At 39.0% G+C, this 72,089-nt stretch overlaps 1 protein-coding gene across 2 annotated transcripts; it reads left to right on the top strand.

Moving 5' to 3' along the window:
• Window positions 1-31,653: 31,653 nt before the first annotated feature.
• SNCA (synuclein alpha) lies at window positions 31,654-66,159 on the top strand (the record flags this gene model as incomplete). Of its 2 annotated transcripts, XM_081332711.1 has the most annotated exons (5): window positions 31,654-31,774; window positions 35,219-35,260; window positions 38,885-39,027; window positions 63,022-63,108; window positions 66,127-66,159. In XM_081332711.1, 5 exons carry the CDS (start codon window positions 31,654-31,656, stop codon window positions 66,157-66,159), a joined length of 426 nt encoding a protein of 141 aa, XP_081188837.1. The 2 variants fall into 2 exon arrangements, with proteins under 2 accessions (XP_081188837.1, XP_081188838.1); XM_081332712.1 differs by lacking the exon at window positions 63,022-63,108.
• Between the last annotated feature and the right edge of the window lie 5,930 nt (window positions 66,160-72,089).

Genomic DNA, 72,089 nt, shown 5'->3' with positions numbered 1-72,089 from the left:
AGATTGTTGGGGGCAATAAGCTGACTTTGTAATAATGCCACTTGGGGGGGGGCGGAAAGCCCTAATAAGCAGGCATATACATAGAATGAAGGCTATTGCTAAGCACATTAGTTTGTGCTTAAATTGTAAGCCGCCCTGAGTCTTCGGAGGAGGGCGGGATATAAATGGGATTAAAATAAATAAATAAATAAATAAATAAATAAATAAATGAACTGTTGTAAATCGTGGGCTACCTGTAATCATTTGAGAAGCTTTAAAAAGTGGAGATTGAAGGTCATCAATTCTGGGCAGGAAAGGCTGGCAGAGCATTCCTTACATTTCTGCGTGACATCTTCAGAAAGGTGTAACTGCGGGGATGAAAAAAATGAACAAGTACGGTGAATAAAGTGAGCATTCACAGTGTACGTTTTCCCCATCTTCCATTCTAACCATTACCTTTTTTCAGTTGGACTAAGAGATACTGTACTGTGTTAGAGTGTTGTTTTTTTTAATTTTATATATAAAAAACCCCTGTATATTAGTTTGCTAACAGACCAGTTATCTGGCCATCTCCTTTTGTGAAGTCTAAACCAATTGTCAAATTTAAGAAGAATCACTTTTGAATGGACCAATGTAAGAATCTGCTTCCCATGGATTTGGAAGGTGGAAATGTTGCAGAAAATTGGATAGGAGGAGGCAGAATTTTATGGTAACAGTTTAGTAATTTAATTAATATTTCAAAAGGATATGGATCCTGAATTCAGTGGTCAATAGACAGTGTGGTTTATCTGGTTCTTTTTATTATTCAAATCATCTGCATCCTAATTCATGCTCTTGATGGCAAATGTACCCACATACCAATCTGGAAATTCAATTTGAATTTGTTCCTTGGAGAATCACCTTCCATTTAATTAAGAGAACATGAAAAGCCTTCCTTCTCATCAAACCGAATAACATTGAAGACATAAAAGCAGCCAGAAGCTGGTATCTAGAAGTTTATTGGTTAAACCTTGTAATCATATTTGAAAAGACACTAATGGTGAGATCAAACAGCGGAAATATGCTGCTTTAGGTTGTTATAGTAACAGGCAGGGCAGCTCACAGAACACTTTCATAAGAGTTTGAAACACGGTGTTCCGACTTCTAAGAAGAGATTCAATTGGAAAATGTGTATGGCTGAATCATGACAAGAAGGAGATGTTGTTGTAAAATTGCACTGTCCCATTGGGGAACACAGTAAGGTCTTCTTAGCAATTAGCATTCTCTCTGTCTCTCTCTCTCTTTCTCTCTCTCTCTCTCTCTCTTTCTCTTTTTTTTTTTATTAAAAAGTTTTACAATACATTTTTTCTTTAACCAACCAAAAAAAAGAAGAAAAAAAACCCCTCCCAACCCCCTCCCCCCCACCCTCTTCCCCCTCCCCAACCCTCCCCAACCCCTCCCTCCCTTTCCCCTCCCCCCCCTCCCCGCTTCCCAGAGCAAAATACAGGGTATAAAAATACAAACAATCATAATCTAACTTACGCAAACAATCCTAAACTATTAAAACTACCGAACTTTAACTCATATAAGAAAATTCCAAACATATATATATATATCATATCAATAATTATACAAATACAGAATAATACTTTCCAATCTAATACCAAAACACAGGGTATTAAAATACAAACAATCATGATCTAACTTACGCAAACAATCCTAAACTATTCAAACTATCAAACTTTAACTCATATAGGTAAATTCCAAACATACATATATATATATCATATCAATAATTATTCAAATACAAAATAATACCTTCCAATCTGATATCCAATAAAAACAATCTCAAATAAACCAATTTATATCAATTGTCTAAAACTATTCCTCATTCCAACTAAGCTTTAAATTCACATTATCCTAATGTGTTATACAACTTAAAATACCATAGATTACTTTCCAAACTTAAGAAATTTTTATATAATCACATCATTCTTATATTCTTATATTCTATTACCTATTCCAATATTACCCATAAAAATATTACAAATTAACTTCAATCACAAAAAAACCAATTTATATCAATTTTATAAAACTATTCTTCTATCCAACTAAAAGCTTAAAATTTTTCATCCAAATAACAAATCATAACCTACAGAATATTAATAAACACTACTACAAATCTTCCCAATTAACTTTCCATAATCATCTTAGAACTAAAGCAACACGAAATATTACATAATTATTTTATAAGGGTAAAAAATATATCCCCAAATATTTAGTCCTTCTAGCAATTCCAATTCCCATAATCCTTATTACATTATTGTCTCTTACAGTTATGTGACTAAATCTTCAGGCTTGATTCATTCGTCCAGAAGTAACACGCCTCTTCCAATTTCTGGCCTTCTCCAGTGATAATGAAATTTGACCCACTCCTGTATCTTTCACATCTGCCTGCGTTAACCCTTCAGCAACATGCAGGTTCTCCCTGGAACGTTGAGACTCTCTCTCACCTTTTTTCTTTGTAGATTCCAAAGATGGTATGGGGACTGCTTTTAAAACATTACTGTAGAAATCACGTGCCTGAATCTCCGTGGTAAAACAGTACCTCGTACCTTCATAGGTCACCACCATCCCCACTGGTATTTGCCACCTAAACTTAATATCACGTCGTCTCAATTCTTGTGTCAAAAAAGCAAATTCCTTCCTTTTCCTTAAAATCTTTGCAGGGATCTCTTTTAAAATCAGAACTTTTTGCTCAGCAATTACAAAATCAATGTTGTAGGAGGCCTGGATAACTTCATTTCTAATCATTCTCTTTGTAAAATAAACCACCACATCTCTAGGTAGATTCCTTTGTCTTGCGATCCACGAATTAACACGGAAGATTTTATCTATATCTTGCATTATTTCATCTGCTGGTCGCTTCAACACCCCTTCCAAAGCCTCAGAAACCATTTTCTCCAAATTTTCCTTAGGATTTTCTATTAGGCCTCTGATTCTTAAAGCAGACTCCATCTGAGAATATTGTGTCGAAATCAAATCATAATTCATTTTCTCTATTACATTTTCAGTTTCTGTCATTTTGGCTTCCAATCTAATATCATTTTGAGCAAGATCTTCCACTCTGTCATCCAAAATCTCAATACTTTTAACCATGCCCTCTATTGCAGATGTGATGTCTGCTCTCATTTCTTTTAATTTCTCTGTAAACTTCTCCTCCAACTTTTTCTCCATTATCTCAACAAATTGCTGCATTTGCTTTTCCATAGTCTCTTGCAACAGATTCTGCAAATCTTTTGCTGTAAAAGCTGATACAGATTCAGATGCAGAGGACAATGAAGTTTTCACCGAAGACTGCTGCCTCAGGGCAGGAACTTTAGAAGATATAGCTGCCATTTTCACCCTCTATTGTTAACTACGCACTTTCACATGCAGATTCAGCAAAGTCCATTGAGTTAAAGATCAAAGCATCATCTTCTCTCTCTCTCTTTCTCTTAACTCTTCCATTGGCTTGTCTCCCTCTTTAAGAAAAGAGAAAGTGAGAGAGATTCACAAAAATGAGAGTTCGGGGAAAAATTCAGAGAAGAGCTACTAAGATGATCAAAGGCCTGGAGACTAAAACATACAAAGAATGGCTGCAGGACTTGGGTTTGGCTAGTCTAAAAAAAAGAAGAAATAGGGGAGAGATGATAGCAGTATTCCAGTATTTGAGGGGCTGCCACAAAGAAGAGGGGGTCATGTTATTCACCAAAGCACCAGAGGGAAGGATGAGAAACAATGGTTGGAAACTGATCAAAGTGAGAAACAACCTGGAATTAAGGAGAAACTTCCTAACAGTGAGGACTATCAACCAGTGGAACAGTTTGCCCCCAGAAATCGTGGGAGCTCCATCACTGGAGATTTCAAGAAGAAACTGGACATTCACTTGTTTGGGATGGTATAGGTTCTCCTGCTTGAGGAGGGGGCTGGACTAGAAGACCTCCAAGGTCCCTTCCAGCTCTATTCTATTCTAGCCAAAATGAGTTTGCATGAGAGACGTGACAATGAATTGCTTTCAGTAGGAATGCTTGAGTCATATTCAGTTTGCTTTTTTCATCAACCCAACTAGATTTGTTCATTATTGATTATGACTAACTTTTCTGTCCCAGCCTATGAATTATCTTGGACATGTAAACATTCACAAGAAAAATAAGATTAAGAAATGACAATCAGCCAACAGCATAATGATGGAATGACAACCTTCCTAAATAGAAAGTATTTAATTGATCAGCAAAGGATCAGCAACTGCAAAGACATCATGAACTGCTATGGCAAAAGGCTCCCTAATTAAGAGCAGCCAATGAAAGGCCTTTTTTTTTAATCTCATGATTTTATTGTGTTATGAATGTATAAAATACAAAGGGGAAAAAATAGGAAATTAAGGGAAGGAAAAAGAGAGGGGAAAAGAAAATAGGAGGTACAAGGAAGAAAGGGGGGAAGCATTGACTTCTAACTCTTTTTAGCACAGTACAAAATAACAACATTCCAGCCTCAACTTTTTACTTTTATATATTAGTATATAACTAGCCATTTCTATCTATCTAATCTATCTAATCGGCAAAACCAAAGTCAAAGTTTCATTTCTTTTCATCACAAGCACAAAATCCAGAAGTGATATCCAAATTAAAAAAAACATAATTCAATATATTCTCCTCTTTGAATAAAACAATAAATTTAACCATTTCAGCTTTATCTGCCTTGCTCTGGAAATAATATGTATTTCTATTTGCACTTAGTAAACTTTATTAACTATCCCCATTTATATTAACAAAATTCACTGTGTTCTTTCAGATTCTTTAACCTTAAAGGGAAAAATACTTTTTAAAACCCTAAACTTTTTGTCATGGTTCTGACAGATGAAACTCTTCAAAAGAACATCGAGGTACTGTTTACCTTAAAGGATCTTTTATTTGAGTAACATAATATCGGCACTTACATAATCAAAGCCAAAAACTGAATTCCCCTCCCCTGGGCCCATAGTATCAAAGCACAATTCCCTCCTCCAATTAACAGTCATAAATCACATTCCCCAATTAGCTTGAAGCGTGGGCTTCCTCTCCAGGTCTCCAGCCTGCCAATTCTTTATCAGTTCTGGGCTCAATAACCTTGATTCTCACGCTACGTTTAGTGTTGTTATGTCTAGCTGGACTCTTATTCACATCCTCCCCACCCAGCATCATCTAACTCTAAAAGCGAAAGGGAGAAAATGGCTACATTTCCATCTGTTGTCAATGCAAAAACATCCGATGTTAGCAGCGTCGACACTTTTCTTTAAAAATATTTCTAAAATCAAAACATTCTAATACATCTTTTTTTAAAAAAAAAAACTTCCTCTTAACATCCATATTTTAAAGCTCACTTTCAGACCAATAAAATTCCAACTAGCTCCAATTGACTCATTAAATTTAGATCACTTCCTCCAAGTTACCCTCATAGAATATATATTTTTCTTCCTGTATACATCCTTTTTAAAACTCTAAACTTTTCTTTAAGCTAGTACCTCTTTTTCTTTAACTTACTCTTAACATATGAAAGGCCCTTTTTTTGAGGCTACCACTAATTATATATTGGATTTTTTTTTAAAAAAAAAAGGCTTTTCATCAGATCTTAAGAAACTGGAGCATGGACAGTCAAGACACCTTGTACCTCAGACCTTTAAGGTAGGTTTGCCATATTTAAGTTCCCTAAATCCAGCTGACTTCTCTTTAGCAAAAAGTTTTACACCTTTATGTATGTTTGCTTCCATTTAAAGGCAGTCCTCCACTTACAACAGTTTGTTTAGTGACTGTTCAAAGTTACAATGGCACTGGGAAAAGCGAGTTATGAGTGTTTTTCACACTTACAACTGTTCTAGCATTCCCAGGGTCACTTGATCAAAATTCGGATGCTTGGCAACTGACTCATATTTATGAAGGTTGCAGTGGCCCAAGGCCATATGATCAAAATTCAATCAGCTTGGCAACCGACTCATACTTATGACCATTGCAGTATCCTGGGGTCATGTGATCACTTTTTGCAACCTTCTGGCAAGCAAAGTCAATGGGGAAATCAGAGTCACTTACCAGCCATGTTACTAACATAATAACTGTAGTGATTCACTTAATAACTGTAGCAAGATAGGTCATAAAATGGGGCAAAATTCATTTAACAACTGTCTCGCTTAGCAACAGAAATTCTGGGCTCAGTTGTGATCATAAGTTGAGGACTACCTATATTAAGCAATCACATTTTTTTACAATCCAGAAGTGGCAATTTTACTTTTAAGACTTTAAGCATTTTCATAGGACAGGCAGCCATAAATGTCATACTAATGACCACGACTGAGCAATCAAAGTCCTGCTGCTTTTTTTGTATTCATCATATTTTAAAATCTTATCAGTATTCTTGAGCACTTGCCAAAGCAGACAATTCCATGCCAATTAATCAACCAAACCAATTTACTGAAAATACATTTGAAAAATCAATTAATCAAGTCAATGAATCCATCTCTGAATATAGAGAAACAGCTTTGTTCTTGCCAATGTTTCAAAAAGAGGGCCGCCTGAGCTGAGAGTTTGGGCGGCTGAAGGATTGAGCCCCCCCGAAGCCTGGGTTGCTCCGAGCTGCGCAGCGCCCCTGCTCCGGGATTTATGGAGCAGAGCCAGGCGTTAGCAACCACCCCTGCCAAAAGGAAATACCTTTGATTATCAAGATGCAGGCAGAGCGGTACAGGAGGTCAAGGTGATGTGGACTCTTATCTTTACTCTCTAGCTCAATGGATTTTATAGCTTCAAAGTGAAAGTGCGCAATAAGTGAAAGTGGGGGAAGATGGCGGCTAAAACTTCTAAAGCTCTTCGGAGTGCGGGGTCTTCCCTGGTGCAACAGACCTCATTGCAAGCTTTGCTTCCTCCTGCACCTCCTCCGGCATTGACGCTTAAGGATTTACAAGATGCTCTTGGAAAGCATTCACAATTGATGTCTGACATGATGGATGAAAAGCTGAAAAAGCTGGAGGAGAAACTGGAGAAGAAGATGGAAGAGAAGTTTAGAGCAATGAGGGTGGACATGTTGTCTATGATTGAATCTGTAGCTGAATGTGTGCAACAGCTGGATGAAAAAGTGAAGGATCTCAGTCAAAAGAACTCTATATTAGAAGCAAAAGTATCAGAAAATGAAAATATAAGGGATAAAATGGACGGAGAATTGAGCCTTGCTCAGTATCATCAGATGCAGTATGCTATTAGAATCAGGGGTTTAAAGGAGAACTGTAAAGAAGATTTAAAGCAGCTGATTTCTGAGGCTCTGGAAGGGGTATTGGGCCAGCCAGCATCTGAAATTGAGGGAAATATGGACAAAATTTTTCGTGTAAATTCATGGATTGCAAGACAAAGGAAGTTACCCAGAGATGTGGTGGTCTATTTTACAAAGAGAGTAATTAGAGCAGGAGGCCAGAGGAAGACGTGTGCCGCCTTAAGAAGAGCGAGACGAGAGCAAGAGCAAGACCAGCAGATAGTTATGGAATCTCCAAAATGTATTTACAGTGAAGATGTGGGAGGGGCGCGGTCCAAAGAAGTTTTGGGGGTCATGACAGACGTGCTCCAAAAGTTTTGGGGCGTTAAGATTGCTGATTAAATTTTTAAATTAGTATCTTAATGGATTAAATTTATCATAGAGGAGAAAGAAAGTTTTTTTTTAATATGTAACACAATTTAAGATGGATGTTATTTGCTTGTTAGAAAAGTATATTAGGGTTATGGACTAAAAGTGTGTGTTGAACTAAGAATGGGTATGCAAGCTCCTAATTAACAATAAGTTGTCTTACAGACTGTTTAACCCTTTTTTTTTACTCTTTTTATTTGAACTCAAGGATGACCTGGAACTGCGAGACATTTGGTGTGATACATGCAAGAATTATTTTTGATTATGGTTTAGTTTGGTTGGAGATTATTAAGGTTAATAGATAGGCGCTTTTGGCGCGTAACTGAGAATTTGTTTATTTTTTTTTCTTTGAAATTAATATGAATAAGGACTGGGATTAAGAAAATCTATTCTGAGTAAAGCTTTTTTTGTTTTTCTCTTTTTCTTTTTTACTTTATTTGTAATATTAATATTGTTTGTATTCATTTTACATGAGCTAGAGGGAGATAGAACTAATAGTTTATTGCTGATAACATAGGGGTGCTTATGTTTGTTTTTTGATTTTATACCCTGTATTTAGCTCTGGGAAGTCGGGGGGGGGGGAGGAGGGAATGGGGGGAAGGGATAGGGAGGGTTGGGTGGGGGTGGGGGAGGCGGGGATTAAAGTTAAAATGTATTGTAAAACTTTTTAAATAAAAAAAAGAGGGAAATCTGATTCAACACGATGGGGTAGCTGACTCTCTTCAGTGTAAATCTTGGAAATAATTGCATGTTGCAACCAAACTGGCTTCTGAGATTTCAGGCCAGCTTGCTTATCTACAAAGACCATCATATGAATTGCTTTTCTTTCTTTCTTTTTAAAAAGCATTTCCAAGAAGTTTGATTTTTAACTTTTCTGTATTCTCAAAGAAAGATTACAGCACTGCCTGTGCCAAACATTTGATTCATCATGCATTGTGCCAAGTCTTGTATTGAACTCCAGAAAGTACACAGAGATGATTCAAAGCAAAAGAGACAGTCAATAAAGAAATACAAGAAAGGAGTTACATTTGGAAGGAAGAGGGGGGAAAATATGTTTGTGTTGATCTAGGGAAAAACCTCCTACTGAGAATGAAATGATGAAGGAAAGGTTTGTTAAGCTATCCAAAATAAATTACAAGATTGTGTATGGTGAATGGGTCAGTGGAAGATGGGGAAGGCAGGCAGAAAGGTGGGAAGGAAGGGAGGGAGGGAGGGAGGGAGGGAGGGAGGAAGGAAGGAAGGAAGGAAGGAAGGAAGGAAGGAAGGAAGGAAGGAAGGAAGACTTGAAAACTTCTGAAATGCAGCAGCATCCAGGGCCCTCCCCTCCTTCTTCCACTGAAGCTGCCTTGCAAACTAGCATGGCAACCAGGAAGATCCAGCAGGATTCTAACCATCTGCACAAAACACCAGCTTGTCTTCCTGCCGAAGTGGTACCTATTTATCTACTCACATTTAACATATTTTCGAACTGCTAGGTGGGCAGAAGCTCAGGTGAGTGACAGGAGCTCACTCCACCATGAAGTCCAGCTAGGACATAAACCCCTGAAACAAATATCATCTCCAGTGTCATTAGGCCACAGAGCTACTATGACCCTCAAAGTGGTGGTAAAGCATAAACTTGTGGTATTAAATGGTTTGTCTTCAGGCACCTAAGATAAGGCCTACAAAAGGAAAACAAGAAGCAGCATCCTATTCATTCATTTTGGAGATAGATGGCAGATGGCATCCGAGGTTTAAAAGATAATGCAGTCTTGTTTCCCTCAAAGGAATTCAACCCTGAATTTAATATAAACATCATCTTCAAGAAACAATAGAGAAGAAATATACTCTGCACACAAACAAAATTGCATGCAAGCTTTCCCAGCTTCCAGATGAAGTCATTTGTGATTATTTCACTTTCTCTGATAAGTAGTTTGTGGGTGTGATGCCCCAATATGTGCATATAAACACATGTATATACTTCTGTATATTGTGGAAGCGATATCTTCGGCCATTCACACCTCACACTAATGTATTTCTTTTGAATTAGTATTTATACTTAACAGTGGGTGTAAAACAACCTATCTCATCCCAATTCAAAGACAATCATTTGAGGAAAAGGGAAACTGTCATGGAAAAAGGGGCAGAAGTTAAAGCCAGCAAGCACAACACTACATTTGAAGCCTTGCCTCTTTGTCATGTATGCAAAACAACAGTACACGTTCAAAAAAAAGAAGTGTAGCTTTGATCACAAGACTTTGGCAGCCATCTTGCTTGTTTTAATCCCTTTCCCATGCAGACACTGTGCTCCTAGTTATAAATTTAGCAACATGGCCATATCTTCTTAAATGCATTCCATTTCATATTCACTCAATATTCTGTCATGACTGAGTGGTTTGTCATTTCTTTTCTCCAGTTAGTTTCCTGTCTTAAAGTTAAATGAATTTATTTATATCATGTAACCCGTGATTCCTCAAAGGATTGCCAGTATGCTTCTAGGTACAATTCAAGGTGCTGGCAATCATCTTTAAAACCCTTCATATCTTGCGGCTGGACTACATAAGAACCAGTTGTATCTATCCATCCCATTAGATTCAGCAAGAGAGCTATGTGTCTGGTCCCATCTTTAAAAGACCAACCATCTGACAAAATCTAAGAAGAGAGCCTTTTCAGTCATGGTGTCCACCCTCTGAAACATTGTCCCCTGACATTACTCTCTGTCTCATCCAGCTGGCTTTTAACAAGGTCTTAAAATCCTGGTTGTGTCACTGAGTCTGGAACTCTGTTTGTGTTGGTGAGTCTATTGCTTGGTTATACAAACAGTTGTGAATGGCTACTAACTGCTGTTGTTCTTTCCCCCAGATACGTCACTTTGAATGTACACTAACTGGCATACATTAAAATGAAATTTCATTGCGCATAGCTCTCAAAGGGTCACCACCTCTGATATACACTACATAAATATGACAAAAATAAATAAACAAATACAGAATTATGCATATGCCCACAAATATTATATGACACAGAGAAACAAGGGTCTAGTTTGGGTTATGTATACATGCGCATGGTGAGAAAAACGAATTGTGCGAGTTTACCAGATGGATAGCATCGGGAACAAAGCTATTACAGAATCAGAAATAGCTAGAAATAGCTTGGATTTTAGATTTTGGCAGTGGTTTGCTCTCCAGGCTTGTTTCAATTTAGTTTCTGAATGTTTCATTACCAGACTAAGTAACATCAGCAGCAGGATTTTCTTGTCCTATTTTCCTTAGCTTATTATCTTGTTTGCCAGTGTGGTCAGTTGGTCGTGTGATTGGTTGTTTGTTTGGAGCTATATTTAAATTCTGAACAGCTGATTGCTTCTCTTGTTGATTGGTAGTTTGAATGGTCTGGTTTCTTACATATTGATATGCTGTACCTAGATCAGGGGTAGGCAACCTTGGCTCTTTTATGACTCATGGACTTCAACTCCCAGAATTCCTGAGTCAGCATAGCTGGAATTCTGGGAGTTGAAGTCCATGAGTCATAAAACAGCTGAGGTTGCCTACCCCTGACCTAGATCAATATGTTTGTTAATTGCTATTGCTAATTGTTATTGCTATTGTTAATTGCTAATTAACTATTTAGGTTAATTTATGATTTGTTGTGGGGGGTTTTATTTTTTTTTACTGTTTTTATTCATGTACTTGAGATTGGTGGCCAAATAAACACATCATGCTAAATGTTGCTCACTTCAGGGGTGGATACATCAATTTAGGCACAATATGGAATTGCCTCTTCATTATTTTTTTCAGAGTTGTTTTTCCAATTTTCCAGACTGGACTACAGCCTTGGAATTTTCAAGTGGTCCTCATCCAAATACTGATTAGGTCTGCACATAACAGGACATCTATCTTTATCTACATAGAATGGGTTCTTCTTGGCCCACATATATATAACACTCTGAAATGCCAGACTGAAGTTTGGAAAAGCCACAGAGTTAGGAAGGCGAGGAGTATGCCTACCCCATTTGCTACTGTGATTTGCAACACATATCCTGCTTTATGTTCACCTGTTTGGCCGGTTAAAAGATCTCTTCTTGTTGTTGCTCCTTTTTAAAGTATCTCAGAATCTTGAGAACAAATGCTAAAGAGGTCTAATATTGTTGGCAAATCTAGTAGTACAAGACAACTCTTTCACAACAAAGAAAATAAAGAACAAAGAAAAAGCAGAGATTAATTTGTATTCCTTGTAAGATACAAGAGCCGACTAATTAAGAGTCATGCATTATATGATAAATGATAAAACAACATATAGTTTTAAAACCAGAGATATTCCTATTCAGCATGTTACCAGAAAACTATAATAAAGGCAATACATATTTAGTTTTACATATATTAACAGCAGCTAGGATAGTATATGCACAACATGGGAAAAATGAAGAAACCCATACAGAAGGAAATATAATTTAAAAAATACAGGAGTGTGCAGAAATGGATAGGTTAAAAATTAAAGAAAAAGAAGAAACTGAATACTATATGACATGGGATTTGTTTTACCAATGGTTAGCTGACAGAAACAGAGGTTACAAAGTTGGAAATATGAGAAAATGTGGATTATATGAGGAAGATCTATAGCTGATTAGTAAACGTTTTGATTGTTATACAATTAATGTCAATGTGGAAAATACTATTTTTAACAACATGATTGCTATTTCCTAGTATACAATTGTATTTTGATTATATTATGATGAATGAAATGATTATTGTATTCTAATATTTTTATACCTAGACAACACTCTGTTCAATACAGAAATGGAATTTTTTGATATAATAATCATAATAAAAGTCATGCATTATAATGCTACAGCCATACTGAACAAAAAAAAAACCAACTACAAAACAGCAAGAAGTGAGAAACCATGGGTTATTGAGCAGGATTCGCAAAAGTATTTTGATCTTCATGGCAGATACTGCCACGGAATGTTGTGAAGACTGAACGCCAAATTCTTATCAGAATAAAAGCATTGCCTTTAAAAAATTGCTTTCTTTGACTCCCATGGTGCAGTAGAAAAAGAATAAAAACCCTAATCATGTGAGATATATTTAATTTATAAAACCACAAGAACAATGTATTTCGGCCGGCACCAACAGCGATATCTTTTTTATGCCAGATTATGATGGGCTGTTGATTCAGACCATTTTTCTATTCATCTTGTACTGTTTAGCTATTATTCTCAACTCCAAGCTATGTGCACCAAGAAAAATAATGTGTTGCAATTATTTTTATATTTTATAACAATTTCTAGGGAAAAATAATAGTTTAGCACAGGAACTAAGCCTCTAGTGTGGGTTTCTCAACTTTCGCAGCTTAAAGATTTGTGGACTTCAATTCCCAGAATTCCCTGGTCTGCAAGCGGATTGGGGAATTCTGGGAGTTGAAGTCCACACATCTTTAAGTTGCTAAGGTTGAGAAACACTGCTGTTTACTTTCATTTTCGGCATAGTCTTCCGCAGCAAGGAAGGAGCTGGCCGAGGTGCTGATCACTGATAATCAGAAATCCTATTTGAACACTGTTCTTCCTTTCTTTAGTAGAATTAATAATGGATTTTTCTGACCAACAGAATAGAGCAGGGGTCTTCAAACTTGGCGCTTTTATGACTTGTGGACTTCAACTCCCAGAATTCCTCAGCCAGACACTGGCTGAGGAATTCTGGGAGTTGAAGTCCACAAGTCATAAAAGGGCCAAGTTTGAAGATTCCTGGAATAGAGACTACCAGCTTAACTACCAGTTTCTCTTTCAATTTTCAAACCTAAGACAGAGAAAATAAAGTAGATTAGCAATTATACATTATTCTAAAGTCAACCCTGAATGCATTCAATCATTCTAAATCGAACTCTAGGTAAATGTGCATGCCTCAGACAGTCTGAATCTCTTACTTTAATCAGGGACTGCTGTGGCTACCAGGTCAAGGCAACAAACAAATCAGAAAATCATTATTTATTTTATTTTATTTTATTTAGATTTATATACCGCCCTTTCCCGAAGGACTCAGGGCGGTTTACAGGGCATTTAAAAAACAGTCAATACAAACGTTAAAACAAATTAAAAGAGATTAAATAGAACCCTGAGAAAATTAAAACCCAGTTAAAATTAAAATTAAAAATATTCTCAGCCTGGGCCAGAGAGCTCGAAGAGCCAGGTCTTCAGGTCCCGGCGGAAAGAATGGAGGGTGGGGGCAGTCCTAAGCTTCGCAGGCAGCTGGTTCCACAGGGCAGGCGCACCCACTGAGAAGGCCAATAGTGCCAATAGCAACAGCAGCATCCAATTTTAATATTAATTTTATTGATTATATTGTACACCACCCAGAGCCCCACTCTGAAAGAAATGGGTGGTTAAGAAATATGAAATATAGATAAATATATATACCGGTAAATGTTTTAAAGTTTCCACCTTTCTTTGCTATTATTTAGTGTCATCTGGACTTTTGCAGCCTAGATATGGCAGCCCTAGGGATTGCTGATCATGATGAAGTTTGAAAACATTGTATGTTGAGTTGTGCATGTTTACAAATGCCTTCAGATTATGTTCAACATGCAAATATCTACAAATACATCATTTGTGAAGGGAAACTAGAGACAACGTTGAGTTATGTGCCCTCACTTCCAATTTTGATGTAGGGATTCCAGCTCAGTCTTTCAGTCTTTCTCTTAACATGTTTCCACAAAAATAAGACCCGGTCTTTTTTTTCTTCTTCTTTTTTGCCTCCAAAAGAGGCAAGGACCCCTCATTTCAACCCCGGGCTACAAATATTGTCCTTTATTGGACAGAGATCAGCAGGCATCTTTAGGAAGGGAACTTCAAAATGGTAATGGCACCTCAAAATAATTTGGGTACATTTCTTTGTAGCCAGAAGCCAAAACTCAGTTATACCAGGAAATCTGTACTATTGGTATCTCTGAATTTTTAAGTTTCCTTATTTGAGTTATCAATTTTCCTCTAATCTCAAAGCAAGATATTATACTGTAGTTCTATACATAGATCTATACATGTTTTTCGCAGGGTCATATTTTCTTTCTCACTTCATTCTAGGAGAGAAAAATATATTTATTTTTCTCTCTCTAACAATTGCATTTTTTGCAGGCATGAGTTATGTTGCTTCTGCATAAGCCAGAGAATGTATATTTTTTTAATTTATAAACAGTTTCAATGCTTTTAAATGTTTAAACATAAAATATACATCCATCTTTTGTGTGTTATTATATGCATTAAAATGTATGCATTTCATATAACATTTAGTTAAAAATATGAATTGTTAAAGTAATTTTTCCTCATGTATTCGTGGATGTTCCTTATTTTCTCTAGAGTGTGATTTTCATTAATGTGCACATTTTCTATTGGACAACGTATCACAAGTGTTTGGAATGGTATGGAAACTGAATGATACTTATTTAGTTCAAGAATATTATTAACGATGTGCACACACAAAAAACCCCTAATATTATTCTACCAATTCTCCTTCATTCTAAAAGAACACAATTCACTTTAAAATGTTTTCCCCACCACAGGAGAAAATAAAATCAATGAAATCCTCATTGGTTGAATGTGGTATTTTTGGCATCACATGCTGTTGTGACTGTTCTGTCTTTCACTGAGCCATATTTTATCTAAAAGCTTGCAGACTGCCTGGCGTCTCATCCTTCTATGAAATACCAGAGGAAATGATCTTGAGAGAATTTGACATTAAGTTTTCATTAAGATTAATTTTAATATTTCATACTAATGAAAATTAATATAAATGCAACAAACATTAAGTGTTCATTAATATGAAAATTTTCTAACATGATGACTGTAGCAAAGTAGATATCTATCTATCTATCTATCTATCTATCTATCTATCTATCTATCTATCTATTTTACATGCTGCCCTTCTCATTACAAAGAGCCTTGGTGGAGCAGTGGGCTAATGCCTCCTTAAGTAACACCAGCTGCCTGCAATTAGTGCAGGTTCGCATCCCACCAGGCTCAAGGTTGACTCAGCCTTCCATCCTTCCAAGGTAGGTAAAATGAGGACCCAGATTGTTGGGGGCAATAAGCTGACTTTGTAATAATGCCGCTTGGGGTGTGTGTGTGAAAGCCCTAATAAGCAGGCATATACATAGAATGAAGGCTACTGCTAAGCTTTTAAGCCGCCCTGAGTCTTCGGAGAAGGGCGGGATATAAATGGAATTAAAATAAAATAAATAAAATAAATTATGAAGCAACTCTGGACATTTTGCAATGCCATAAATAACAGTATAAAACAATTAGGTTGGAAACATTAAAATCTTAAATGTTAATTTAATTTAATTTAATTTAATTTAATTTAATTTAATTTAATTTAATTAAAACAATAAAATTAACAAGCTGAATAAAAAGGGCTGATGGGTAAACTGGGTAGTGGAGGATTTTCTCCTAATCTACTAGCCACATCCAGAATGGGACACCCCCAATTGGGGATCCAAGACGTGATGGCACAGTGGTTAGAATGCAGTATTGCAAACCAGCTCTGGTCATTGCCAGGAGTTTGATCCTGACTGGCTCAAAATTGACTCAGCTTCCCATCCTTCCAACATTGGTAAAATTGTTGGAGGCAATATTCTGACTCTGTAAGCTGCTTAGAGAGGGCTGTAAAGTACTATGAAGTGGTATACAAGTCTAAGTGTTAAGTGCTAAGCCAGTTGGCAGAACCAGATTTTCAGGCTGTTTTGGAAGGTCAGATTTCACCTCTATGGGCATGATCTTCCAGAAGGCAGGGATTCCAGCAGAAAGGGGTCTTCTTATGGATTCCACTACCACAATTCCTTGGCTGATGGGATCTGCAGCATGCCCCTTCTGCCAGAACAAGTGGGGCAGGTCAATCCTATTGGGGTGAGATGGTTGCTCAGGTAATCTGGACCTATTCTTTCCTTTCGATTGTACTGATTATTGTTCCTAACATGCTACATAGATTCTGTCCCAAAGGGGTTTTTTCAAGAGGCAACTGTTTTTCTTTGAAGACCTTTCACTTCTCATCCAAGAAGCTTCTTGGGTGAGAAGGGAAACATCTTCAGAGAAAAACAAGAAAGTTCAGTTGCCTTTTGAAAAAGCACCTTTGGGACAACCCTGACCTGGATGACTGAGAATCTCCATAGATACATAAATTCTGCAATATTATTGAATTGCTTTGGCTTTTTTAAAAAAATATACAGTACAACAATTGTTGGGTCCAGAATTTCAGTTGCCAAGCAAGGCAGTTGTCATGGTTGCTAAGTGAATCACTGCAATTGTTAAGTGAGCCATGCAGTTGTTAAGCGGATTCACCTTCCCCCATTGACTTTGCTTGTCAGAAACTGGTTGAGAAGGTTGCAAAGGTGATCACATGACCCTGGAATGCTACAATCATTATCAATATCTAGACCGGGATGCCTTGCGTACAGTCACTCATGCGCTCGTGTCCTCTCGGTTAGACTACTGCAATGCTCTGTACATGGGGCTGCCCTTGAGGACCACTCGGAGGCTCCAACTGGTGCAGAATGCAGCCGCGCGAGTTGTGTTGGGGGTCTCCCGATACACCTCTGCTCTGTGAGCTGCATTGGCTTCCAGTTGCCTTCCGGGTGAGATTCAAGGTGCTGGTAATGACCTATAAAGCCCTACATGGCATGGGTCCGGAGTACCTAAGGGAGCACCTGCGGCCGGCGTCAACTTCCCTCCGCTCTGTGCGCTCCCACAGAGAGGGCCTCCTCAGGGTGCCACCGGTCAGAGAATGCCGATTGATGGCCCCCAGGGGGAGGGCGTTCTCTGTGGGCGTGCCAGACCTTTGGAACCGCTTACCGGTTGAGCTCCGGATGGCTCCCGACCTTCGCTCCTTCCGACGTGATCTAAAAACATATTTATTTGAACAAGCCGGCCTGGCCTGATGGGTTTGGGGTTTTAATTACTGTTTTTAATTAATTTATTGTATTCGGGCATAATTGTTTAATTTGTTTTTAACTTTTGTATTTTGTATTTTTGGTATTTATTGCCCTGTACACCGCCCTGAATCCTTCGGGAGAAGGGCAGTATACAAATTAAATTAAATAAATAAATACATGCTGGTTGCTAAGCATCTGAATATTGATCACATGGATACTGCTGTGGTCATAAATGCAAGAATTAGTCATAAAGTCACTTTTTTCACTACCATTGTAACTTTGAATGGTTGCTAAGTGAATGAATGTAAAGTGAAGGATTTCCTGTACTGTCTTTAACTCGGTCTTGTGAGACTGGGCTAAATTTTGGTTGGAACATTTCATGAGTTGAGTACTCTTTACAAGCTCAGTAAAACAAATAAATGACCACAACATTAAAATTTTCGAGTGTCTAGAAATTATAATGACCTATTACTGAAAATAATCTTACCTGAAATTATTCCTATTTTACGATTTTTTAGAAATAATATGAGAGTATAAAATGGTTGGGTAGCAATACATAACCGCTTCTATTAATCATTTAATGTATCATTTTAAAAGACAACATTAATATTTCACAATCCATGTTCTTCCTTTTTTTTCCAAAAGAAATAAGGGAAAAACCCTTTTCTTTGTGTGATTCTCCTGTATTTTCATGCATAGAGTTGGGGAACTGTAAGAAATATAGGCTTCATTAAAATAATAATAATAATAATAATAATAATAATAATAATAATAATAATAATAATAATAATAATAATAATAATAATAACAGCATTCCCAACAGCTGTTAGTAGCAATTTTAGTTGGAAAATTTATTGGGAGGGGGTTAAAGACTCCCTTTCTCCAGCACAATTGCAATAATCAAAATTGAAATCCATTTGACAAAAACCTTCCCAATGAGTACCAGCATATGCAATATGGGAACTTTTAGTGAAAAATCTCTGAGGTTAAATCTCTTTCAGCTCTCAACCACATAACTCTAATCCCATTGGCCTTGTAATGCTCAGCCAGGAAAGCAATACAAGAAAGAAAAATCACAGTATTTTGAGTTGTTTCAAACATTTTTAACTTTTAATATCATGTTGTTTACTATAAAAACTTCAAATATGTTGCTTTTACAATGTCCCTGCAGCACATTACAATTCACCATTCCCTTATATTGCAAGCAAGCCTTGTGGCATTTCACTCTGTTAGAACCAGTGGAGTGAAAAAAATTTGCATAGAGACCTGCTTTTTCCCTACCATATGGAAGTGGGTGGTTTTTTATAGCAGTGGGCATAAATATTCTTTTGCCCTTCTCTTTACCAATCCTCATTTGAATTTAGCAAAACAGAAAGTGGTTTTGAAACGATCAAGGTAATCAAGTCACTAAGTCATCCTATTTTAGCCATAATAGAAACAGTTGCTAACACTTTTTTTTTCTTTAAAAAAAAAGACCCACAAACCACCACTTCTTTATTTTACTGGACTTTACTTTCTCTATGAACCTTAACCCATTTTGGTAATATTGACCTTGCAAGTCATTGTCTAGTCTATGAAGACTAATGTAGTTCAGAGGTAGGAAATTATGGCCCCTTTATATGATTTGTGGACTTCAACTCCCAGAATTCCTGAGTCAGTTGAAGTCCACGAGTCATAAAAGGGCCATAGTTCCCTAGCCCTGATTCATAGAAAACTAGAGAAGCAACCTAGAACTAAGGAGAAATTTCCTGGCAGTTAGAAAAATTAATCAGTGGAACAATGTGCCTCCAGAAGTTGTGGGATTGCTAACATTGGAGATTTTAAAGAAGAGATTGGACAACCATTTCTCCAAAATGGTATAGGGTCTCCTGCTGTTATTTTGTTAACAAAGGAGACCAAAGAAGTTCACCTTCATTTGGTTAGCGAGGGCCTTCAGCTGAAAGGAGAGACCCCATTCCAAGCTTGCCAAAGTCACAGAAGAAGCTATTGAAACTAGGGCAAGACTCATCTCAAGCAAAAGAGAGAGCCTCTTTAAGCTCCCCATTAATGCTCTTCTGGTAGCATTTGTCAAATTGCAGGCATTGCTTAAGGGCACAAGCTATAGATTTCTCTTTGGATTATAATCATTAGCAATCCTATACTCTTAAGATGCCAAGGGTGATAACGAACCAACAGAACAATGGCTTTACCTTAGAGGAGCTTGACAGTGAAGAATGACACAGAGCTGAGAAAGTCAGAATCGAGAATAAAAATGTTACTCATGCTTTCAGTGTCCTTGAAAATACCGCTACAGCCCACTAATGAGACAGCCACCATAAGTGTTCTCACCTAGGAAAGGGCAGTAGCTCAAAACAGCAAAGAAAGAGGGGAATGTACTGCGGTACATCCATACACATATCTAAGTAAAATCTGCATTAATGTAACCGTGGTTACTCATTGTGCCTATTCTGCCTTTTGATCATGAGGAAACTTCCTTTTCTAAAAAAAATAAAAAAATAAAAGCTGAATTTCTCAGAATCTTAGACTCTCTTTCCTTAAAACCAAACAGGGTCTTATTGTAGCTGTAAAAGGTAAAGGTAAAGGTTCCGCCGCACATGCGTGCTAGTCATTTCTGACTCTAGGGGCCGGTGCTCATCTCCGTTTCAAAGCCGAAGAGCCAGCGCTTGTCCAAGGACATCTCCTTGGTCATGTGGCCGGCATGACTAGATGCCAAAGGCGCACAGAACGCTGTTACCTTCCCACCACAGTGGTCCCTATTTTTCTACTTGCATTTTTACATGCTTTCAAACTGCTAGGTTGGCAGAAGCTGGGACGAGTAACAGGCGCTCACTCTGTTACGCGGCACTCGGGATTCGACCCGCCAAACTGCCAACCTTCTGATCGACAAGCTCAGCGTCCTAACCCACTGAGCCACCGCGTAGCTGTACAGAACTGCAAAACAGAGAGTAGACTTGCTCTTTGTGAGTCACATTTCCTGTGGGTTATTCTTTTATTTTTAGTCTGAATGTCAGTCATTCTCACAGGAACAATATTTAAATTTTCAAATTTGGGATGGGAAATCTAAATTAGATTTTAGAAAGCTGCCGCAGATACCCAAATGGAGCTTTGACGCTCTCCTCAGTTCCTTGGGTATGAATAAAATCAAGACGAGAAAAAAAAACCACTTTCCTTGCCTTTCAAAACTATTTCCCTGGACTAGTTTACGATTCCAGGAAGAAGATCGACTTTCTATCTCTTCCATCCACAGCCTGTTAATGTGCTGCATTCTGAATCATTACAAAGTTTGTTTTCAGGAATATGAGAATATGAGAGATTCCTACTGTGACAATTATTCCTATTGTCAGATGGGATATGCTGCTGTGTCTCCAAGGAGTAACTGTAGGTGGCTGGGGGATAATTTTCTTTCTGTTCAATTACAGCCCTGTACATTTATTTATTTAGGTCTCGAAGGTACCACAGGAAATGTGGCAGTGATGAAATATTGAAGAGCGACATATGTGACCCATGGAGCTCTAAATGGATGCTTTAACCAGAGAAGAGGCAGAGTGTACCTATTCTAGAGTTGAATGTGTAATGGGGAAGAAGGGGGACTGGACTTCTGAAAATTGTCATTAAGTCTGTAGGTAGCAAAATATATTAGCATAGAGCAGGTGAAATTTTTTGGGTAATCAAGGTTGGCTATCCTTTTCAAGGTGGTCATCAGTCTCAAATCCAGAAGAAAATATTTAAAGCTGGACTAAAAATATTATTTCCTTATGAGAAGATCATAAGTTCAAGACCCGAGCATCATGCAACAGAGTGAGTGCCCACCTTTGCCTAACTCCTGACCACCTAGCAGTTCAAAACCATGCAACTGCAAGTAGATAAATAGGTACTTTATAAATAGTGCTGTGGGGAGGAAACAGCACTCTTTGATGTCACGCTGGCCACATGACCACGGAAATGTCTTCGGACAGTGCTGGTTCATGCCCTGAAGATGGAGATGAGTGCCACTACCACCCCTATAGTCGCCAAAGTCTAGTGAAGTAAAAGATGTGCAGGGACATCTTTCTTTTCCTCTTCTTATGAGACAATAAATAGATTTGATCGTTATTTTAGAAAGGCAGATTGTTTCGGTGGCCTGTGGCGTCTACCAAGTCTATAACAATGGGTATCCTAGTTCCAAATTATTCAGAGTTTTGCATGTCATAATCAAATCTAACCACGTTTCAGTAGCTAAGTGGCAGTTGATGCAGTTGGTTCAGCAAAGGTGTAACCTGTACATGGACCAGGTGCTCCATTCAGCTATTGGCTATTGAATCCGAACTGGCTGCAACTTCCAGATCAAGCATACTAGAAACTAAACATATGAGCAGCAGAAGAACAACCATAACTAGGTTATTCCTGAAAAGGGCATTACTTGGTAACTGACAACAGTACACCCAGCACAGAGGTCACACGCGCCTTTAACAGAAATGATGACTTTTGGGGTTATACCCACATTGTGTACCACTTTGGGAAAATGGAACACCCTTTTAGAAGCTGCATTTCCTAGGCTGCCCATTCAGTGATGTGTCATGGTGGCTTTTCAGGAAAAACATCCATCAAGAAGCTTCAAAAAGAGCTCTGCTTTGGGGAGCAGAATTATTGAAATGATACATTGGAGAACTTTATTAAGAGCTGTTGTGCAAAAATGTTTCTGGTAATTATTGCTGTGTGCATATATATCCCTTTGTTTTTCACTGAGGATTATGCACGTAGAAATTCTGGTAATGGCAAGGAGCTTTTCAAACTACTATTTATACATCAAGAGGCTAGGATCTATACATGTGTGTGTGTGTGTGTGTGTGTAGTTTCACTTCCTATATTAGAATACAATAAGGATTATCCTTCTACCCTGAGGGACAAGTATGAGATAACCAGTAAATTAAATTTCTCCAATTGTTCCCTGGAGATCTTGTTAATTCTGAATTCTAAAAAACAAAAAGTACATTTGTTTGCTAGTAGCATTTATGATATTCAGTTAAATAACAGTTTTGAAAAGAAGAGGAAAAAATGGTGCAACAGTAAAAGTTATCTATCTGTCTGTCTGTCTGTCTATCATCTATCCTCATATTTATATGGCTGCTCATCTCATAGATACTGACTCTGGGCAGTGCATAATAAAAATGATTGTACATCCATCAACCAAATCTTTAGGAACAGAAGAATAATTATTGCTGGGAAGTTACACTTATATTTTGAATGAGAGGTCATTGATTTTAATAAGGGAGACTGATCTCCAAGTAAATTTATCTTCTGATGTTCTGCCAATAACACTTAGAGTCCTAATCATCACAGGATATATATGTTATTCCAAAGTACAAAAAGTGTGATTGTCATACATGGGTTCTGCAGAACTAGTAAGGCCAGGTATAAAACTTATTGAACTTACCAAGGGATACTAACTAAATCAAACATTCATATTCATTTAAAAAACATTAATAGAATAGAATAGAATAGAATAGAATAGAATAGAATAGAATAGAATAGAATAGAATAGAATAGAATAGAATAGAATAGAATAGAATAGAATAGAATAGAATAGAATAGAATAGGAATAGAATAGAATAGAATAGAATAGAATAGAATAGAATAGAATAGAATAGAATAGAATAGAATAGAATAGAATAGAATAGAATAGAATAGAATAGAATAGGACCTTGGAGGTCTTCTAGTCCACCACCACCACCACCACCTAGTCAAGCAGGAGAACCTATACCATCTCAGACAAGTGACTGTCCAGTCTCTTCTTAAAAACCTCCAGTGATGGAGCACCCACAATTTCTGAAGGCAAGCCATTCAACTGATTGTCATAACTGTTAGGGTGAGAACAATTAACCAGTGGAACAGCTTGACTTCAGAAGTAGGTGCTTCATCACTGGAGGCTTGTAAGAAAAGACTGGATGGCCACTTCTCTGAACTGGTGTAGGGTCTCCTGCTTGAGCAGGGGGTTGGACTAGTAGATCTCCAAGGTCCCTTCTGGATCTATTTTGATTGTTTGGTAGACATTGTTAAAAAAAGAGTGAATAAGTGGGAAGGGTAACTAATGAAAACAAGTCATTGAAGGAATACAGAGGAAGTTCCCCATTGAATAGTTACTCTAAGTAGGAATACCAGATTTAGATTCAAAAATGCAAACCACAAGATAACCACAAAAAAGAGTTTCCTGTAACTCTTTGTTATCATCTAGTAATGGTCTGGATCTTCAGATAAGGTAACTGTATAGTAGAGAGTGAGCATTCATAAGGCACAGCTTCCTGTATCCACAGAGCTGCTGTGTGAGAATAAGAATTCGTGAAATCAGCATCCTTAATTGATAGAGAATCCCCATGGATAGAGAGATTCTTACCCTCTGTGAATGAAGGGTATGAGAGGAGACTGAGGCTGGTTCCTTGATTAAACAGGTGGAGAACTGCTAAGCCTACTTGCCTGTCAATGAGAATTCTGAACTCAGTGGGACAAACTACAAAGTAGCTATGCAAACAGAACCCCATCAGCCTGTGCAAAGAGAAGGGGGAAAAAACATGATAGGAAATTTCAGTCTGTTGATAATCCATTTTCTGTCTATTTTTTCCTTTCAATTCAAGAGTCGCCCTTTCCATTTGGTAAATATTGTGTTTATTTCTGCCTACTTCATTTGAGGGAAAAAATGACATGGTAATTCAACGAAGAAGGAAAAAATGCAAGCTGCGATCTCATTGCCCAAATTAGATGAACAAGAAACTTAGAGAGAGAGAGAGAGAGAGAGAGAGAGAGAGAGAGAGCTTAGATTAGAAAGTGTGCTTTGATTCTGCCCAACTGCAAACATTGCATTTCTTATTTCTTCTATTCCCCACAGTGTGGGAAGGAGATAAATCTTCCACCAATACTCCTTTCTGAGAAGAAATACAGTTTATGAAAGACAATTGCTTTTTAAAAAAATACATAAATGAATCTTAGGAAGGCTGGCTTGCAAAATGATTTGTAGCTTTAGCAAATGCCATCTGGGAGAGAAGAGAAATTTATTCAGCAAACCATGATCTAATGAATCCTGACTTCATGGTTCAACTAAGTCACTGTTTCTCTGAAGAGAACAAGTGGAATTAGCCACCCGTTTATGCAGGGTTTGAAGGAAAGGCACAATATTTTTCACCCTGTGCATTAATTAAAACCAGGTAGCTGGTTTAATTAAGTTAAATTAATGAAACCAAGGTTAACCTATTACCTAGGTTCACATAGCACTCATATCCTTGTGTCTGGACAAAATCAATTTGCTCTATATGGGACAGCCCTTGAAGAATTCTCAGAAACTTCAACTAGACCAAGTGCATCAGTCCAAGTGGTCAAGGATACACTAAGATTCACTCATATAACAATGTTACCATCAGATCTGCATTGGCTGGTAGTTACGTTTCAAGTTAAGTCAACTCTACATGGTTGTCCTGGATATTTTTGAGATTACCTCATCTGGGTTGAATGTTCCTGCCAGAAAAACAGAGAGATGTTTTCCCAAAGGCTGCTTCACCAACGCAATGTTATCTACAGGGAGTTCAAGTGATGCCCAATCTTTTGTGAAACTGCTTATTCCCCAGACATATTGACCTTTCCTTGCCCCCTGGTTTGATTCCAAAGAGCAAGGAAAATACAGCTCACCAGGAGAGCATTTGCAGACAAGTGAATCTGTACATGACTGGTATACTGTAGTACATTGGGTAGGTAGTTAGTGACTGTATTGTGCTTTTGGCTTTAATTTTAATCCCACAGTAGATATCATAATGTGCGCTGAAGGCTGTAAAAATTGACAGCACAGAAATTGAAGGGGAAAAGAACCAAGGAAGATATATATATATATATATTCTAACATGGTCCTTCTTCACATAATTGATTTTCCATGTGGCAAACACAAGGATGGTCATTCTTGAGTAATATCAGTGTGGAAGTAATTACAGATGCTCAGGAGATGCAGATAATTTTTAGCTCTGGGAATAAGGACATAAGCTCTGTGAAATCTTAGTCCAACATTTGGTTTTCCTCATTCCTCTAATATGAAAATCCACAGTAAGAGAAGAACAGAAGGTGGGGGAGATGAACAAACCTGTCTTAGGACATCCTTAGATAAATGCTATGGCTTACATACCCGCAGCAGACATTGGGTTTGCAAAATGTAGGGGCAAAATTTTTGTGGTGAGGTTATAGTGCATGCATTGTTTTTACATCTCTTTAGCTTGCTCCAGATGCTATTTATTGCCTTCTGAAATGTTTATACTGTAAGCAGGAGGTCTACTCCACTCTCAGCATTGTACCATCGCAAAAGGAATTTGTAGGCATAGAAGCCCCCCCCCCCCAACCTAGAGGTAATCCTGAATCTCCAGGACTGATAACCCTTAATGAACCCAATGTCTATAAATTTATCCAATCCCATTTACAGGTCATCCAAGTTATAAGCCATTACATAACTTTGTGATAATGAATTCCATAGGTTATTCATCATGTGAACTGCAGTCAATCCACGGCTTACGTTCAATAATTGAGCCCAAAATTTTTGGTGCTAGGTTTCGCCCCATTTGACGACCTTTCTTGCCACAGTTAAGTGAGTCGCTGCAGTGTTAAGTTAGTAACACGGTTGTTAAGTGAGTCTAGCTTCCCCATTGACTTTGCTCGTCAACGGTCACGAAAGGTGATCGCATGATCCCGGGACACTGCAACTGTCTTAAATACAGTTGACCAGTTGCCAAGTGTCCAATTTTTGATCATGTGACCATCAGAATGTTGCAACGGTCATTAGCGTGAAAAACGGTTGTAAGACACTTTTTTCACTGGCTTTGTCTGTTTAATCTGCTCTATACCTCCTTCCATTCATCTTCCCCTAATTATCTAGGGTTTTGAAAGTTTTCTCCCTGATGCAATATGTCATTTCATACACTTCAGACAAATCCCCTTGGTCCTTTTCTTCTCAAGCTAAAAATCCCTAATGTCCTAGTCATTTCTCATGGGAAAGGCTTTCAAGGCTTCCCTTTACTTTGATGGTGGTCTTCTGCCATTTTTCCAGCTCTAATTATATTGTTCTTCACAGGGGTGTCCAATCTTGGCAAGTTTTAAGACTTGTGGACTTCAACTCCCAGAATTATCCAGCCAGCATGGGAGCTGAAGTCCTCAAGTCTTTAACTTGCCCAGGTTGGAGTAGTCCAGGGGTCTGCAACCTTGATAACTTTAAGACAACGTTAAGACTTGTGGACTTCAGAATTCCTCAGCCAGCTATGCTAAAGTCCACAAGTCTTAAAGCTGTCAAGGTTGAAAGACCCTTGGACTAGACAGATCTCCGAGAGGCAATATGTTTAAGGCTAAATCATGAGAAAAGATGGGCGCTTTCTTACACAGGTAATGAACTTTGGGAAGTTTGAAAAGCAGACTGCTCCGTTTCAGACCAACTCAAACCCAATGGCCAAAACACGGCTGGCTACTCTGTGGCTCAGTGTCACCGTTTGAACTCAAGCCATCCAGATTCATTAAATCAGTCCTAATTTCACTAACTATGGCTTTGCCTTAGAAGGCAAAAAAAAGTAGGCTCCTCCACGATATAATAATAATAATAATAATAATAATAATAATAATAATAATAATAATAATAATAATAATAATAATAATAATAATAATAATTTTATTTGTATACCGCCCTTCTCCCGAAGGACTCAGGGCAGTGAACAGGGCAAACATATAAAAGTACAAAGATACAAAAGTTAAAAAAGAATTAAACGAAATGCCCAAGCTAAAACAATAAGTAAATATATTTAAAACAACAATAAAATCCCAACCCATCCCCCATCAGGCCAGGCCGGCTTGTTCGAACCAATAAGTCTTCAGATCGCGTGGGAAGGAGCGAAGGTCGGGCGCCATCCGGAGCTCAACCGGCAAACGATTCCATAAATCCGGGGCGCCCACAGAGAAGGACCCTCCTTCTTGTCTTCCTTGCAATTTCCCATCCTTTTGGTTTTACCTCAGCTTTCCTTTCCCCCCCCCCCACTCTCCCCCCATTGCCAAGAAAAGGACATTTTGCGTCCTTCCAGAATGGCTCCTTCGATCATCAGCCTGTTGCTTTAATACAGGGGTCTTCAAACTTGGCCCTTTTATGACTTGTGGAGTTCAACTCCCAGAATTCCTCAGCCAGCTTTGCTGGCTGAGGAATTCTGGGAGTTGAAGTCCACAAGTCATAAAAGGGCCAAGTTTGAAGACCCCTGCTTGAACAGGTGGAAATAAAGGAAGAGGAAGAAAAGGGCGCGGTTAGCGACCAAGGGGAGCAGTTTCAACCCTAAAAGCAACAGACCCGGGTTTCCCGAGGGATGGGCAGGGACCGCAAAGTGGCCGTCCGAAGCTGCGAAACCGGAGCTCGGCTGTCTTTTGGCGGGGTGGGGAGGGGGCGCGGGGAGGGGGGGGCTGCTTGCCACCAGGCGGAGTCAGGGGAAGATGGAAAGACCAGGATGGGGAGGGCGAGGCAGCTGGTGGGCGCCGCCTGCCTACCTACCTGACGAACCAGCACAAAGAGCGAAGGAGAAGAGGAGCGCTTGCTTCTCTCCTCCTCCTCCCTCCCCCCGCCCCCCCCCCGACGTTGGAGCCGCGAAGCGGGGCGCAGTTTTCTCTCCGGTCCGCGAGGGGAGCCTTCCTGCCTTTCCCGCGACGTCCTCGCCTCGCCTCGCCTCGCCGGATCGGGAGCCTGGGTACCACCGCTCCATCCCTTAGGTGGACCTCGGCAGTGATGTACTACTGACCGCGGAAGGGGGAGCGCGGGGTGCCTCCTGGGCAACTCTTGGGGCGCTTTTCTTCTCTGCCCCCCCCTTATTTTATTTTTCTTCATTCCAAGCCTCCTTTTCGCTCTGAATTAAAACAGTGCGGAAGACACTAACTGTTGATCCCTCGAGCAAGGCGAGGAGGCGCGAAGCAAACAAACAAGAGGGGGGGTGGTGGTAAGTAACTTACAGGGACCTCTAGGGAGGGAGGGAGGGAGGGGGGGGTCGCAGGAGGCTGATTAAGGGAGGGAGGGCTCGCGGCATGCCTCCCCGGCGGCAAGTGCGGCTAAAGCGGGGCAGGCTTTCGCAAAGCCCGAGAACGGAGCTGCAACAGGGTGTGTGTAAGGTTTGCTCACTCGGAGCCTCGCTCGGTAACATTTGGATCTGGCTATTATGTAAGCCTGCAAAGAAAACTGTGCCAGTTCGGTGCATGCTCACTTTCGAGAGTAACCCCTTCTACAGGGGCGAGACTTTGGAGGAAGTATCGAAGATTCTTAAATAAGCTTTGGCACCGAAGCAAATAAATAATCGGCGGAGGTGGCTGTGGGGGGGGGGGAAGAAAAATGAGACTGTTCATGATACGTGTCTCAGTTAACATCTCAAGAATGGCCAGAGCGGTGGTGCAACTGGGGGATATCTCCTTGCTGATGCTGAACCAGCTTCATGCTGCATCTTTAGGGGCAGAGAAGAATGGAGGTATCTGGCTGAAACATCATATCTGGAGAAGCAAAACTTACTTCTGGTTTTAGTTGCCTTGTTTCCTTGGAACTCCTGAGAAAAATAAGCCATGCTAACATGCATATATGCCTTCTTATACACCATAATGGTCTCCAGATGCCCTGAACCAGAGTTTCTGCTATCCTTGCCAACCTAGGTGGTTAGGGTGATGGGGATTGTCTTGTAGAGCATTTAAAGGATGCCAGAAGAGCTGGACTGGTTTATAATTGGGGTTTGTGCACAGCAGCTTTTCAACAGATGGTGGAAATATGCTGTGTCCTTCTCATGGTAGTCTGGAGTGCAGGAATGTAAAGAAGAGGGATTTCATCTCCTTTAATGCTCTTCACCTGCCAATAAAAAAAGACACTGACTCTAAAGAGTGGCCTAACATATTGGAAATTCAGTTTCACCCATTCTGCTAGAACATCTCGGAGGCAAAACATCTCCCAAATAGTTAAATAATGATCATATCTTACTGCTTCCCTTGTGTAAGAGACTTGTGTGGGTGAGAAAGAGAAAAAATAGAAATTAGCAAGTGCCTGTGATTTATATTGTCCCCTTTTCAAGAGGAAAAGCCAATTCTCCATTTCAGGAAACTGGAGAACCTTTGGTGAAGAGATAATCAAGCAAATCTGAAGATTTGCCTTAATGATTTGGTGTTCAAAGGGGGGGGGGAAATCAACCTCATTTCATTGATATACATTACATGTCCATCTACTATGTTCTTCCTCCCTCAGCCTTGATTTATTTGGCACATACTTCTTTCAGAGTTGATAGTCTAGCTTGGGTTCCACGTAGATATGCTGGTGTCAAAATTAATAATTTCTCTAGTAATTTAAGGGTGAAGCCAAGCTATGACTGTCTCTGTTAGTCCAGATGATTATTGCATTTTTTGTCTTCTAAATTGCACGGCTGAGAGGAATGAATCAAAGTGACTGAGCAAGCCAAGAGGTCCTTCTACGTTTTCAGTATACAAAAGGATCTTTGGTTCTTTCTCGGATATTTTGTAAAATAAGGAATTGTTTAAAAACGAACCATATTGTGGGCTTGAACATGATCTCAGCTAATGTTAGAATCCTCCCTTTGAGACAGACTGAAGCTCCTCCTCATCGCCTCATTCCACTCGTAGTTCACACTCCTATTTTAAAAGAATTACTCACAAGCTTGTGGTTCGGAAGAACTTGCTGTGATATCAGATTATGGCTTTACATTTCTGTTCTTGCCATCCTGGCAGAATTGGGAGCCCTGATTTATTTTAAAAATCTGAAAGACAAATGAGCTACAACGCTACAACCACTTAAAAAGATATTGGGGTGTGGGTGAGAGAATCCTGGATAAAACTGAATGGTTGTAGTTATAAAGATTAATATTTTAGCCACTTTGGGATGAGCAACCTCCAACTGCTATTCCACATGTCTCAGTTTTTGAGTAAAGTTTATTCTGAGATTTATTTGTGAGCTACAGTGCATGATGTAAGCTACATGCTGGTAGCCTCATTCACTAATTAAAATATAATTTAAATTAGTAGACTTAATTTCTTGCTAAACCTAGCTTGGATTGGGTTGTCAATGTACTGTCTGGAATGTACCCCAAGATATGTGAGTGATCAATCATTTCCAATGTATTAATGAGATGTTATCTGATAAGTGTATCACAAAACCATTTACAATATAGGAAACATTTGTGCTGGGTTCACATTGCACATTAAGCCATAATGTAGTGTGCTGAGTTTTGAGTTAGCATGTTGCATGACTCCAGTTACTGGTATTATGGTTTATAAATCATGATTATAACTTAAGCAGATTGTATGAGCCCAATTTTTGGAGTAAGGTTTTGTGTTTAGCAGGTTGCATGAAGCCAGACATTTGTGCTTATTGGCACGACAGGATTACAGAAATAATGGCATGGTGTAGTATGTAATATCTGAGTGTAATGAGATTGCACTGGTTCTTTGACTCCCTTGGTGATTTAATTCCAGGAATATCAAAAAATGAACGAACTTCGGGATCTAGTGTAGTCTGTGCTTCTGTTTTATTTGTGAAAGTTGGCTTTTTTGTACAACCATCGTTGGACGCTGTAGTTACTAGGGGGTCAAATGAGGTGAAGAGATGGTGTGAGTTTACCATTTAAAAAAATTGGGCAAAATATTTACAATTAAAAACTTAAGGCTGGAATGAAGTAGGAAATGAAATATTCAAAGATCTTTGCATAACCCACCCCTCTTAAATTACACCACTGTGAAACAGTCCCTTTAAACAAGAAACAAGGGTGGTGGTTAAAAAAAATGCATTAAAGCAATGTTTACGAAAATCAAATCACTGAAGAAGCATAGCACAATAACACCAAAATGCAAAGATTTACAAGTCCGTAGGAAATAATCAAAAGTTGTTTTTGTGGCTATAGACATGAAAGTCAGTGGTTCTAATGAGCATAATCCTGTCCCATTTTCCCTCCCTGATGCTTCAGTTATCTCCATATTTAGCCATCTGCGTAGTTTTAGACCAAGGCAATCATGTATGCATAGAGGGACATGCTAAGCCACATGATGTTGTTCTTTCTTAAATGACTTAATAAATTAAATAAAAGCTATCTATTTTTCAGTTCTGGACACAGAGGTATTTTGGCCATGGATGTATTCATGAAAGGATTTAATAAAGCGAAGGAAGGAGTGGTAGCAGCAGCGGAGAAAACCAAGCAAGGCATGGCAGAAGCAGCAGGAAAAACAAAAGAAGGGGTCCTTTATGTGGGTAAGTGGTGAGACACTAAATCGGAAGTGTGTGATTTTATTTTTATTTTTATATATTTGAGCCAAGGACCACACATGATTGGCACGTCAGGAACCCATGTCAAACATTGAGTGGAGCCAAGACAGAAAGAAACTATGAATGAAACAATGAAATCTAGAGTCATAGAACAATATTTTATTTTTATTTTATTTATTTTATTTTATTACATTTATATACCGCCCTTTCCTGAAGGACTCAGGGCAGTTTACAGGGTGATTAAAAAACCAAGATACAAAAGTTAAAAACAAATTTAAAAAAATTATATTTGTCCCTGCATAAATAAAACCCCAGTTAAAATTAAGATTAATTCTCAGCCTGGGCCAGAGAGCTCAAAGAGCCAGGTCTTCAGGTCCCGGCGGAATGAACGGAGGTCGGGGGCAGTCCTCAGCTCCACTGGCAGCTGGTTCCAAAGGGCAGGCGCACCCACTGAGAAGGCCCTATCCCTGGGTGTCGTCCGCCGGCAATCTCTTACCGGTGGCACCCTGAGAAGACCCTCCCTGTGGGAGCGCACTGGACGAAGGGAACTTGATGCTGGCAGCAGGTGTTCCCTCAGATATCCCGGACCCAAGCCATTTAGGGCTTTATAGGTCATCACCAGCACCTTGAATCTCACCCGGAGGGCAACTGGGAGCCAATGCAGCTCACGGAGTAGAGGTGTTACATGGGAGTATCAGGAAACCCCCATCACAACTCGCGCGGCCGCATTCTGCACCAGCTGAAGCCTCCGAGTGGTCCTCAAGGGCAGCCCCATGTAGAGAGCATTGCAGTAGTCTAAACGGGAGGTCACGAGCGCATGAGTGACTGTGCGTAGGGCATCTCGGTCCAGATAGGGTCACAACTGGCGCACCAGGCGAACCTGGGCAAAAGCCCCCCTGGTCACGGCTCCTATATGGTCTTCAAAATTGAGTCGTGAATCCAGGAGAACTGGAAGGGAGCTTGGTGGTCCTCTAGTCCACCCCCAGCTCAAACAGGTGATCCTCACAGATCTAAATTCAAATTTTAGTGGAACACGCACTTTCCTGTGTGTCCCAGTCAAATTAAGATTTCTTGCAACTATAGAGACCCTTTGGAGATTCATACAGATTCAAGGTTCATTAGGAACATGCGAAGTTCTGGGCTCTCAGTTTGTAGAATTCTTTAGATTTTCATCCAATTTTTTGTCCATGAACCCAAGGTGAGATTCTTACATTCCTTTCCTCAATTTACCTTTTCAAAAACAATCTGGGGAGAAACATTGTTTTGAAGGTAGAGTGAAGCTTGGATCTCCTTGGTCTCAATCCAACATTTTAATCATGACAGCAATCTAAATCTCTCGTATGTACTGCTATTCTGAACAAAATGAGCAGTCAAGATGACCTGTAGTAATATGTTCCTCCTTTAAACCAAAGGCATTATTACATTTCTTGCTCTGTTTGAATAACAAACTTTTAGAACTGAAAATAACTAAAGCGTCTACTAAGCGCGTGTACTTTGGATGTAATAATATTTATTCCACTTAGAAATTAAATATCTGTTGTATTGGTGGATTGCTTGCATCTCTTCAGGGAGAGACCTTGAGGAAGTCTTAAAGAAATTCAGAAGAGATGCATTGCATCTGTGGGGAGTAGATTCATGGTTGCTATCCAGATTAACAGGCCCAGGTCTAATTTGTAGAGCTAAACTAGATGAACACTGATGAACCCTGACTTTGTTGTCACATGTGTCTTAATACTTACCCCTACTCAAATTTGCCCTAATAAGTCATATCCTCCTCACCCAAATGAGAATAGATTACAAGAACACAAGCAAGCAGTTAGATGAAGAGATCCAAACTCATTGGTAGCCTCCCATTGCAATGAACAAAGACATACATTCAATTTTGTAGCTATTAAGATTGTTGGCTGAGCAGGGACAAAAAGAGCCAGGGAAATGATTGAAGCCTGGGAAACAGGCCCCTTGTCAGTCAACAGGAGTGCTGATTTACCACCAGCTTAGCAAGTACTTAGGAACCAAGTGCTTGGCAGCACAATGAAACAACAGCCAATGACTTAATAGCCAGCCATCAACATTCCAATCAACAACTGAGAAGCCACTCCTAAATATTACACGTAGAATAGCTCAAAGCACACATTCTACTAGAGACAAGTTCCCTGAGGACGAGTTCCAGCATGAGTCCAAAACCTTGAAAGACTAAATTTCTTGGCCCAGTGACCAATCCAGATTGGATCCTGCAGTATTATCCTGGGACATGTATATTTGCCTTCATTCACAACTGAGAATAAGATTATTGTCTAGGCTGGTTTACTGCTTAGAAAAAGAGTTGTCATATGGCAAGCAACTATCTGCTGACCTTTCAGAAGAGGCCATCTAATAATGTGAAGATGTCATCAGGAAGAGTATGGCCAAAATATTTTTTTGGCTTCATTATTATTTTTAAAGGATGAGAAAGAGGAAACCATTCCATCCACACCAAAGGTTGAGTCCATATAGAACAATTTCTCCATGATTTTAAGAGGAGTTTATGAATGAATTTCCCTCCCAATAATTTCCCAGTTCCATCCCCACCCCTTAAATTCTGAAAAAAAGAAAGACAGTAACCAATTGGTTACTTCTCTAAGGATAAAACAACAAAATGCAGCTATTTTACTGTTGGTGTAATCTTAAGGGATATGTGTGTATGTTTTGAGAGGGGTGCTCCTGAAAACTGTATGTTTTCTATTCCTAGCCTAGATTACTTCACATCAATAATGTGATAATTTAGGAGTAGAAGTGGATTAGTAGATTTATATTGGATTTATTTAGAGGTTGTTTTGATGGAATTTGAGTCCTTAAAGAAACTGAGCCAGCAGATTTAGCCATGCCCAACCAAATAACTGTATGATTCATGCTTCACGGCTGGTGTGAAAGCTGCATTTTCCATAGATGTTGTTTCATTTCACAGCACAGGGCAATTAAAAGGCATAGCTAAATCCAACAAACTCGCATCTGGGAGCACTGTCAACATAAACCAGCTTAGCACACTTACAGTATATCATTCAAATGCACAAAAGGCAAATGTTTAATGCGTCTTTTGGGTATGGAAGGGTTACGCATGCATCAGGAATTTTTTGCATCAATAAATTGTAATTTGCTACGAAAGACCTTTAAAGAATCCAATACTTTTCACCACAAAAAATTAAATTCCAAAAGGCAGAGGGATTGGAACTCTGTTATTCTCTTTGTGTGAATCAAGCCCTAATGCTAAGTTATAATTTGCAGTTGTTTATTTGGGCTACTATTTTATAAAAACACAACAATTTGTGTTGAACCTAGGATGAACCAGTTGTGTGAACTCAGCCTGGGGTTCTTTAACTGTATCTTTACACTTCCTAAGACTTGTTCCATTCAGTTTCCACTGATTTTTTTTTATTTTTGTTGAATAAACAGGGTCAAAGACCAGAGACGGTGTGGTTCATGGTGTCACAACAGGTAAGTCCATTTCTATCTGCATTTCCATTTCTAAGTCATCAATAAATCTTTTGCCTGTTTTTTAAAAATAGGCTCTGATTTAGGAAGGAAATGGTCTGCGATATGTTCTGGCATTTGGGAAACAACACTATTGGTCTTATCCAGTGGTGGGATTCAAATATGTGAACAACCGGTTCTCTGTATGGATGCCGCTTCCAGAAGTCCATTTTGGACCCTAGGCAACAAAAAAGTAGCTACCGGTTCTGCCAAACTGGTGCGAACTGGCTGAATCCCACCACTGGTCTTATCGGGAGATGAATATTCCTGTAGATAGGACATTTGGAGTTATTAATCTGTAGTACAAATCCAGTTTCTGACTATTCAAACACATGACATGCCATCTGTAGTGAATACAAAGCCAGCAAAGTATTGGCCCAGAATGCATATCTGTTTTCGGGCAATAACCAGTGGGCCTCAGTGATTATTTTCACCGCAAGAGAAAAATGTCATACAGAGTTCCCCAACCCTTGCAGCTTTGTGGAGCACTGGGTGGGAGGATGGAGAGGGGGTGGCTCTGCGTGAGCAGAGAGCAAGCGTGTGCGTGTGCACTCCATTTGCGTAAGCAGTAAGCATGTGCGCTCCTGTTCACGCAAATGGAGTGCATCTGCATGCACTCACCTGCTGCACATGCTGCCCAGTTCCAAACGGCTCAAGGCCCAGTAGTGGGCCACAGTCCAGGGGTTGGGGACCTCTGATATATAATGGATGGAGTGCTCCTTGGCATCTGTAGTCTTTTCTCACATTAAAAGCAGCTTTCATACCTAGAACGCCTTTGATACACCGGCACTTGTTTAAAAATTAGTTATACACAGTTACATATGCTGGCGTAGGCTTTCACAGCTGGTGTCTGTTGAGCTTCAAGGTTTAGTGAACATGGTCTAGAGAACAGATTTCCCGATGTTGCATGGGAACTGTGGCTGTCAAATTAGTCAGTCAGGCCCTGCTCAGTTGCCTGTGATCTGCATAGCAGACCACTTTGCCTCTGAAGATGCCAACCAGAGTTGCTGGCAAAACGACAGGAAATCCATTCTCTAGACCATAGAGATATTATCTTCAGTGGTCAAGGATGGCCCTGGAATAGTAAATAGTTTCTTAGCATTTCAGTACAGTTATTGGCTGTCTGCCCCTAACAGCAGCAAATGACTGATTTATATGCCTGTTACTTATATTTCCAGGAATTCTTTTCTTATAAAATAATTTGTGGTTCTTGTTGCCGCAGCTAAAATTCATGTCAGGATCTCAGAACACATTTGGACCTTGCTTAGGCACCAAATGACAGCTGGTACAAGAGCAAATTTTCTTCCTTTTTGATAAAATATGGATGTAAGAAGGAAGTTCCAAAGCATTGGGCAGTTCTGTGTTCTACCTAATTCTCCAAATCATTGAATTGTGCAAAGTCTGTATCAAAGGTACCTGTAAATATTTGGGGTTATAGCTAATATAATCTATAATATTAGTTATGTTGCTGTAGACAAAACCATTTGAATGCCCCAATCTTGGTTGTCTTTCCTCTATTTTCAAGTGACAAATTTTGTCCAATATATTTTGTTTCTCTTCTGCATTTACACCAGAGCTATGTTCATTGTCTACAAACTGGACATTGGTTCACACTGGTTCATTGGAACATGTGAATAATGTTGATACTAGCTTCCATGGAAATAGAACCAAAGTGTTGTCATCTGATGCATTCATTTAGTACAAATCTGTTGTACTCCTGAAAGAGCCTTTAAGTAGGGTTGTGTAAATCGTTTGCAATGGGGAGCTAATTCAGTGAAGTATCTATGATTTCATTGGTTAAATCACACTTATTTATCAAAGTGGTCTGCATGATACATTTTGATTTGCACAGTGCAAAAGAGGCTTTAATGCCCAAGTAAAAATCTGTTCAACTTTTGAGTCAAGTCAACCTGCTCTGTATATTCCCCTGTGCGTTCCCACAGAGAGGGCCTCCTCAGGGTGCCGCCAGTCAGGGAATGCCGACTGGTGGCCCCCAGGGGGAGGGCCTTCTCTGTGGGCGCTCCGGCATTATGGAATCAACTGCCGGTGGAGCTCCGGATGGCACCAGACCTCCGAACTTTCCGTCGGGGCCTGAAGACCCACCTGTTTGAAATAGCTGGTCTGGCCTGATGGGGGATTATGGGTTTTTAATTGTTTTTTAAATTTGTATTACTGTTTTAATTGGGCATGGGTTTAATCCTTTCTTAATTTTTGTATTGTCTTTTTTATATATGCCCTGTGAACCGCCCTGAGTCCCTACCAAGGAGAAGGGCGGTATATAAATCAAATAAACTATAAACTATAAACTAAACTATATTCGAATTGATTATATGAAGTGGACTCAATTCAAATTGGTATATTTTATGTTCAGGTTAATAGATGTTTCAGTATAAACAGCTGGGTATAAATTTTGTAAAACAGTGGGCTATGAGCATCATGGGATTGGAATTGTTCTACCAACTTATTTGATGAAGGAAGATCCATCAGATAGACCAGGCATAAGCAATGTACAGTAGCCCTCAATTTACAACAGTTCAACAGTGGCACTAAAAAGAGTGACCTGTGACCATTATTCACATTTATGATGGCTTCAGTGTCTGCATGGTCATGTGGTCAAATTTCAGATGCTTAGCAACTGACTCAAATTTGTGATGGCTGCAGTATCCCGGGGCCATGTGACCACCTTTTGCAAACTTCTAACAATCAAAGTCAATGGGGAAGCCAAATTCACTTAACAACCGTGTTGCAAATTAACTGCAGTGATTTACTTAACTATGGCAAGCAAGGTAGTAAAATGGGATAAAACTCACTTAACAACTGTCTCACTTAGCAAGAGAAATTTTGGGCTCAATTGTGGTTATAAGTTGAGGACTACCTGTATAAACATTGCAGGCTACAGCTCAGTCAGTTTGATTTCTAAAGAGATTAGAATGCCATCACATGACAATGTGACACGAATGGGCAGGATATTTTAATCCTTCTGGGGATATATAGGGTGGGGAAGGGCAAAGGAAACCCCCAAGAATTATCTTCCCTTACTTTCATCCTTGAGACCACTCAAAGCATCTCAGTTTTTTGTTTAGAAAGACTCATTGGCTTTTGTAGATGTTCATCCTCTTTTGAATTATCTACTAATGGCTTTGGGAATTTAACTGGGTAAGAGTTTAAATGGATACTGCACACTTTTATGATCTGGGAAAAATACAGCTGCTACAACATTGAAATGATGCATAATCAGACGAGTTGATCTTTGCATATTTAAGCAAGTGTTCTCCTGCCAGAAGCTCCAGCTGGAAGACTATTTTGGAATTTCAACTGCGGCTTAAGTCATTTTTAAGGTTTTAATTTTTCAAATTAAATTTTAAAAAATTATGTGTAATTGTACCCTGGATACAAAATATGCATATAAGGCAAGTTTGATTTAAGGGAGAGATGCTTTTGTGATTTTCTTTCTTTCTTTTGCATGCCCAATAAAATTGTACCTTGTGCCACCTGCGAATAGTCGGAGACAGCCATGTTGGCCTTGAAAAGAACGCTTGAGAGTTTTTCTTCTCTCTCACCTTTAACATTTCCCCCCCCCCCCTGCAGTGGCTGAGAAAACCAAAGAGCAAGTGTCAAATGTAGGGGGAGCTGTTGTCACCGGAGTGACAGCCGTAGCCCAGAAGACGGTGGAAGGTGCTGGAAATATTGCTGCAGCCACTGGCTTTGGCAAGAAGGATCAGTCGGGCAAACAGGTTTGTGTGGTGGTGGATATTTCCAAAGATGGATTTCAGGTGGAGTGTCTGCTTTCTTTGTGTGGTTTGGTTTTGGCTTTGGAAAGGCTTAACCAGACGCACTTGCTCTGTTTTTCTTTGCTTATTCTTTATAATGTAGGTAAACCCACTGAATGATGGGAAATCCCTGTTTATGTTGCTTGCTTGCTAACTTCCTACCAAGGCCATTATATCCTGCTTGACTCAGTTACTCATCACTCACTGGAGGGATCGGCACAATGCGAAACCTCAGGATGACACAGTAGATGCATGACACTCTGATTTCAAACCATTATCATTCAAGGATAGCTTGAATGGTTTCTTTTTCAATTCTGGGCACGGCCACTTACAATTTCCAAGTGCCTTTCGTGGCTCTTCTGACTAAAATCCTGACTTTCTGCCCTTTTGAGGCAGGAAATAAGCAAACCTGTCACATCAACCCTCAGATACAAAGGGGTTTTTTTTGTTTTTTAAAAAAAGCTCTTCCTTCAAAATCATAAGGACGGGAGAGAATCAGAAAACTGATTCCCCTGCCTATGTGTTTGGTCTGTTCCTGCCCTCGCTGCCTCATCTCTACAACATTCAGTTCTCTTCAAAATGTCAAGGGCGACACCTGACTACCAAAAGATTGTGTAGTTCTTCATTTAAATATAATAAGGGCAGTGGTGGGATTCAGCCGGTTCACACCACTTCGGCAGAACCGGTAACTAGCTTTTTGTTACCCAGGCCCAGAATGGACTTCCAGAAGTGGTAATCACACAGAGAACCGGTTGTTCACATATTTGAATCCCACCACTGAATAAGGGGACTGTTCCGAGATCACATCTGTCAATGTCAAGGCTAAACATGGATTGGAACCTACATCTGTTTTGCCTAATCCAGTGGTTCTCAACCTTTTCTTTACCATGGATCCCCTTTAAATACCCGTTGTGGTCACAAACTCCCAAGACGTAACTCAAGATTTAAATCATAACATTTCTTCAAGCCTTCACACACACCCTGTGATGACATTGTGCCCAGGTTGAGGTTGAGACCTGCTGCCCTAGCCTAATATCTTGAGTTTACTGAAGTATGGAAACAGATACCGTTTATGAAGTCTGGATGTTTGATGGGTTAATCTTACTCAGTTTGTTTTGACTGAGAGCATTTTTCTCAGGTCTAACACAGGAAACAGCCTTTCTGATCACAGGTATCCAGTCCATTTTAACAGAGAGTCCCTGAAACTGGCATATTTTGCATTTTAAGCATCTCTTCTCTTTCTGTGGTTTGCAAAGAAAGTGAAAATCAGTGTTGACAATTGAAAAGCAGTGCTTGCTGCCTTAATCTGGGGGGGGGGGGAATTAAGAAGACTTTTATAGTAAATCATTTGTCTAAAAGGATTGTTTTTGCACTTCCCTTTCAAGTTTTTTAAAAACCAAATATTGATTAAAGACTACATGGAAAAGGTACTTTGCTATATAAGCCATTTAGGAGCATTTACAACTAACATATAGCAAATCACTGGGGAGTCTGATGAAAAACTGTTAGGCAGAAACCACAGTGTTTTATTACTTGGAGATATCTTTCTGTATTTGTCAGAAAGGCGATTTTATTCATTCTTCCTCCAAAGCTTTTTGAAACCATATTGGCCATTTAGCAATGATAGTGCAAATGCAATACCATTAAGCTTGTGAACTGCTTGTGTGGCTTAGTTCTCAATGTTGATGGAAATCTATATTGGAATTTTATCACTTCACTCCGCAAGTCCTTAATTGCATTGACCCTTTTGTTCTATCTCCATGCCTCTTAAATTTTTAATTTGTATTTAAAGCCTCACAATCTGGAGCAGACTTTCCTTTCACCTCAGTTTTGGCCTAAAAGTCTCTAATTCTGACATTCAGTTTGATGGATCAGCTTCCTAAAATGTGCTATACCAGTTTCATAATTTATCACATTTGAATTCAATTTGAAATGGTGTGTGGGGAGGGGTTTCTTCCTCTTTTTGCAGAACCATTGTTTCATTCTTATTTAAAATACAACCGGCTTACAACCACTAATCTAATATTAAGTACTTGTTCAGCCCACATCAGCATATATTTACAGTATGATATGATTCAAAGAATTAAGATGAATGATCCAACAGTTTTTGAATGTGCCTATCATAATAGTTTAATACAGGCATTCAATAGATGCTAGTATGCACTTGTTTCGTTGTTCAGATTTTTCAAGGCTTTTTTTTAAAAAATGGTTCTCCTTTAATATATAGAAAGCATCAGCCTTAGAAAACTCAGTGAAAGGAGCTTGAATAAGTACAAGAACTGAATATATTTCCAGGAATATAGAGGATTCATGCCTCTAATAAATTGAAAAGACATCTGCTGGAAAGGTGATTCAAATATGAAAAATAGCTTTCAATTCCCCATAGCTTGAACTTGGAAGGCATTCACAACTTTAAACTTGCTGGGCATCAGTCCAATAACATTGGAAAACTGCTGTTAGCCTTGTGCAATTTATGTGCTAGGATTACAAATCTGGGGATTATCCATGACAGGTTGTAAATTTGTGGTTGGAGACAGATATGCTAGTTTGTGAATTGCAAAGGCTGAGGTGTGTATGTATATATATATATATATATATATATATATATATATATATATATATATATATATATATATATATATATATATATATATATATATATATATATATATATATATATGTTTTCTGAGGTTTTCACGGGTGTTCGTATGTGGATCTTTGGTTATTCGGGTTTTTCCCCGCGTAGAACTAAAGGTGTAGGAGCGACGTTTCGACGGAATCCCATCCGTCATCATCAGGCTGGTGGCTTCTGCTTCCTTCTTCTGGGAGAAGCATGTGGCTGCTTCTCCCAGAAGAAGGAAGCAGAAGCCACCAAGATCCATATATATATATATATATATATATATATATATATATATATATATATATATATATATATATATATATATATATATATATATATATATATATATATATATATTAAATGTTTGTTAAGTATTTAGAATGCACTTGCTTAGTCCCAAACACGGGACAAATCTTATTTCCTGTTTCAGCCTAGCCCAAGGCCATCTACAGGCAGTAGCCACAGCAGTGGCAGCTCATATTTGTGTAAATATTTTGGCTTGCTAACAAAGAATAAAGGGAGACAGATATGATCATTTCAAACTTATTTGTTCTCATCAGTCAGCCATACCCTTCTGAGATTCGAACCTGGACCGACTGCATCTTAAGCAGTTGTGGCCTAGGGGTTAAAACAACTGCTTAAGACGCAGTTGGCCCAGGTTCAAATCTCAGAAGGGTATGGCTGACTGATAAGAACAAATAAGTTTGAAATGATCATATCTGTCTCCCTTTATTCTTTGTTAGCAAGCCAAAAAAATTACGCATGTATATATACATATACATATACATATACATATACATATACATATACATATACATATACATATACATATACATATACATATACTCCTGCAACCTAGGGTTATTGAAAAACACATATATATGAAGTGTGTGTTTTTGTTAACCAAGTGGTAATAAACAATAAAGTCACCATAACTACAGAGAATAGTGGTTATACTTTGGTTTATAGGAATATTGAGCCACTTTTATGAGAGAAATGAAAGAGTATGTTCACTGTGACAAAAAAAACATTGAGAATATTAAATAGCTTTCACCTCAAATTCTAGGACAGGGGTGTCAAACTGTCAGCCCTTGGGCCGGATGTGTCATGGTGAAACCGGGCCCACCCTATTGTGGCAATGGAAAAAAAGTCACAACACATCGCTACACGTCACCTGATGTTGCGAGTTTGACACCCCTGTTCTAGGACCAACCCAAAGAGATGTTGCCAAAGAAAGGTACCTTTGGCAGATGACATCAAAAAGTCAAAATGGTGGTCATGACTATGCAATCAAAACTGCACCTCCTTTTTATATGGATAAGGGTCACAATTGCCAACTTAACTTTTTTGATACTTCTGGCTGCCTAAAGTGAATAAGTAGCTGATGCTCCCACTAACTCACCCGTGTTAAGGTGTACAGTGTTTAAAGCTAGTAAAAAATTATTTAAGCATAGGCAGCAGCAAATTTTACTAACCTTGTCCCTCTCTGATTGAATATTAGGAGCCAAATTTTATATCTTTAGACAAGAAGATAGTAGGCTGCCCATTATTTATGTTTTATTTATGTAAAACATTTATATAGCCACCCACCTTTCAACCAAGCCTGGGTGGCTAGAGCTATGATAGATACTTCTTTAAAAGAAAGGAGTAAGACATTCTACGGAGAGAACTCAGACTTTGCCTGCAGGCATGCAAATTTGTCTAATTAAAAAGATAAAACAGGAGAATTTGCCAAATGTCAAGAATGAAGCATTGTAAGATCTGAAAAGTCAAGCAATTCTTGTTAAATACCTGGAAAATACAAACAAATTGACACATTAAAAATAGTGGGGGAGTTTGCATCCTGTTATGGGTTCTCTTCTTACATTTCTGCCAACCCTGTTACCTCCACCTTTTGCCTTCCTAGAAAGAGAAGTGTTTCTTTAAAGAGATGGCTTTTAAGTGGGAATGGATTTGAGGGGTAAGAACCAATTAGTGGGTTAAGAGTAGCAATTCAATATAAATGCCTGCATCTGTTACAGCTTAAGAAAATAAGTTTTATTATAACACTATGTTTTCAGAAGAGCAATAAAGGTAAAGGTAAAGGTTCCCCCACACATGCGTGCTAGTCGTTTCCGACTCTAGGGGCCGGTGCTCATCTCCGTTTCAAAGCCAAAGAGCCAGCGCTTGTCCAAGGATGTCTCCGTGGTGATGTGGCCAGCATGGCTAGATGCCAAAGGCGCACGGAACGCTGTTACCTTCCCACCGGAGTGGCGGAGTGGTCCCTATTTTTTTACTTGCCTTTTTTACGTGCTTTTGAACTGCTAGGTTGGCAGTAGCTGGGATGAGTAACAGGCGTTCACACTGTTATGCGGCACTCGGGATTTGACCCACCAAATTGCCAACCATCTGATCGACAAGCTCAGCATCCTAACCCACTGAGCCACCGCAATATAATGCAATATAACTAATAATTAATTATAATTAATTTATTTATTATTAATAATAATTATAATTAATTATAATTAATGCAATATAACTGCATTAATCTTTGGTAGTATTTTAAACTCTTAATATTTTATATCTGGCTTGGAGGTAGTTAAATATCCTTTTATATTATCAGTTGCACCAGGGGCAATTTTGGATGATTTTTATAAACACACTGCCCTTAGCACAGTGTGAGGCACTGAATGTTATGTTTATGATATTGTTGCTTGAACCTCCTTTTAAGCATAGTGCAGGCATAAAACATAAAAATTAGAATATCTTGGAGTCCTTGGTGCTCACTGAGCTTAATTATTTGCTCGCAGGTGTTTCATTTCCTGACTAGGTAACATCAATGCATTGATGATGTTACCTAGTTGGGTAATGAAATGTCTGTAAGCACAGTTCAACCTTGAGCTACATACATGCTCCTCTATTGGAATAGAATCTCTTTTCCATGTCAAAGAACTCTGCAAATTGAGTAATATGCATCTGATAAAATTTAATATATATATCAAAGAATCCAGGATGGAAGAAATCAATAGAATTTTAGAATAACATCTTCCTTCTATATTAATAACCCTATAAAGTTTGAAAAAAACATTTCTTTCTACATTAGATAACTGAAGTAGTATGTAATATTTAAAATAAACATCATTGATTCCAGACAAGCCACAAGTCATACTGAGCGAGGAACACCCACTGCTTATGCATTTCCTTTGATTCTAAATTGGGGAATAGTTGACGGACACATCTGGTAATACCCTGATTGAAGAATGCTCTTTTAATGTAAGTGTTACAATTAAGATTTACTTAATTGCAACATGAGAATACAAAGCATATTCACCCCCACCCTATGTTACCAGTGCCAAACATGGACACTTACAACAAAACATAAACGAAAATCACTATGGAAATGAGATCTGTTTGAGGAAAGCTGCTGGAGTAACCAGAAGAGATAAAATCAGAAATGATATCATAAGAAAAAGAATTGGCATGGAACCAATCTTAAACTACATACAAAACAGCAGATAAAGTGGTTTGCTCACCTGGAGAGGTTGTCATGGGATTCCATTCTGTACAAGGCATATGCAAAAAGTGGAGAAGGTCAAAGAACATGATGCAGACCCAGAAGAAGATGGAGAGACACACTACAACAGAGGTCTTCAAACGTGGCCCTTTTATGACTTGTGGACTTCAACTCCCAGATTTCCTCAGCCAGCATGCCTGGCTGAGGAATTCTGGGAGGTGAAGTCCACAAGTCATACAAGGGTCAACTTTGAAGACCCCTGCACTACAACATCAATTAATAATGGTTGAGGCTGCCAGAAGAGCAAGAACCAGCCCTTTATATCTCTCTCAACACAAAAAGAGGAAATTAAGAAGAAGAAGAAACAACATGAGATTTTTTGTAAAATATTCTTTACTTTATTGGGAGCAGTGACCCTTGAAAATTAGTTCTAGACTCATATGCCCTTCAGTAATGCAATGTTCAGCAATTCAGTCAAAAAATTAGCATATATTTTTAGGGCAAGTTGTGTGAAGAGCATTCACAAGATTTAATGCATATTTAGCACTTTTCCTTCCACCTCCTACACACAATGAGTTTTTCAGGTTGCTAGTGTTCTCTAAGATTGTTGTGTAGTTTACTTTTCGGACATGTGATTTGCTCTGGGCTGAATGGAAAATGATTGATCAAATTTTCCAGGGATGCTGCTTTTTCTGTAAAGGTTTTACAGGGGGAAAAAAAACCTTTATTTTAAAGATGGCAGGTCAACTTGCACTAAAGTTTTCTGAAACTTGCTGTTCTGTACCAGCCTGCTATCGGCCCTGCAGAAAAGGCAGGGACAACCCCTTTTACAAGAAGGCAAGAGGCTGGAATTAAACCTGCCAAATTTATTGATACAAAAACAAACAAGACACGAACCAAGAAACAGGAGCTTTTCAAGCGGTTGCCTTCAGCAAACCAGCCGTCCCACGCATTCCCCTTTTATACAGTTTAGGGCATGGCTTCTCTCTGCCTCCTTCCGAGGTGCCCCATTGCCTTCCTCTGTTTACTCCTGATTGACTGCCTCCTGCGTCGGGCGTCCTTGAACAGGGCCAGCTGTGGGTCATCTTCATCCACGCTGTCAGGCTCACACAGCTGGGTCTCCGTCGTGACCAGGTGGGAGGGGCCTGGCTGAGGGCTCTGTGGAGCCTCAAGGCCATCATCAGCAAGCTCTTCAACACCCCCCCTCCTCCTCCTCCTCTGAGTCGTCCGACCCAACTGCCGAACCCACAGGCTGACCCTGAATCACAACACTTGCTAGTTAAAGAAACAAGAAAATAACTGTCTTCTGTTAAGAAAAAAATGTAAAATCCAGCTGTTAAAAGTCAAAACCTGGACTTTATATCTGTATTTGATACCATTCAGTTCTTACATATTTCAGCATTTTCTAAATCAGTAGCTTGATAAAATCATTGCTTCACTAAGTAGCCATTTTTCTGTATCTTACCTCTAGTTCTTAAAAAGCTCTGCGCTGTTTTGTGGATATTTAGTGGATACAACAAAATTATTGCCAATTTAGTTTATTTCCCTTGATCTTGCCCTTTTGCTATTATACTGTTGTTAGGGAAATAGCCTTTGTAGACTGAATCAGATTTACAGTTCTGAACATCTATTTCAGTATAAACTCACTCCCCACAAAGGACACATAAGATTACAACTGCAGTCCATCTATTTCTTAATTTATATTTTTAAATGAAGTATTTGAAATCCAGCCTTAAGATTTTGTACAAAAACAGTCCCATTGTCTTTAATGGAACTCCTTCAGAAACATTTGAGCATGTTATTTTAGTCCCATTTCTGCATACATCAGAGGTGTCACGCACATGATTTAGAGTTTCCAGAATATAAATCAAATAACATTAAGAAATATCAATTAGAGACAAAGAGGAATATATGTGTTTGTGGGAAATGAAGCATTAATACTCTCAAGGAATGGGGTGCTTTAGGGTGAACTTTAAGAATAGAAAAATAATGATGAAGGTCCTTAAGTCATGGAAATAATTTTAATACAATTTTGCATTGTTCAGCTAGTGTAGCAATTTAGAACAAATCTTCAATTAAATAGGGATCAGCAAGTGCATCCACACCTGCCTTTTGCAGTAATGCCTCCCTAGAGATCCATGTTGTTCCCACTCTGATGATATTCTGGAACGATTTAAATCTTGTTCCCCTAGCCTTGACATACGGTACTGTAAGTCAGCAATAAGAGATAAGATAATCTTCATTGTCATTTTTTACTGTGGGCACAACCTTTCCAGCTTTGGGAACCGGCAGTGGTGGGGTAGGGAGAAGAAGGGATGGTTTCATGCAAGCAATAGGCAAGTGCGTTCATGCGCACAGCTCCATTTGCGCAAGTGGTTGGCCTGCACTCCCACTGCTTCCACAAATGGAGCTTTACGCATGAGTACACATGTCCACCATTCATGCAAGTGGAGCTGCATGCATGAACGCACTTGCCTGCCCACACGCGGCCCGGTTCTGAATGGACCGTGGCCCAATACTGGATTATGGCCCTGGGGGTTGGGGACACCTGCTGTAAGTGATATTATTTGGAGGGAGGGTGTTTGTTCACATCCTAGGTATTATTTCCTTTTTCTTATTTTTGATGTCAGCTGCCCTGAGTCATTTGAATTTGGGTGGTCTCTGAGCCTCATAAATAAGTAAATAAATAAAATCCAGTCTGTAACCTCATCATCTGCTACTATCGGGGAACGGATCAACTAAGCCCTGTATGACCTATTTGTTTTAAACAGCTGCATATTTTTAGGTAAATGTAAAGCCGAAAGTGGGGGATGGCAAGAATAGCCATTCAGTGATATAATTAGAGCAGGGGTGGGCAACTGTGGCAACTTTATGACCGGTGGACTTCAAATCCCAGAATTCCTGGCTGGCTCAGGAATTCTGGGAGTTGAAGTCCACAGGTCGTAAAGTTGCCATAATTGCCCGCCCCTGTGTTCCTCTTTGGTGAACTTTTAATGTCCTCCTTATTTCCTGTCCGCAGTTGATGACAGCTGTAATGGATGTCATAATGTCTTGATTCTTGGATACGGTTTTATAGGTTTCCTATCAAGGTTGCTTTCATCAGGGTTTCTGTTTAATTCTTGGTGTGTTGTTGAGTACTTGGAATGGTTCCATTTCAGAACTGTTGTTCTTTGTTTGTCAAAACTGATGAAGTAGGCTTAAGGGAATGGGATTACTGGTAGAAATCAAAGCCGGGAAGCCAATCCATTAATTTTCACAGTGCAGTACACATCCTGGTACCATTTTGAACGACCTTTCCTCTCAGATTCAAATGCCATTTAGATGTGTCTTCATATTGTGCTTTTGAAGTTTAAAGAAGCAGGAAAGCCTACTAACTGTCCAAAATTTCTGTATGTTTCAATACCATTCACACTCTTTTTTTGTTCTATCATTAACTTTCAGTGATGTTCATTATGCTTAGCCTCATTAGACCACCATAGTAATATACAATTGCTTTGTGGTAACACAAAATCAAAAACTCTAGAATGGAATAAATGGAAACTTTAAGCTCTGGTGCATGAGCATGAAATATATGTGAAGAAAAATCCAATGTCTCAGAGGTTTTCCATAACATCTCTCAGATTGCTACCTGGAATTTGGAACCTTTCAGATGTTGCACAGCAACCCCCTTTAGCCAGTATAGCCAAATGTTTAAAAAGTTGATTTCCTAATTATAGTCCTCAACTTATGACAATTGAGCCCAAAATTCCTGTTGTTAAGCAAGACAGTGATATAGATTTTGCCCCATAGGACTCCATAGTACTGTCTTTCCAATCTAGTGCTCTCCAAATGTCCTAGAGTAGGACTCCAGAGAAGTCCAGCTTCCTGAATTTCCAACAAGAATAGCTACTGGCTAGCTTGCTTGAGGATGCTGGGAGCTGAAATTCCAGTGCAATCAGAAGATACTATGCCAGGAGTCTTCAAACCTGGCCCTTTTATGACTTGTGGACTTCAACTCTCAGAATTCCTCAGCCAGGCGTGCCTGGCTGAGGAATTCTGGGAGTTGAAGTCCACAAGTCATAAAAGGACCAGGTTTGAAGAGCCCTGTAGTGTGCTATGCTAGTGATGTCTACTCTTTGTGAATTAAGGCTTTGTGTTCTACAAGCCTTAATTACCTCTGTAACATCTCCATCTCACGGAAGCAGGGCTGGGTGATCCTTCATGTAAAACAGAGTCATATGAGGTAGCCTTCTAACTTCCAAAGCTATCATGTTTCCTAACATGGCGGTACTGATTAAAAGAGTAATGTTTTCCAGTGGGACTATTGAAAGACAGCTCTGTAAATTACTCAGTATAGAACAGCACTGCAAAAAAAAAAACAAATTACATGCTACATCCTACACAGTTGAATGCCATAAATAACCATATGAGAAATCTCTCATATAGTCACTTTGTTAGAAAAAGTGACTGCAGGCCATCTGAGTTCATTGTGAATGTTCCTTTTGTTCATACTCTATGCACTGTTGAAGAACACCAACAAGTTCTAAATGCAGCATTGTCCAGAACTCCAAATCTGGAGGCAATCGCATTATTGTCATTTCAAAAAAACTAACTGATAAATATTGATTAAAAAAATGTAAGAAGCTTTTCACTTTGGAGAATTCAGTTCCTTTTTAACTTTGTCTTCACAAAGGAGGATTTCAGAAAGGACTGTTGGTCAAGGGAGCAATTTTTTTATTTTGTCCCCGTCCCCCCCGCCATCCTTGAGGAATTATTGTGTATTGGATGCAAACATTTCTATGTGTGAATAGAAGCCACTTCTTCTAGCAGAAAGAGTAGAAGATGCTATTTTCTCCCCCTGTCCCACTACAAAACTATACAGGTAGTCTTCAACTTACAACAGTTCATTTAGTGACGTTCGAATTTACAACGGCACTGAAAAAAAGTGACTTTTGACCATTTTTCTCACTTAGGACCGTTGCAGCATCCCCATGGTCACATGATCAAAATTCAGAGGCTTGGCAACTGGCTCATATTTATGACTGTTGTAGTGTCGTGGGATCATGTGATCAGTTTTTACGACCTTCTGACAAGCAAAGTCAATTAGGAAGCCAGATTCACTTAACAACTGTATTACTAACTTAATAAATGCAATGATTCGCTTAACAACAGTGGAAAGAAAAGTTGTAAAATGGGGCAAAACTCACTCAACAAAATTCTCACTTAGCAACATAAATTTTGGGCTCAGTTGTGATCGTAAGTCAAGAACTACCTATATTTCCCTTCCAGTGTGGTCACTTGGACGACAATCTAACCAGCCAACAAATCTGCCAACTGATCACAAAATTTATTCTAAGATGTATTACCGGGTTTTTTGACCGTAGTAATTGTCCCAAAATTGGTTACCCCATAGCATTAATCGTGTGGAATTTTTAGGCAAACATGTCTCAATAACAACATCATCATCATCATAAAGTTGGAAGGGACCTTAGAGGTCATCTAGACCAACCCCCTGCTCAGGCAGGAAACCCTATACCATTTCAGACAAATGGCTGTCCAGTCTCTTCTTAAAAACTTCCAGGGTTGGAGCATTCACAGCTTCTGGTGGCAGGTTGTTCCACTGGTTAATTGTTCTAACTGTCAGGAAGTTTCTCCTTAGTTCTAGGTTGCTTCTCTCCTTGATTAGTTTCCATCCATTGTTTCTTGTCCTGCCCTCAGGTGCTTTGGAGAATAGCTTGATTTCCTCTTCTTTGTGGCAGCCCCCCCCCAGATATTAAAACACTGCTGTCATGTCACCCCTCACCCTTCTCTTCATTAAACTAGAAATACCCAATTCCAGCAACTGTCCTTTATATGTTTTAGCCTCCAGTCCACTGATCATCTTTGTTGCTCTTCTCTGCATTCTTTCAATAGTCTCAACATCTTTTTTTTACATCGTGCTGACCAAAACTGGATGCAATATTCAAAGTGTGGCCTTACCAAGGCATTGTAAAGTGGTATTAACACTTCATGTGATCTTGATTCTATCCCTCTATTAATGCAGTCTAGCACTGTGTTGGCTTTTTTGGCAGCTGCAGCACACATCTGGCTCCTATTTAAGTGATTGTCCACTAGGACTCCAAGATCCCTCTCACAGTTACTACTATTGAGCAAGGTACCACCTACTATACCTGTACACTTGGTTTTTCTTGCCTAAATGTAGAACCTTATTTATGTTCATCAAAGCTTACAAGAAGCAACGGATGGAAGCTAATCAAGGAAAGAGCCAACCTAGAACCAAGGACAAATTTCCTGACAGAACAATTAATCGGTGGAATGGCTTGCTTCCAGGGTGCTCCATCATTGCAGGCTTTTAAGAAGAGATTGGACAGCTGTTTTTCTGAAATATTATAGGGTCTCCTACTTGAGCAGGGGGTTGGATTAGAAGACCTCCAAGCTCTGTTATTCTTGATTTGTCACTCTGTAAAATTGTTTCCCCAGCTGCAGAAAAGAGAAACCCAACAATTAAAAGCTGCAGTGTGATAGCATCACATCAGCTGTATTCAGGCATTTCCTTTCATGGCAAGCTATAAATTGGATTAGTAATGATAGTTTTTTGGAACATTGTTCCTTTTCTTCTTGATTCTACAGAGCAAGAGGTGTAAAACCACAGCCCTGCACCCATTCCTATAAATACTCTTTCAACATTAACAACACAATGTTTTGGTAATCTTATCTACACAGATCCTTTCCATTATGCATAGCAGTGGTGCCTGCTAAGCAATGCTAATTGTTAAAATCATATTTGTCTCTTAATCGTCATGTTCTTTTAATAAATCTTCATGCATTTTGCATCTTTGCTCAATGACAAAATGCAATTGCCCTGGAAGGTCACTCACTTATTACTCAGGCTAAATTGTATGCCTTATTATTTGCATAGGGTTGTCACTTTATCACAACTGGACAATTATTTATAGTCCAACTCTTCTTTGCCTAAGTCAGGGAAACAGTCCATATCCATCATCCTTAGACAATATGGCTGTAGTACAACACTAAGTATTTTATCAAGACTACAATATTATTAGGTACTGCCAAACATACAACAGCCTAAGATGAAGGTATTTGGAGGGGCTTGTTTCACTGGGATTTGCCAATTCCGATATTTTAGGATGCTTCCCACATCAGAAGAGCAGTTTTAAATCTTCAGTTTTTAGTATTTTTTTAAAAAAAAATTGGACGAGAAAAGAGGGCTCAAGTTCCAGGAGTTACTGAACTACGTAATTTTGGGGGAAATAAATAGCAAAAGAATCACTTTCGATATTTATTTGAGAAGAAAGGTGGACAGTACTTACAATAAAAAGCCAGTATTTTTATCCCAGTGTTCCTTCCTAGAAGCTTGGTGTTTCTAAAGCCAATGTTAACATGCTTCATTTATGGATTGTACGTTTGGAAACCAAATGAAAAATGAAACAATGCAATGAACTGTATAGAACCAAAAAAAAGCAAAATAAGGATAGAATCGTGAAGCTGTTATGGAGAGCATTTGCATAGAAGGATAATTAGGATGAAAAGTTCCTGATTGCAGTAAAGCTTGAGCTACATACAGTATTTGGAGTTTTCTGGTTAAAGTTACAAGTAAGGAGCATGTGATTTCCACATCTGACTAATCTATACAGCAAGGGAAAACTGTATAGATTTAACTGTATAATAAAAGAAATAAAGGAGTAAAATAGGTGCTAAGACTATAGCAGCACCAGAATAAATATAAAATGAATAATGTCAAGCGCCAGGGAAATCAGGAGATTTAGGCAGTTCAAGTGATATAAAGATTTATTGCAAGTTTAGGCTCTCTACAAGAATCTGGCCAACCCAATCAAAAGAAATGAGTGGGAGATAAGAAAGCCATTCAAGGTAGGCTGGTCTTAGATCTCTTGTGGGCGTACAGGGATTTGTGACATGTTAAACCCCCTCCCTTGGGCTCAGCCTGGTCATCTCCTATAGATATCTTGTCAAATTATATTAAGGTTGCTATCTTGCAAGGATGAGCACTCTTCTGTAAGTACACGTAATCCTTGACTTATTACCACAATTGAGCCCAAACTTTTCTGTTGCTAAATGAGACAGTTGTTAAGTGAGCCTTGCCAATTTCACGACCTTTCTTGCCACACTTGGTAAGTGAATGATTGCAGTTGTTAAGCAGATGACTGCAGTTGTTAAATTAATAACACGGTTGTTAAGTGAGTCTGGCTTCTCCGTTGACTTTGCTTGGCAGAAGGATGCAGAAAGATGATCACATCAAAAAGGGACTGTCAAGCTTGAAGCTCGCTTTGCTGGTGTAATAATTATTGCTTCTTAGCTTGCCAATGAACTTGGGGGGAGGATGGGGAATTGGAATGCAGGTTACAAAAATAAAGAAGGCAGACCGTGAGAATCAAGGATGATTCACCAGGTGCCCAACCCAACTCAGAGACATTTTCTCATAACAATATAAACACACTTAATTGGGCAATGTGACCTGTTCATGGATGGTAGAGGAAATTCTATTCTTTTACTGTAGGGGGTTTGGTCTGGGATTTGCTAGAGCTGGTTTTGCTTTCATACATGCCAAAATGATGTACTTAGTAAAGTTTTACATTAAGAGATCAGAATGTCTTGAAGGTGTTTGCTTGGTTGGGTTTGTCAGTCTGAACCTGGTTAGGGACACGGCAACCGTCACAAATATGAACCAGTTGCCAAGCATTTGAATTTTGATTATGTGACTGTGGGGATATTGCAACAGTTTAAGTGTGAAAAAAGTCATTTTTTTTCAGTGCCATTGTAACTTTGTCCTCACTAAACAAATGGTTGTGACTCAAAGATTACCTGTAATGAAGCCAATGTACAGATAATTGGCAGTTATGTGAGAGGTCTTTGAAGCAACAGAGAGGAAAATAGTGCTGTCATTTGGCATATCCAGAAGAAGGATTCTTTTTTAAACTTCATCCGTAGCTCTGTTGAGACCAAGCAACATGGAGAATAGACTAGAAAAGCAATGAAAGACCTTTCCTATCAGTCCACACACCAGTGGCGTAGCATGGGGGGTGCAGGGGGGGCCGGCCTCACCGGGCGCAACATCTGGGGGGGCGCTCGCACTCGCAGCTCTCTGCCCCTGCCTGGCTCACTCTCTCTCACTGCAGTGCTGGCTGTGCGAATCCAATCCGAGCCACTGGGTCGCCACCCACTATGGAGGGGGGGTGCCAGGCGTGCGGTGCGGAGAGAGAGCGAGGGACTATCTGGGGGAGGGACAGTGCAGACTCGAGTGCTAAAATCCATGGGTTAGGGGGAGCAAATTACTTGCCTTGCCCCGGGTGCTGACAACCCATGCTACGCCACTGCCACACACACAGACACAGACACACACACACACACAGGCAGAGATAAGTGTATCATCAAAAGAGGATTGTATCAGCCAATATTTTAGGTAGCAGATTCTCATTTGGGCTACTACAGAGAGGCACCCTAATTCTATCTTAAAAGAGGGTGTTTTGGGATTTGCAATAGAACTCTAACTAATATTGATTAACTAGCTTCAAATAAAACAATGCAAAGCTGAACAACAACCAAAGATTCAGATTTTTTTCTTTAAATAGCTTGATTGCAGCAGTAACCAAAATATTTCCATTGCAGCTGGCAATTGCATTTACAACCTTTTGAGCCCAATCAGTGAACTCATAATTTTGATGCATCCAGAGAATAGAAGAATGGATGGGACTAGCTAAGTATTTGGATATCTGTACCTGCTTGATTCGAAAACCATTAATTTCTCTCTCAAACTGCCTACGACTCTTAGCAATTTCAGTTTGCAGTAATTTAATTTTCAGTCCCTTGGCCTGACCTTATTTTCCTGATACCTGGATGAAATGACAAAGAAAGAATTGTCATATCGTATGTGTAAAGAAGCATGAAGTTAAAATGTGATTTAGCACAGGAGGTAAAATTAACATTTAGAGAGAGTCTGTATGAGTTCATTAGCACAGAATTTATTGGAGGGGACTAAGGCTACAATCTTGGTTATCCCACTTTTGCATTGGTATTGGGCTGATGGAGGTGCCACTGGAGTCAGAGTCCTGTTTAATTTGTATAAAGGCATCCTTCTGAATTTGAAATAACCAGACTGTGACCATTTCCTGTTTCTATAAAGCCATAAAGTTCTGCTTCCTTCAACAGACTCTGGAGTTAAGTGATCTGTGGCATGATGGGAGATAGATGTAGGAGATGACCAGGCTGAGCCTGTGGGAGGGGGTCAAATGTGTTATCAGTCATGAGTCCCTACACAGCCACAAGAGATCTAAGAGCAGCCCACCTTGAATTCCTTTCTGTTGTTGTTGTTGTTGTTAGTTGCGAAGTCGTGTCCAACCCATCGCGACCCCATGGACAATGTTCCTCCAGGCCTTCCTGTCCTCTACCATCTTCTGGAGTCCATTTAAGCTCACACCTACTGCTTCAGTGACTCCATCCAGCCACCTCATTCTCTGTCGTCCCCTTCTTCTATTGCCCTCAATCTTTCCGAGCATTAGGCTCTTCTCCAGTGAGTCCTTCCTTCTCATTAGGTGGCCAAAGTATTTGAGTTTCAACTTCAGGATCTGGCTTTCTAAAGAGCAGTCAGGGTTGATCTCCTCTAGGACTGACCGGTTTGAATGCCTTGCAGCCCAAGCGACTTGCAGGAGTCTTCTCCAGCACCATAGTTCAAAGGCCTCAATTCTTTGGTGCTCAGCCTTTCTTATGGTCCACTGTTCTTAATTCTGTTCTTAATTCCTGCTAACTAACCTTGACCGTTAGTAGTTCAGATTCTTGTAGAGAGCATAAGCTTGAAATAAATCTTTATACTTATTTGAACTTCCTGAATCTTCTGATTTCCCAGAAATGTGACATGTTTATGTTATTTCTCCTCTTCAGTATATGTCCTATATTTTTTACTGATTCCATTCCATTATTTTTAGCTATTTTTACCTGATTGTGATATAAGATACTTAGGGTTATGTTGGGATTCTAATGGCATATACATGGGTTAATAAAATATTAAACTGTTCTATGTACATGGAGTCAAAATATGTTCATTGAATGTGGCTCCATAACCCTCAAATTAAGCTGTCTTAGATAGGTGTTGTGGCAATCTTGTAGTAGTTGTTGCTGTCATTATTTTCTGAAGCATTGCTGCTAACAGAGTTTGCTGAGCTAGCAAGGATGCTTGTACAAACTTTATAAAAGCACATGCAAGGCCATTCTAAACATATTCCATCACTGTTTAAACAATTTGAAGGTTTGAGAGTACTTATATCAAACATAAATATGTAGAGCAACATAGCTAATTTCAGTTCTGTAATAGTTCCAATTATCTCTTTAAAGCTAGCATTTTGGCATAATTCTGGACAGCTTGTCAGTAATCATTAACTCAGTTGCAGATGTTACTTGGTGGAGAGAAAGCTATGGTTATTATCCTTAGGTTGCCCCCATCATATTTGTGATCTGGGAAGGTTGATTTACTCTTCCTTCATGTCTGTATTTTTGATTGATGAAACATGAAATAGCCCTTCTGATTCAGCCCTTCTGCTATTACATTATTAATAGGGACCTAGGGAATGATGTTTGTATTATTTAAAGCAATAGAAGCCATCTCCTAAATTATCTGAGAGTCATTGCTAATAATTGTGTTTTCATGTGGGTTGCGGCTTCTTGTTGGGAAATTGTACATACTAGGGTTGTTGTGAGCAGTTCCTGCTGTCAGAGAGAAACTGGAAACAAAATGTTTGCAACTGAGAAGTCAGGGGTAAAATGTTCATCAAAGATATATCCTGATCTGATAGATTCTGTACAATTCAACCAGAGACTGAGTCCTGTTTCATTCATATCCCAGAAGAAAAAGTTCTGTCTGCTTTGGTTTTGATTAATTTTTTCCAAAAAATTTTTTAAAAAATCTTCATGCTTGTGCATAAGAACAGGAGAACTAAGCTATCTCAAGGCAAAAGAAATGCAGACTAATTTGTCCATCTTTAATCAGCAGAGCCACAACTGTGAACGTGCTGCTTCCAAAGTTAAGAAAATAAATGCAGAAATTGTTTACTCATTGCACTGAGCCCCTGCTCTGTTTTCCCAATTTTAGAGACAACCTGAAAAACATCTGTATTCTAATAATCAGCAGAAGTACTTTTCTCCAGCTGCGTGTGGAATTTTCTTCCAACTGGTATAAATTTTGAACAAGATCTCACTAGGTAGAGGGGGATGTATGTACGTAGAATACTTACGGAAGCAATTGAGAAAGAAGCTAATAATGTCAATAACCGCAGGGAAACCACTTTAGAAACAAGCAAATTTTGTCCCCTTAGAAGTAGTGCAGGTTTTTAAACAAATCTGCGGTAGTCTGGCTGTTTTCTAATAAATGTAGATGTTCTAATTTATCAGGAGATGGAACAGAAAGCCTTAGCCACTTTGCTGTGCTTTCAGCCACATTTATATCATCTAGATCAGACATGTCCAACTCACGACGTCACGTGACATTGTGTGTTTTATCAAAACTTTTTCCCCATTGCTGGCAATGGGGTGGGCGCAGTTTTGTTGTGACACATCCAGCCCATGGGCTGGCAGTTTGACACCCCTGATCTAGATAACTTCAGAAGATTAACATTGGAAATCTAAAAAGGATTAGACTTGCTTAGTACTTATACTAGAGGCTATTAAGAAATCTCAAGGCTGTAGACTGGATGGAAATTTGGGGAAAAAAATATCCAATAGCAAACAAATTCCTTAATTGCTGCCAAAAATATGGATAGATGACTAATATGCAGTGGTGGGATTCAGCCAGTTCGCACCAGCTCGGCAGAGCCAGTAGCTAATTTTTTGGTTGCCCAGGCCCAAAATGGACTTCCGGAAGTGGCATCCACAAAGAGAACTGGTTGTTCACATATCTGAATCCCACCACTGCTAATATGGATAATTAACCTTTATCTTAAGATAGCTTTCACCTTCACTAGTTTTTATCCTCCAGCAACAACTTTGTGAAATCAGTTGGGCAGAAAGGCTATAACTCCCCCAAATCACTCAGAAAGCTGCAAACGGAGCTGCAAATGGAGATGTCAGCTTAGTCAAAGTCCACCACCTTAATTAGTATGCTACAATGAGCCTTGTTTTTCCTGTGCTTGTTGCCTTGCAAGGAATTCTTTAGAAATTCCAGAAGCAATTATTACTAAATTTTGGAGAAGGAGATCTTTTTTTCTGGAGGAGAAGGATATCACTGAACATGTATTACTTCTCATGTAAGAAGCAATTTTTGTTTTCAAAACATTGCCAGAATTTCATCAGATTCGATGAACCACTTTGTGAAATTTCATAGAACTTGAAGAAGATTACAGAAATCACACAAAATGGTTTATTTGCAAGAAAGTGTGTTTAAAGGTGGAGGGAGGTCATGAAATTTAATTTAAAATGTGGGTTAGACAGTCCTGCTGCCTCCATTAGAGAAATTCCGGCAATTTTTTAAAAACAAAATTTTCAGACCCAGGGTTCCTAACCAGCCAAATCTTATTTACACATTTCCTAAACTTTGATCTGGCATTGTTCAAATCTACTGTTATGTATTGGGCTTGTGGTGTTACACCATGTGCTTTGCTGGAGGAGCTAACGGCTCTCCAGCAACCCAGACAGGCCGTCTCCGGTCCTACAATTGGTCAGCCCCAGGCGGCAAGCATGGGTTCAAACCTATTGGCTGCCGCCTAGGGGCTAAACTATATATTGTGGCTGGTCGCGGCCCAAGCTTCAGTACAGTTCCAGCAAGAATGAAAGTATAAGTTATTCTGTACTCAGCCTCATGTCATCATTCCTGCTCTCCAGAGCCCATGACTTAACATCTACCATTTTGTTATTCTATCGGAGGTGGGGAAGTATGACCCTTTTATGACTTGTGGACTTTAACTCCCAGAATTCCTGAGCCACACTGGCCAGCTCAGGAATTCTGGGAGTTGAAGTCAACAAATCAAAAAAGGGCCATAGTTCCCCACCCTTGTTCTAGATCAGGGGTCTTCAAACCTGGCCCTTTTATGACTTGTGGACTTCAACTCCCAGAATTCCTCAGCCAGCATTCCTGGCTGAGGAATTCTGGGAGTTTATTTATTTATTTATTTATTAATGGGATTTATATCCCACCCTATCTCCCGAAGAACTCAGGGCGGCTAACAACAAAACATATAATAAGTACAGAAATTAAGATAAAAATAAAATTAAAATCATCTGTGCAATAAATTAAAATTTAAAATTTAAAATAAATTAAAAATTGTAAATATAATTAAAATGCCTGTCAGTCCAGGTCAGCCAGGTGGAAAAGGAGTGTTTTGAGGCCGCGGCGAAAGGACTGGAGATTTGAAGTCCACAAGTCATAAAAGGGCCAAGTTTGAAGACCCCTGTTCTAGATGATACTTTCAGCCATTCACATCACTCAAAAACAAAAGCAGATACAAAACTGGGAGACTAATATGCATTTTTTTTGGGGGGAAGACTATTTAGATGTAAATACTCTTACATTTTTTAATCCTTAAAATTGGTAATGAATGCCTCATGTGTTGACTGTTAATCATGCCTGGCAGCATGAAACGGGTTTTGCTGGTGACACTAATAAATGTATAATCAAGCATACAACACTCAGTTGTGTGGCCCAATTTAGCTCAGGTTACAGCCTCTTTCTCTGCAAAAGACTGCCTCCCATTAATCATAGAGAAGCCCAATTACAAATAATAGCAAATAACATTCAGGCAGACAGGGAATATCAGACAACCTTAGCCATTTGGAAATGCATTTCTATTAATGTTTTGTCTTGCTTTTTTTTTCCCCAGTGATCTTGGTCTGCAATTACAGACAGAAAAACTGATGGTATATTATAGGTTATGGTAATAATTCAGTCATGTGTGAAAGTTAGTTCACACCAAGTATGGCAGGTTTTCCTCTCTCCTTCCTGCCTCCAGCACACTGCTGAGAAGAGATCAAAGTTTATATTTATATTTTGAAGTCAATTTCTGTCTGGGTTATTCCACAGGCTAATTATAAAATATAATCTGGTCTCTGAGCACTTGATTTAGTGTGTTGTATGAATTTTGTAAATTGTAATTTACTATTTAACATGATGTAGAAAAGCAGTCAGTTATTACTTTTTTGATATCCCAGCTAACCAAAATATGGCTTAATGTGTATGAACCAGGTTTGCAGTTTATCAAACTATGGTTTTATAAATGAACCATGGCTTAGCATAAAACTCAATCCTGAACCCAGGCAAATCAATCCTGGCTTGTTTTCTCTATCAGGGTTAAGTCCAGCCTTCCTTAACTTTGATGCCCTTTGACCAGGGGTCTTCAAACTTGACCCTGTTAGGGGAGGGGCGGGGAGAGTTGGGGAGGTTTGGGGAGAGGGGAGGGGGAGGGGAGGGGTTTTGTATTCAAAAATGTACTGTAAAACTTTTCAATAATTTAAAAAAAACTTGGCCCTGTTATGACTTGTGGACTTCAACTCCCAGAATTCCTCAGCCAGGCACGCTGGCTAAGGAATTTGGGGAGTTGAAGTCCACAAGTCATAAAAGGGCCAAGTTTAGCACCAGCTGGGAATTTTGTAATTGCCTAAATTGGCCTTTTTTCTTCAACAGGAATTTTATAGCTTAGTCTAAGAAACGGTGTCAAACTCACTGAGTCACGTGACATGTCATGACATATTGTGACTCTTTTTGCATTGCTGGAGCTGGGGTGGGTGCAGCCTCAACATGATGCACCCAGCCCGCGGGCCAGCAGTTTGATACCCCTGGTCTAAGAAGATGCTTTCTCTGATCTCATATTCTGTGAAGTATAAAGTGCAGATTTTCTGGTCGATTCTTGGTAGCTAGAATGCTGAAAGATGTAATCCTACCGCAAGGAAGAGTTCTCATTTCAGACTAAGGTCAGCTTTTTGTTTCATACAAAAACAAGGAACTGAGATTCATTGGAAAATGGAAGGATAGATTGAGCTGGAAAAGAGGAAGAGGCAAGGAGTCCCAAAACAGTGGCCTTTTGCACAAAGGTGAAGCTTTTTTGCCAAATACAATGAGAAAGGTTTCATACTTCTTCAGTTCAAAATAAGCGTTATCAGTTCAAAATTCCTTGGTTTTGCTCTCGTGACAGGCAATGCAGTCTTAATGGTTTTTATGCTCAGTGGCATTTTCACCTATTCGCTAGTATGTCAGTACAGAAAGCACATGATTAAAGTGTTGGGCATTTTTAGACATGGTGGTGTTGCAGATTCTGGGGCATGGACCTTACAGACCTTTCTCTCTTAAAATTAGACCTGAGCTGGAAGCTATTGTAAATTAGAATCTGAGGCAGTTAGAATCTGATGCATGACACTCAAGCACAACTGAGCATTTAATTTGTCCCTATTGGAAGATGTGATGAAATGGCCTCATTAAGGTCTGAACTTGCAGCTGCATCAAGGTGTTAAATATTTCAGTGTATACCAGGAAGCCACAACTGGAGGTAGGACATTATTATAAGCCCTACAAGGAAAATAGAGAGCTTTCTATAAAGGAGAAATTATGCTAGTTCTGATCTCATGACTGAGGAAATAGCATCTTCTCTTTCATGGAACTTCTTATTTAAACCGAGGTGATATTAACTTTTTGCTGCCATAGATTCTTAAGAAATATAACACTATTGTGAGGCTATAATAACAAGGGTTATCCCATGTCTGGAATTTCCCAGACTATTTTTAGAACATGCCACCCAGATAAAATCTTAAAAGAGCTAAAAGTGCCTCTGGTCAGAGAATGTCGGCTGGTGGCCCCCAGGGGGAGGGCCTTCTCTGTGGGCGCTCCGGCTTTATGGAACCAGCTGCCGGTCGAGCTCCGGACGGCACCGGACCTTCGCTCCTTCTGATGCGGTCTGAAGACCCATTTATTTGAACAAGCTGGCCTGGCCTGATGGGGGATGTTAGGGTTTTTAATGGGGTTTTATACTGTTATTGTTTTTATCTGGGCGATTATTTAATTCCTTTTAATTTTTGTATTCTCTATTTATATGTGCCCTGTTCACTGCCCTGAGTCCTTCGGGAGAAGGGCGGTATACAAATTTAATAAATAATAATAATAAATAAAGTTCAGTCTTTTTGGAAAAGGCTATAGTAGTCATATAGCCTCCCCTATAGTAGTCACTAGTATACTACATTTGCAAATCAACAGTTTCTTACAAATATGTGATACTTGTTAGGTTGTAAAACATACAAACATTTTACAAAAATGTCAGAACAAGGAGTCATTAACCAATTTTATTTGGGAAATGGATAAGATAATATTTCAGTTCTAATTCGTTGCTCAGTCCGACATTACCAGAAATCCATACTTCTATAAGGAGATTCCAGATTTATGACTTAAGACAAAAGAAAATTCAATATCGCAACTGAAATAATAAATGAATATCATAAATTGGATTTCTGTGAAAAGCAGCCAGAGTCTGGGTTGCATTAAGACAATGGTTTTAACTTTCATAATGGAAGTACATTGTTAGACTGTGTGTATCATCAAACCACCAAGATTTCTTGGCAATTTATCATTTTTAATGGATGCAGAGAAAGCCTATGATGCAATCAAGGCTTTAGCCTTCTTAGAATTGCAGTAAATACTTATGAGCCTTCTACTCAAAATTGAAATTTTGAGAAAAAATTGGCTTTTTGTCAACTTGTTTCCCATGTTTGGGAATATTTAGTGTTTCCTATTCTGTGTGGCAAATACATAACACTTATGTTCAGTACTCCATTTGCCAAGCTAAATGGCAAAACATTGTATGGAAATGGGGCAATGGGAAGAAATATCTTTTTACATATCTATGTTTTATTTTAATCATAGAATGAAGAAGGACTTACACAGGAAGGAAATGTGGATAACACAGATCCAGCAGACCCAGAAAACGAGGCCTATGAAATGCCTCCTGAGGTAAATCTATTTCTGACATCTTCTCACAGAGTATTCCAGTAATGGTTGCCTAACTAGAAGATGTGGCACTATCCATTTCTGTTTGAAATACAGGCAGTCCTCGACTTATGACAACAATTGAGCCCAACATTTTTGTTGCTAAGTGAGACATTGGTTAAGTGAATTTTGCTCCATTTTACCACCTTTCTTGCCACAGTTGTTAAGTGAATCACTGCAGTTGTTAAATTAGTGACACGGCTGTTAAGTGAATCTGGTTTTCCCATTGACTTTGCTTGTTAAAAAGTCACAAAAGGTGATCACATGACCCCAGAACACTACAACGGTCATAAATGTGAATCAGTTCCCAAGTGTCTGAATTTTGATCACGTAACCATGGAGATGCCGCAACGGTTGTAGGTATGAAAAATGGTCATAAATCACTTTTTTCAGTGCCATTGTAACTTCAAACAGTGATTAAATGAACTGTTGTAAGTTGAGGAATACCTTGGGAATAAACCTATCTGGCACTTATAGGGAACAAGCTGGTAAGGCCTGAGATGGTGAATTCACCCTCAAGAAATTTTGAGATGGATGTTCAGGAGAAACATTTCCAGAACTCTGAGGAAAAGCAAGTGGCGCTTTGATAAAAGTAGTGCAATTTCTAATCTCTGGAAGCTCATAAATTGCCATAATGACAATTATGATAAAAAATAATCTATTTCTTGCTGTCAAGATTTCTATTTGCATCAAAAGATAAGTGGGTACAGAAATAGAAACAAGAGATGAATGGATTTTTTTTATTTTCTGTGCATTATTATTCTGAGGTTCTATTACTGAACTTTAGGAATGCAAGTAGGCTTTTTGCAAAAAAAAAAGGAAAATAAGCTAAATATTTTGTAAACATCTTTACTACAATTACTCTGGCGACAACAAAAATTATTCAGCTGTATGAAAAATGTCACTATGGTAGAGCTAGTAGACAAAATACTTTAGAAGTTGTTGAATTACAATCCCTTCATTTGGGCCATTGAGTATTCCGGATGGGGCTGACAGGGAATTGAAATCCAATAACAGTTTAAGAATCGTGTCTCAGCTTTATGCATCATTTTGATCACAAAACCTTCCACAACACAATTTCTAAAACATTAAATGTAGAAATATATATACAGTATGCAACCCTACAAACCTAATTACACCACATCTCAAAGCTGTTTCAAATTATAGATTTCGACAAAACATTTTCACCTCTTCTTTCTCACAGCAATATCTTACAAAGGTATCCTGCCTCTAAATACAAAATGAGAGGTTTTACCCAGAGATCATTACAGCATTTTCCAAAGGACCAGCACCATCCAGGAGTGTATATTTATCATGAATGTAGGCATTTATCTTTTTCCTCTTCTGTATAAATGACAGAGGCATATGGATCAGGGAGTAGGGGGCTTATTCCAGAAGGCAGACATTACAGCAGAAAAGCCACATTTCTGAAGTCCTACAAGATGGCATTGTTTAATCAAAGAAACCTGAACACAACAGCCTTGTGGGATAAAACCAATGAATAGAATAGAATAGAATAGAATAGAATAGAATAGAATAGAATAGAATAGAATAGAATAGAATAGAATAGAATAGAATAGAATAGAATAGAATAGAATAGAATAGAATAGAATAGAATAGAATAGAATAGAATAGAATAGAATAGAATTAGAGCTGAAAGGGACCTTGGAGGTCTTCTAGTCCAACCCCCTGCTCCAGCAGGAAACCCTATACCATTTCAGACAAATGGTTATCCAAACTCTCTTTTGAAAAACTTCCAGTGTTGGAGCATTCACAACTTCTGGAGACAACTTGTTCCACTGATTAATTGTTCTAACTGTCAGGAAATTTCTCCTTAATTCCAGGCTGCTTCTCTCCTTGATTAGCTTCCACCCATTGCCTCTTGTCCTACCCTCAAGTGCCTTGGAGAATACTAGGGGAGATAGGCAGCCTGCAAAGTAACTAGGCTCCATGCCATGTAAGGCTTTATAGGCAATGACCAACATCTTGAATCATACCCAGAAGCCAATAGGCAATCAGTGCAGCTTGCAAAGTAGTAGTATTATATGTGCATATCATGACTGCCCAATGCTACTTCATTCTGGAGCAGCTGAAGCTTCTGGCTGGTCTTCAAGGGCAGGCCCACGTAGAATGCATTGCCATAGCCAAGAATAGAAGCAAGCATTTCCTCTTCAGGGTATGGATCGCCAACTATTTGATGGAGATATCATATTCAATCTACTAGGCTCCATGTCTTTTAATCTACCTTCCCCTTCTAGATTCTCTCAAAGAAATGAGAAAGCCAAAAGGAATTTCAGGGAAAAGAATAAGTACCTGAATTCCTAGTAGAAGGCCCAACTAGGACAGATTTTCTCATTCCAAGATCCTTAGTATGCATGATGTACTACACATACACACACACACACACACACACACACACACACACACACACACACAAAGACAGACAGACACACGCACACACACACACACACATTAAAAGAAAGGAGTCCTGTTTCAGTCTCTCCTAACTGTCCCTCAGATGTGTCCACCTACACATCCTATTCTCCACAGCTTACAAATCTTGTAGGAAACTGGACCTATCTCAGATTCACAAGGAATTATATTTCCTGAATACATCAGCCCCTTTTTGCAGGCAATAGCTTAAGTACCCAACTAAATCCTGAAACTATTCGTTAGGGGAACAACAAACAAAGCATTGTTCTAGGGTTTTCTGGTTTTTCACCAGAGATTTTTCTTAGCAAGAGAATTCCATGTTCAAAGGCTCTACAGAGTTCAAGGGATGAAAGGATATCTCGGAATAAAGACTAAACAGAAACAAGTCCCCATTACCTTTTATTCCACCAGTCTGAGACCTACAGAGAAGCAGTCTGTTTTTACAGATATATTTTTCTTGAAATCTTCTATGACAATACCATTTAATGACAACTACATTTCATTCTGAATTGAGCTTTGAATTTCTCCTCCTTCTTTCCGTTCCAACAGGAAGAATACCAGGATTATGAACCAGAAGCTTGAATCTCCTCTCTTTCTTTCTATCTCTTGCTACCAGTCAACAAAAACATCTTGTCCTGTACAAGTGCTGAGTTCCAATGTGCAAACTACTTTTTATAGTTTTTATAGTGTCTTGGAGTTTTCCATCAACAGTGAACGGAGCATCTATAATTGTGTTCAGTTTCCATGTCTGTGACCAATCTCCTCCTGAAATGGAGGCTAGGTTCAAGAGCCATTGTTGTTGTTTGGATATTGTGGCTTCAAGTTCTAAACACCGAAAAACAATTTAAAAAACACCTAAGTGTCTACTCCTTATTTAGAAAGCTGTAAATGTTTTGTTGATAGATCATTGGTAATTTAGTATTGTTTATGATATGAAAGTTTTTAAAATGTTTTCTGTGGTCATTCTTTGCTGTCTGAGAATGACCCTGTTGTGAAAGTTGTTAATATATTTCTATACATATATACATATATATATAAATAAAGTAACTGAGCATGAACTATGCACCTATAAATATTAACTATGGAATATTACTGTTTTGTGATAGGTTTTACTAACTTGTATCTGTAAATAAAGATGGCCAACTGGAATAAATAAAACGCATTGACTGTTCAAAGAGGAGCTGCTAAATTGGCTTTGAATAACTAGTACTTCCCATCCCAAAGTTTTCTTCCTAAGATAGCTTCACACATAAATAACTGTACAGGTTGACGGCTGTGAATGGAAACACAGGTTGTTCTCTACTTATGACCATAATTGAGCTGACAATTTCAGTTATAAGTCATGACAGTCATAAAGCAGGTCACCATGGGACCCCATCAGATTTTATTGCCTTTTTTGTGGCAATCATTAAACAAACTAAGAGGCTATTAAATGAACCTATTTTTCACTAATGGTGTTTTTCCCCAGAACCTAGAAGTGAAGACCGGTTTCCAAGAGGAGGAAAAAAATATAAATCACAATTATGAGATGATGAAAGGACCATAAATGCGGGAGGTTGCTAAGCACCCAAAATTTCAAAGTGACCAGTCATAAATCAAGGATTACCTATATAACTAATGTTGGAACAAATCAGGGCACCAGCCTGCCTTGGAGTCTACCATCAGCCCTTCATATGTCTGCTTCTCTTCCAAATAATATTATGAAGGCTTATCATAGTTAAAAAGCCTTAAAGCCTTAGCTGAAAAGCAGCATGTGAAATGACAGCAGGTAAAACAATAATATGCACTGGATATTTAATAGCTTTTGTAATGTAAGATAAATGTTGGTAGAAAAGTTTATCAATAGTTTTTAATCATGCTAGCCAATAGCGCATTCATAATGACCTTTTCATAGCAGTAATCTCCTTCAAAGGGAGAATATAAATGAATATCAGTTGCTGGAGAACTGGGGAGCTTTAGTGCCTCTACTGCTGTTTGTAACCAGTACGTTTGGAAACATTAACATTAACAGTAGAAATCACAAATCATGGTGTTAATGGCCCATCAGACTGATCCACAAGGGTTCTTCTTAAATGAGTGTTCAGTTAACATGATTTACACAAGTACACAACTAAGCTTATCATAAAAGTTTCATTGTGAAGAAATACCAGTTTAATATTTTATAAGGCACAATAGAAATATATTCCACCTTGGCCATATTCTACTTTAACACATTTTCTGGACACAAGAGTTTGCAAACTTAGTAACCACATAGCAAGCATTTCCCTAGGCCAGGGATAGGCAACCTCAGCTCTTTTATGACTCATGGACTTCAACTCCCAGAATTCCTGAGTCAGCATAGCATAGCATAGCATAGCATAGCATAGCATAGCATAGCATAGCATAGCATAGCATAGTATAGCATAGCTGACTCAGGAATTCTGGGAGTTGAAGTCCATGAGTTATAAAAGAGCTGAGGTTGCCTACCCCTGCCCTAGGCAAAGCATATGCAGAAAATAGTGTATTTTACCACAGACATGTTGGAAGACCTCATCAATTAATTATTTACTATATGGTGCTACTGAGTTGTCCTTCTATTGCTTTTTCTTTTTAGCCAAGTGCCTTTGGAAAATATGAAATACAAAAATTATCCATGAGAAGTGAGCACTGCTATCATTTTGTTACATGAATCTTTCCCTTATCACCACACCTTTTAGGTAAATGTCAACAAAACTATTCATGGTTCAAGACTGTTTGCAGCCATGTTATTAGGTTCATGTGCCTTCTTGAAAACCTGCCCTCCCATAGCCAAAACGTTTGCTGCCTATAGGATTTCATGGTTGTCACGGTAACCCTTTATGCGAGTATGTGTAGATGTGTGTGTGTGAGAGAGAGAGAGAGAGAGAGAGCATGAATAATATGCTGCATTTTGATGAAATTCTTCTAGCATTGGCAAAGCCTCTTTCCCAGAAAAAAGAAATGTCTCTTTTTGTTTGATTACCTGACTATCTACAAAGACCAGCTGAATTTGACCCCAGTAAATGAAACCCATACAATGATCAGAAGAACAAGAATCAAAAGCTATCCTGTCTGTATATGTTTCCAACGTAGACGTTGAGTATCAGGCAATGCTGCCTGCAGAATAATACATGAGGTTGGCTAGGTGATCAATGAGATGTAGAAATATTGTTACTTACTCTCTGCTTTTGCTTGGATGGAGGCAGTGGTGGGATTCAGCCAGTTCGCACCACTTCGGCAGAACCAGTAGCTAATTTTTTGTGGCCCAGGCCCAGAATGGACTTCCGGAAACGGCATCCATACAGAGAACCAATTGTTCATATATTTGAATCCCACCACTGGATGGAGGCTACCTTTTAGTAAATAGTAACAAGGGAATCAAGGTTGCATGCCATCACGTGGTAATCTGGTTGGCTTTGCCACTTTTGGTAGATTATTGCAAATCAGGAACTACCATGGTAGTAAACCTTGCAATAGAATGAACAGATTTAGGTGACATTAAAGCCTTTTAATAACCCCACAATGTTCCTGATAAATATACTTTCCTCCTTGATAAACCTATGGATTTGGAAATTATTTTAAATTGAATCCTGGAACTGGCAGCATTTTGGAGGTAATTTCATCCAATCTCTTGATCAAAGGAGAAGAGATAAGATAGTTTTCCACAGCAAGCCTGTACTTCACTTGAAAAATTATCACCTTCTCTTACATTAGCATAAACCAACCACAATCTGCTTCCTTACAATTTCTACTCATTGTTTTTAATCCAAAACACTGGTGCAGTAAAGAGCATGTCTGATCCCACCCTGACTGGGTTTGTTAGTCCTTTTTTACTGCATAAAATGGGTTCACACAATACATGTTAAGTCATATATCATGGTTTCCATAATGCTTAGGTTGATACATCTTGTAAAAAAGCTGTGGTAGTGCAGTGGTTAGAATGCAGTATTGCAGGCTAATTCTGCTGACTGCCCTCAGTTCGATGCTGACCGGCTCAAGGTTGACTCAGCCTTCCATTCTTCCTAGGTTGGTAACATGGGGACCCAGATTGTTGGGGGCAATATGCTGACTCTGTAAACTGCTTAGAGAGGGCTGTAAAGCACTATGAAGTGACATATAAGTTCTATTGCTACTGCTACTGCTAAACCAAAACCAAGAAATCCTATGACAAATATATATGAGGGTGAATCAAATCAGGAAAGCAATACTGAGGTCATAGTAAAAATCTCTACATTGACTTCCAAATTCATATAACAATGCTACTGATAAGTGGTGGAGGGAAAGCAAGTGCAATAGAAAAAGGTCCATCAGTGCATTTGGCCAGAGCAGCACTAAAAAACAAACTAGTCCTCGAATAAAGCCTACTAGAATGATTTTTGGTCTAGTCTATGAAAACATCCTCTGCTTAAAATCAAAATATTCAGTGTTTCCAGTGTCTTTTTTTCTCATAGTCATTTCAGAACCATCTAATTTCTCTGAAGGTGGTTGTTGCCAAATGATGCCAGCTATTTGATCATGAATTTTAAACTTGGAAAAAACGTTGGAACTTATCTATTCTCCTGAGCAGAGTCAGAATCATGAAATTTCCCCTTGATCAACAGAGAATCTATTTGCTGGTTCATTGTCACACAGCTTTAACCTTTGGAGTATTTCTCCTAAAATCATCAGAATCTGAAACATTTATTAACCATTATTTTGGTTAATGCTGCACATATCTTTTTTACTGCTGTCACGTTCTACATCAGATGCCATATTCTGAAATGCATAATGATCTTCTCAAGGCCATTAGATATTTCTAATTTGGAGCAATTTGGCTATTTCCTATTTTATTGTGGGCACTTCTACTTTAAGAATAAAAGAAGCCCTTTGTGACTGATGTTTGTTCCTTAAAATAACAAAATATCATCGACTTAAAAGTAGATCCAGACTATTTGGGCAAAACTACCTGGCATTTAACAATATTTAAGAAGCTTTTCTGATCTAAAAATGCCTGGCAGATGGAAAAACTGTAGGTGGGAAGAACACATGAGAGAGCCAGAAAAGTAGGTCAGATGAGAGCCATCATTTTAAAAGAATTCCAGGGAGTGGAAAGGAAATATTAAACTGAAGACAAAAATATGGTTGTCCTTTACAACTTGAGCTCAATGAGATTAAAAGCTTGAATCTTCGGGCTCATCTAATTAACTGTTCATTTTTAAAATAGCAGCTCTCCAGATATATCCCCAAAACTAACACAACAGGTTAGAACAGAGTTTCTCCATCTTAGCAACTTAACGACTTTAAGATGGATGCCTAATTCAATTCCCAGATTTTCCCAGCCAGCATGTGGATTTCTGGGACTTGAAGTCCACACATTTGAAAAGTTGCTAAGGTTGGGAAACAAAGGATTGGAATCTTCACCACCATTTCATTTTTATCTGATTGATGGTATTATGTCGTGGGCTCTGGTGAGTAGGAATGAAGACACACAGCTGAGTACAGAGAAACTCATTCTTTTATTAAGCTGGAACTGTACTGGGGACTTGGGGTGCACCTCGCCACAATATATAGCCACACCCTTGGTAGAAACCAATCAGATTGAACCCATGCTTGCCGCCCAAGGTTGACCAATTGCAGGACCAGAGACGTCCAGTCTGGGTTGCTGGAAAGCCATTAACTCTCCAGCCACACACGTGGTGAGGTAACAAAAGCCCAGTACATAACAGATGGGTTGTTTGTTTGTTTTGATAAAGGAAGACTTGTCAGATCTGCCATCAAACTGCTTCAATTTCACTTCGCTTTGATGTCAGCCTGCCATAAACTTTGGGGAGGCAGCAATGGGAGGATATAGGGAGGCGGGATGACAGGAACCAGAGGTGCCAACCATACACAACAGTTGAGAGATCCAAGACCCCATACTGGGGAAGGAATGTGAACATCCACCAAAGAGGCGCCAAAATGTGGAAGTTTTATCAAAACACCTAGTTTGAACCTTATTGGACATCACCAAGATGACGAAGGGGGGGAGAGCCTGAGAGAAGGGAAAATTACTGGATTTTCACAGGAATTCCTCAGACCTGTTTTTGCAATGCTGAAACCACTTATCGTTAGTAAAAGTACACCTTTCACTACAAATGGAGTCGAGGGTCTTTCTTTCCTGAATGCCTAAGCTGTGACAGGTCAGTGGTGGGATTCAAATATGTGAACAACCGGTTCTCTAGGTGGATGCTGCTTCCAGAAGTCCATTCTGGGCCTGGGCAACAAAAAATTAACTACGAACCGTCTGAATCCCACCACTGGAACAGGTCTGGCAAGACCATTCAAACCTTCAAATCACATCTTCTGTCTGGTAGGAAATCTTGATCCCATGAAAGTGTTTTCTCGCTTTTGCTCACAAGGAAAGAAATTGGAATGGTGGGTTAAGCTTAGCTTCCACTCTCTCTTTTTAGAAAAAAAAGCCAAATCATTCCTTTTTAGCCAGGGCTTTCATTAGTTAACAGATTTTTTTAGTTCTTTATTATGTTTTGTTCAATTTT

The sequence above is a fragment of the Vipera berus genome (assembly GCF_964194415.1).
Source record: "Vipera berus genome assembly, chromosome: 7".
In the NCBI taxonomy this organism is placed as follows: Eukaryota; Metazoa; Chordata; class Lepidosauria; order Squamata; family Viperidae; genus Vipera; species Vipera berus.
This window is presented reverse-complemented; position numbering and strand designations above follow the sequence as displayed.